General features: G+C 43.7%; 1 long non-coding RNA gene across 2 annotated transcripts; it reads right to left on the bottom strand.

Annotated features, from left to right (window-relative positions):
• Positions 1-41816: 41816 nt before the first annotated feature.
• On the bottom strand, positions 41817-49535 carry LOC120366032 (uncharacterized). 2 transcript variants are annotated; one of them, XR_012512613.1, is made up of 5 exons: positions 49436-49535; positions 48087-48212; positions 46204-46453; positions 42648-42808; positions 41817-42197 (listed from the first exon to the last, which is right to left on the bottom strand). It is a non-coding gene; the product is annotated as an uncharacterized LOC120366032 (long non-coding RNA). The 2 variants fall into 2 exon arrangements; XR_005580805.2 differs by having other exon boundaries at positions 41817-42808.
• Positions 49536-72089: the final 22554 nt, after the last annotated feature.

Here is a 72089-nt window from a genome sequence, read left to right as displayed (position 1 = left end):
ATCAGACCTTGGCAATGACACTAAGCAGTAGGATATAAATAACTTCCCACATGCTCAGCATTCCAATAATGAAACATTAGACATAAATGGGAGTGAGAGGAAATAACCTGAGGTCAGGGAAACATGTACTAGAACGGAGCAGGCAGAACAATTCCTGGACCTCATCTAGGACTGGGAAATGTTCTTGCTTCTGCAAGTCAGAATGAAAAGATCTCGTGATGTATGGAGCATCGGTAGGAAACCAAGCAGTAAAACATCTTAGTAGTCAGCGTTCCCATTATTCATTCAAACACATGTTTTGCTGCTTTTGCCTTCCTCTCCTTCTGGGATTTCAGTTTCATGTAGGAGAGACTGTTTCAAGTGATCCCGTATAAGTCTCTGAGATTCTGTTCATTTTTCTTCCATCTTTTCTATAGTCTTCAGATTTGTAATTTCTATGAATCTATCTTTAAGCTCGCTGACTTTCTTCTGACAGATCAAATCTTCTGTTGAGTTCATCTAAAAAAAATTTTCATTTCAGTAGAGTACTTTTCATTAGAGTCTTCTTTAAAAAATAAAATTTGTTTCTCTTGTGAGGTTTCCTGTTTGTTCACTCATTATTAGCATATTTTTCCTTAATTATTTGAACACATGCATTTATGTGGATTATGATTGTGGTGGTGATTATATGATGGCATATATCGAGTAAAATTTGTTGCATTGTATTTTTTTTTTTGACATGGGATCTCACTATGTTGCCCCAGCTGGCTTCAAACTCCTGGGCTTAAGAAATTCTCCTGCCTCAGCCTCCCAAGTGGCTACAGGCATGTGCCACCATGCCCTGCATGTACTTTTAAATTATGTGAATTTACTGCATATAAGTTATATGCATATATATAGCAAATCTGATTAAGAAAAAATCAAAGGAGTGATAAAAACAAAATTTAGGATAGTGGTTACCTTTGCAGGGGATACAGGGAGACAGAATCTGAGGGAATGTCTGTAAGAACCTTAAATATTGTTGATGGTTATATAGTTTTTCTGTTAAATATTGGTGATGGTTATGTATGTTCTCAATTAAAAGGTAAAATAACAGGGAGAAATGAGCAAACGGGAAGAAGAAATATGGAGACATGTAGACAACCTTAGAAAATCAATGTAGTAGCTAAGAAAGAATGTGATGGTAAGACTTTGTTTTTAAATATAGGAGATGCTAGAACATGTTATGCCAATGAGAATGACTTACTAGAGAGACAGAGAGAATAATGGTATAAGAAAAAGGGAACCAACAAGGAACAAAATCCGTGGGAAAAGAGGGGACGGCTTCTACAGCAAGTGAAGGGATCAGCCTTCGATGGCAGGAGGGTCCCTTTCTGGATGATAACAAGAGGGAAAAAGGAGAAAATGGGCCCAGATTCAGTTAAACTTAGGAACTCAGTGTTGGGAAGATGAAGCAAAAAATTTCATTTTCTCAATAAAGTATAGTTGAGGCCATCAGCAGAAGTGGGGAGGAGTAGGAGGTTTGAGGAAAGTTTTTGAGACAGCCATCTGGAGAGGTCAGTCAGTGAGGACCCCAACATAGAACGCATGCTTAGTGCTAGGTACATAACACCCCTTCCTTCCACCTAGTGTGCCCACTTCAGCTAAACTCAATGCCTCTGTTGGTTGAGGGTTATTTACTCCTGTGGCTGCGGTCAGGAGGGAGAAGTGCTCAGTCAGTAGGTAATGAGTAAGAGTCAGCAGAGGAGGCAGCTGTCTTCCTGGCAGGCTCCTTACCCTGGATCTGTCATCGAAAACATTGCTGGCGATCTGTTTACAGCATTTTGCAATCCAAGAAGGGTAAGGGAGGCCTTCACTCTTTTTGCAGGAGACCTGTGAGTTTTGCTTGCTAATTTGATGTTTCTAGGTAGGCTATTGCGAAACAGTGTTCCCTCGGGTAGTTTTTGTTTGGGGCATTTGTATATGGTGCTATTTGATGTGTACTGAATTGATCAGTTGGTTGCTCATTTCATTGTGCTTTCACTCTCTGTGATATCCTGCACTATAACACATATTATACGTGTGTGTACATACTATATATATATCATACTATAATAGTATTTCCTACTTAGACAGACCTCATACTTTACCTTTCTGCCTGCCTGCCACTGTAGACACTTAATAAATGTGGAATAAACTAATCAATTCATGAAAATGTATTCATGTATTTATCAAATAGTTATTGTGGTGCTCGAGACACAGGCTGTAGCAGGAAGTGCAGACAGGCACTGCCACCAACAGTCTGTTTGTTAAGACGTACACATATTAAAGAGATAGTGTGGCATAGCATCAACATAGAGAATTTGGAGTTAAATTTAAAGTTTGTAGAAGCTAACTAGATAAGTGACCTTGAGTGAATTGCTTTACTTTCTGTGCCTCAGTTTTCTTGTTTTTTATTTTTATTTATTCATTTTTAAAAAATAAAGATGAGGTCTCACTATGTTGCCCAGGCTGGTCTCAAACTTCTGAGCTCAAGTGATCCTCACGCCTTGGCCTCTGAAAGTGCTGGTGTTATACGCATGAGCTGCACACCTGACCAGCTTTCTTTTTTTAAAAAAGTGGGGACTTGGATCATAGTAAGATATGAATAAGATGATACAGGTAAAATGACTAGCATAGTACCCAACCATAGTTAGAGCTTAATAAAATTAATCCTGTCACATGGAAATATCGTGTTAATTAAGTGCTACATTCAAGGTACAGATGATCACTTTCTCACATATCACATGGAAACACTGTAGTACATATTATCTGTATTTTTTCACTTGGTCATCATAATACCCCTGTGGGATGGGAGAATTTTTATGCCTATTTTACAGATGAGATTGTAAATATAAAAAGATTAATTGATTTGCTCAAGATCAGACAGCTAGTAGATGGCAGAATTAAGGAATACAAACCCAGGCAGTCTTTTCACTAGATGTTAGTAATTGTAGTAGTGTTACTAGTACTCCTAGTGGCTGTTGTAGAAGTGAGAGTAATGAGATAGCACTCTGGTGGGGGTAGGATCTGAGTTTGGCTTTTAATCATAGCAAGATTTCTGTAGGCAGAGAGAGATGACGTCTTCCCAAAACAGAGGGCAATTGTGAGCAAAAGCTCAGAGTCTGGGCAGGTGCAAACTTGCTCACAGAATTAGGCCTTTTTGAACACTGCAGAGGGTCTGCCTTACAGGGAAATAGCATATTATGAGGCCCAAAAGAATGAGTTAGGGTCTAATGCGGCAAGCAGTAAATCCTGGAATAAGACATTTGCTTTGATCTGGCATTCCAGCCTGGAACTCAGGATGTAGGCTAGGGTAGAAATGAAGATTTGGGATTTGTGTGCACACAGGTGATAAAAATGTCCTATTTTACATTCTTACAGAACTTTAACGTTTGCTTAATGCTTTCCCATCTGACGTTTTGCTAATCCTCACAATAACTTTCTCACGGGGATGGGCAGGGAACTCCTAGTAAGTGAGCTACCATGTGTGAAATGCCTGCTTCAGAGTGGGGACTTTATTAAGGTCAGTTCCTTTTTTATAGACAAGACAATGAGAGTCAAAGACGTTAAGTAACTTGCCCAAGTTCACAGAGCTTCTAACACTGGAGCTAGGACTTGAAAGCAACTCCTTTGCTCCCAGAGGATTCAGTTTTCCACACTTTCCATGGTAAGCCTAAGTAATTATTTCTAACACAGAATTTGTTCAACAAATAATTCAATTGAGCTCCTACTGTATGTCTCACATAGCATCCGGCTATAAGGATGCAAAGATAAATATCTTTACTTTTTTTTTTTTTTTTTTTGGAAACAGGGTCTCGCTCTGTCCCCCAGGCTGGAGAACAGTAGCATGATCTTGGCTCACTGCAACCTCCACCTCCCAGGTTCAAGCAATTAACCTGCCTCAGCCTCCCAAGTGGCTGGGATTACAGCCATGCACCATCGCACCCCACAAATTTTTGTGTTTTTAGTAGAGACAGGGTTTCACCAGGTTGGCCAGGCTGGTGTCGAACTCCTGCCTGACCTCAAGCGATCTCTTCACCTCGACCTCCCAAAGGGCTGGGATTATAGGCATGAGCCACTCCTGAGTTCAAGGGATCCCCCCACCTTAGACTCCCCAGTAGTTGGGACTACAGGCACAGACCACCACACCCCACTTGTTCATGTATTTTACAAATACGCTTACAAACCATTGGGGAAAATGGGCTTTACAGTTTCCCAAAAACCAGAATTTGGCAAGTGCAGAGATGGTAGTGGGCGCACAAGTGTTATAGAATGGGGGTGAGTGAGGAGAGGATGGCTTCACAGACAAGGCAAAGGTTAACGTGAGCCACGTAAACGAAGGATGCTCCTAATCATGGTCCGAGTCTCACACTTAACCTCTCCCAGGATATCAAGTGTCAGTGGATACACTGGAACTAATGAGCTTCCCAAAGGAAAAGCAGTGCAACAGAGGAGCAGGACAAGTGGACAGATGTGGCAGCCCTGGGAGCGCACCCCCGGATCTCCTTAGAGAGAACCGGAATGGGAGGAGTGTAGTCACTGACAGCCTGTAGCTGCTGCCCCTTTGGGGTTCAACTGCAGCGTTCCTCCTGAGGCAACAGTCGCCAGGCAATGTCGGAGCATAGCAAAGGTACTAGAGCCAGATCATTCCTGCCCAGCTTGGGGGTCCTCTGATAAGCACTCTGCTCAGGGGCTCCGCAGCCTGGCCCACACTTTCTCGGAGGTGCACAGCAGCCTGGCGCTCTTCCTAGCTGTCCTCCTTCCCCCTCTCCTACAGGTGGGATTACAGGTGCACCACCAAGCCTGGCTAATAATTTTAGAGATGAGTTCTCGGTAGGTTGCTCAGGCTGGTCTCCAGCTCCTGGCTTCAAGGGATCCTCCCGCTGCGTGAGATTGTCCACACCTACTCCTGCTTCTCCTTCAGCTGACACAATAATGCTAGAGAGGGAGAGAACTCCAGGGTAAAGCTCTTTGGAAATGCCTTTGTTTCGTAAGTGAGGAAAGGAGGAGAAAGTGCGCATCGCGGAGGTAGCCCTGTGACCGAGACTAGAGCACATTTCAGGAGGACGATTCCCAAACGGATCCCGAAGAGAAAATAAGGGTAACAAGAATACTCCCAGCTACATGCCAGGAGGACAATCAGCGCTTAAGTAAATAAATAAATAAAGTGATAACTGAAGGAAGGGGGAGATGGAGAACTAGGAGGGTATTTAAAACACTAAACTCTCAGCTGGTTTAACCCAACGAAAGTTTGTTTTTCACCCACAGCAAGACCAGTTCTGGTCACGAGGCCCTTCTCCACCTCAAGGCTTGTCTTTATAAAGCAAGAGTTTGCACTGATGCCCAAGAAGGGGAGGAGGGAAGTGGATGGAGGTGGAAGGATTTTTTTTTTTTTTTTTTTTTTTTTTTTTTTTTTTTTTTTGAGACGGAGTTTCGCTCTTGTTACCCAGGCTGGAGTGCAATGGCGCGATCTCGGCTCACCGCAACCTGGTGGAAGGATTTTTAAGGGTCTGACGTAGCAGTGGCCCGCATCCCTTCTCTTCACACCTCATTTGCCAGAATCTAGGCAGATGGCCTCAACCTAAGAGGGAAGGTGGCGGAAACATATCTGTGCCTGAGTGCCTAGGGAAGAAGAAAATAACACAGGAGTGGGCAAATCCATAGCATTACCTCTGCCACGTGAAAAACGCCACCGCAGTGGTTTGCAATTAGCAATGCATTATAAACCCACGTAAAGATTAATACATACATGGGGATGGGGTGGAGCATTTAGACCAGTCAAATATTTTCATAGAGTGAACAGACAGATTGCGAGGAGCGACGGAAAACAGGAGGGGTTGTCAGGAAGTGGAGGTAACAACGCGGCCTCCAGGAATCCTCAGGTGCCGTCCACCCACCAGCCTCTGATCCCAGGTTGAGAACTCCCCTCTCATCACTCGTCTTGCCAACTGTATGTCAAGTGCTTGCTCTTTTCCTGAGGCTGTGAACTCTTCAACAAGGGGTTGCTCTGTGCTTCATGTCTGTTTCCCCAGCCTCCAGCACAGGGCCTGGCACAGAGTCACCGTCTGTTGGATGATCTGAAAACATTCAGCACTCGGAGATTATGATTTAGGGGATCTGGAGTGGGGAACCGGCATCCATACTTAAAAAAAATTATTTACTTAAAATTGTAAAATATGTATAACATAAAACTCACAGCATTTTAGCTTTTTTTTTGAGATGGTCTGGCTCTGTCATCTGTGCTGGAGTACAGTGGCATGATCATGGCTCACTGCAGCCTCAACCTCCTGGACTCAAGCAATCATACTGCCTCAGCTTCCTAGGCTGGGACCACAGATGCATGCCACCACACCTGGCCAGTTTTTAATTTTTAACTGCTTTTAAGTATGCAGTTCAGTGGCATTAACTACACTCACACTGTACTTAATTGCACAGAACTTTTTTTTTTCAAGTTGCAAAACTGAAACTCTATACTTATTAAACAATAACTCCCCATTCTCCCCTCCCCCACAGCCCTTGGCAACCACCATTCTACTTTCAGCTTCTGGATTTCACTGTTCTAGGTACCTGCCATAAGTGGCATCATACAGCATGTGTACTTTTGTGACCAGTTTGTTTCCCTTAACATCCTCAGATTCATCGATGTTGCAGCACGTGTCAGAAATTCCTTTCAAGACTGAATAATATTCATTGCATGGGCATACCACATTTCGTTGGTCCATTCATTGTGGACACGGTGGTTGCCTCCATCTTTTGGCTATTGTGAATAATGCTTCTATAAACACAGATGGACAAATATTTCTTCAAGATCTTCTTTTCAATCCTTTAGGGATTTCAAGACTTTTTAAAGAAGCTTCAGGTGGTCTAAAACACAACTCCAGCAGAAAACCTCTCTTGTATAGGAGAAGAGAGTCAAGGGGATGATGAGGGATTTGAAAGAATATGCAACAGTGCACAGCTTGGAGGAGGCAGGCACGAGGAAGAGGGGGAAAACTGATGACTATGAATAGGAGAGGATGTCAGATTATGTAATTCCTGAAGTTGAGATGATGTCATCTGCTGACCGGAGCAGGGGTAAGGGAAAGAGAAGATTGGCAGCATTTACTGAAAGGGATCCAACTGGGAGATGATGGGAGGAGAGGTGATCAAAGTCTAAAGACAAGTAAAGGACGTAGGGGCATTTCTGAGTTGGAGGAGAGTGAGTGGAAAGAGAAGGAAATTATTGTTATTGAAATCAAGCTCACTTGAGAGCAGACACTTAAAGTTTGTGGCAGCCGGGTACAGTGGTAAACCCCTGTAATCTCAGCACTCTGGGAGGCTGAGAGGGGTGGATCATGAGGTCAAGAGATCGAGACCATCCTGGCCAATGTGGTGAAACCCTGTATCTACTAAAAATATAAAAATTAGCTGGGCTTGGTGATGCGTGCCTGTAATCCCAGCTACTTGGGAGGCTGAGGCAGGAGAATCGCTGGAACCCAGGAGGCGGAGGTTGCGGTGAGCCGAGATTGCACCACTGCACTCACTCCAGCCTGGGCAACAAAGGAAGACTCTGTCTCAAAACAAAACAAAACAAAACAAAGTTTGTGGCAAGCATGCTTAGAAATGGGCAAAAAAATCATTAGCAGGCTCTAGGCTGCCTGTGAGGCCCCGGGCTTCGAAGTGGACATGTGGTGGGCCAGGGCTCGGGGCTCCAGGACAAGGGAAAAAGGGAACATGGAAATGATCCAGGTTTGGAAATGGGCCAGAGGATGTGGCAGAAGGTTAAGGGAGGGAGGGAGGCTAAATGCCAAGTGGTGCTGAGTATTGCATACCTAAACAAACCCGTGCCCTCACAGAAATTTCCTGGTAAAAAGAGGGAGAGTCACTGTCACCTACATAGATACCATTCGGTGTTTCATCAAATCAATCAAATTGCCTCCCCTGAGCCTGCCCTTGCCATGAGTCTCTCTACCCCTGGACGGACTGTCTTCCTAGCCACTGGCCACTTTCCTTATAGATCAAGATCTTCCCGGCTGCGTTCAGAAACCAGAATTCTCCCTTTGTCCTGACACATTGTTCCCTTACACTGCGGCCAGCAGCCCAATCCAGGGCCACCAGTAACAGATGTCTAACACCTCAGGGAGTCCCCTCAATGAGTCAATGGGGTGACTTTGCACTTCCAGAAGGCCTTGCCCTCCCTCCTGTATTATGGCAGCTGTGGGCTGAAGTGACAGTCCCCAGTGATCTCACTTTGAGCTCATCTTTTTTTTTTTTTTTTTTAAACAAAACAAGGTTTTAAAAACACTTGTCCTGAAAAAGCTATTCCCATCGTCCTCCCTTCCCCTTAGATGGCCCAATATGTCTTATTGATCTGGAACTTTCTTTATCCGGTACCAAATGGCTCATATGAAGCTTTGTTCCTATTTCCCTGTGATGGTCCTTTTACCCCCAAGCCTTTGTTGGCATTGTTCCATGTCTTTTCATTGCTTCGTGGGTCTCAGCTTTATCCCTGTATAATTGTTCAGACTACCTCCTGCCCGCTCTGAGAAATCTGTCCGTTGCTGCCTGCTGTTTGCTGTCTGTTATCTTTTACTTGCTTCACTGGGCTTTTGGCTGCCCTCTGGACATTGCTGCCATTCTAGGAGTAGATATAGATCTGTTTATTTTTCTAAGTAGCCTCTTAGACTAGAATTTTGCTGTCCACAGTTTATTGCCTTTTTCTCTCTCTTTTTTCCCCTCCTTGCAGGCATGTTAGCAGCTCTCCAGCAGGCAGGCAGCCTAGGGAAACCACCATCCTACTGGCATCCTTGACATGTCCAAACGGATGGTGTCCTTCAGTTGCAAATGTACAGACAGTCAGGCAAGGGGCCAGCTGACTCTGGAGCAGCCCAGTCCTCAGAGGATATGGAGGGAATTAACATTGTTTAACAAATGAGATAGTCAGACGAAGTTAACTATAACAGACGTGAAGCTGGGTAAAGATGTCCCAGGAAGCATTCTCTTGTTCTCCCTTTTGTGTGAGCAGGGGAAATACTTCTGGGTGCCATGTGGCTTCTGATTGATAATGGAGAGTGAGGCCCTTCCAAGGCTCTTCTTGGAAATGCCCGGAACATTTTTTCTGCATTTCTAGTTGGCTCCCACTTCGCTCCAGCTTCTGGAGAGCTGCTGACCTTTGAGCCCTTCTGTTTGCCTCTAGAAACTGGCGTAGGCCCTTGGCTTCCCATGTTTGTACGTCAGCACACCCTGGGGACTTAGGTTGCTTAAATTCTTGGCTGCCACACCCTAGCTTTGGTTCCATTTTGAACTAACCAGCTATAGGCACTGTGATCAGGCCTTCCCTCTGTCCAGGCCTTCAGGGACTACCACACTTGGGAAGTGGAGGGGCTAGAAGAACAGAGTTCCAAGGAATATTTGAAGCACATTTGTCCCTAGGTGGCAGGAATGTAAGAAGAGAGAATTTTTAAGGAAGGAGTGGAAAGAGATTTAGAATAAATTCTTTGCAATCTGAGTAAAAGAAATATGGCGGGAAAAACTAGAGCATCAATGAAGTGGTTAAGAATACCATGAATCTAAAATTGGTAATTTTAATAAAAAATTTTACAATAGGGATAAATATTGGATCAAATATTGAAGTAGAACTTAAGAATCTGGGCCGGGCGCGGTGGCTCAAGCCTGTAATCCCAGCACTTTGGGAGGCCGAGGCGGGTGGATCATGAGGTCAAAAGATCGAGACTATCCTGATCAACATGGTGAAACCCCATCTCTACTAAAAATACAAAAAATTAGCTGGGCATGGTGGCGTGTGCCTGTAATCCCGGCTACTCAGGAGGCTGAGGAAGGAGAATTGCCTGAACCCAGGAGGCGGAGGTTGCGGTGAGCCGAGATTGCGCCATTGCACTCCAGCCTGGGTAACAAGAGCGAAACTCCGTCTCAAAAAAAAAAAAAAAGAATCTGTGCGAGGTAATAATAGCGACCCAGACCATCAGTTTATAATGGGCTTAAATGGTATTTAAGGTAAATGCCGCTCCATGATCAAGAGAGTGAGGACGTCTGGCTTAACTCTTCCATTCCTTCACTGACCTCTTTTACAGATACTTTTGTACAGCAGTCTGGTACCTGCGTGGTGCTAGATGCCATGGAAGGTACAAAGAAGAACACACAGGGTCTGCCCTCGACATAGCTAGGCACATAAAAAGTTAAGTTAGGATAAAGAAATGAAGAGTGTTTCAAGATAGTACATGATTAAGTATCAAGTAAGTACTAGGAACCTGCAAGAGGGAGTACCCCTGTAGGCTGAAGGGATCACAGAGGGTTTACGGAAGAGATAGGCCTCAAAGGGACCTCAGTAAGTCAATAAAATTACAAAGAAAAGACAAATTCTCAGGCCTAGTGATGACTTACTGAGTTCTTGTTATGTATGACAAAGTGTGGAATAGCTGTCTCAGGTAGAAATTGACAAGGGCATATTGCTGTCTTCCAAAACCTCCACTGAGAGGAAGACAAGACTCAATGCGAAGCATCCCATTGCTGGCTGTTGGGGTTATAAGTCAGGCATGGTATGTTTCAGATGCTGTCCTTATTGTGGTACAGATCTGGAAGCTGCATTCTGGGCCCTGAAGAACAAAGGTATCGGTTTATGAGGTATTCAGCTTCCACTAATGGGATGCTTAATTAACAGTGGCTTTCTTTCAAAGATATTTATCATTATCTCACATAACAAGGAGTCTACAGTTGCTGTAACCTCCCACATATATCACCAAGGGTCTAGGCTACTTCTTTTACTCTGCCATCTTCAGTGGTATTTTTTTCATGTGTCCGTAAGCTAACTTCCCCATGGGCCTAATACTGCAGCTGCAACTCCTCACAGAACTGCATTTCAAACATAAAGAAAGGGGCAAGGGCCAAGGACGTTTTCCTTGTGAACTCTCTTCCCTTAGGGAGAAAGTCTTTGACAAAAGATTTACCCTGAAATCTCGTTGGCCAGAACTAATTCATATGCCTGCCCCTAGGCAATTACAGGCAAAGGTTTAAGCCAATCGTGATTATTCCCTGGGCTGGCGTAGACTGTACACAGCTTTGGTGAGATCTAGGGATTCCCATTTACTAACTGAATAAAACCAGAGTTGTGTTTGGAAGAGAAGAAAGTGAGCATGGTTGATGAGTAGGCAGTGAGTGGTATTTGCCATTTTTACCATTAATGACTCCTGCCCACGTGGCTTCTCCACTGGCTGCAGCCAACCCTTGACCTTGGTCTTCATTTACAACTTGGAATTTTTTCCCTCTTGAAAATTATTGTTCCTACACAATGGATCTGACACATGCAAGGAAGACAACTCAAAATTCCAATCAGTAAATCCTTATTCATAGAAAATCCCTTGGTCACGTCACATAAAGCTGATGACTTGACATACCTTTATGTATTTTAAGTTTTAAAAATGTTTTACGTTAGGTATCATTTTTATGACTCCTTTGAACTAAACTGGCTAAAAATTAACCTACAGATCTCTAGTCTCAAGATAAGACTAGTTAAGTCTTTAGACATATCCAGATAAGTTTTAGATAAAAAGGCTTCTTATATTGTAGTTATTAGATTTTTTTTACCCGAATTCCTCACTGGATTGAAATCTAGAGGGCAGGGTTCAATAAGCTCTAAAACTGATTGATCCAATATAGTAACCACTAGCCACATATGGCTACTGAGTACTTGAAATGTGATTACTGGGATGGAGGAAATGAATTTTTCATTGTATTTTAATTTTAAGTCTGATTTCATTATTGAAAACTTTTAAATATGCTTGGAATAATTCAGGTATCGAAATCTACTTTCTCAACTGTAAGCTGTATGAAACCTAAAAGCACTTGACTGTTTCCAATGAAAATGTAGTGTTTGAGTTGAGACGCATCATAAGTATAAAACATATGCTGGATTTTAAAGATGCAGTATGGTAAAAACAACATAAACAAATCTCTTAAATAATTTCTTATATTGACTACATCTTGAAATGGCAATATTTCAAATATACTGGGTTAAATAAAATATACGATTTAAATGAATTTTACCTGTTTCTTTTTACTGTGTTTTAAGGTGGCTATTAGAGAATTCTAAATTACACGTATGGCTTTTGTTATATTTCTCTTGGATAGCACTGCTGTAGTATACACTGAACACGCAAGTGTTTGTTGAATGAATGCTTAAGTGACTTGACCAAGGTACTCAGAAAGACTCAGGACTGAGTCCCAGATTCCCTTTCTCTCCACGTCGTCCTCCCTTCCACAGTTCCTTGTGGCCTCCTCTTTCCCATACTACGCTTACTGGTCACACTCTTATACGCACTTGCAGGACAGAAACTTTCCCCATGGAGTGAGTTTTACAAATTCTCAGGAGAGGGAGAAACATCTGTGTTGAGGGTGTGTAAAGGCACCAGCTTATGGAAAATGAAGCTCCCGTTGGCAGAGAGAAATAAGTGGTTGAGGGTGCCAAATCTCAGATGACCCATTTGTTTCATATTTTGCCATTGCTGGGTGCCTTGTCTGAGATCACCAGTCAGCTCATTGAATGTTCTTACTCTGAAAGTTCTCGTTTCATAAAGAGGGTGGTTTAACACTTCTGGGCAGATTTCTTGCTATCCCCGGGGCTGTAGCGACACAGAGCAGACAAGAGCAATGTAGGCAGAGCACAACGGGAGGAAAGCCGAGAACCGGCGACCACCCACGCTGCTCACCAGAGAAGCCCAGCACTCCTCTGGCTCAGAGAGCAGTTGCTTTGTTAGACCCTGTACCAGAAGATTTGCTCTAACCCTGCTGAGACCATTCCCCCAGACTGTAATAATTACAGAACAGCGCTTCGCACTGCTCTTCATAAAACATGCACGAAACCAGCTGGGCCTGTGAATCATCCAGTGAAGTGAAAACACTGTAATTTCACATTTCCAATTTTTGATCCTCACGTTCAAGCTGACAGAACTTGTTTTTGAAGGATTTCATTCAATAGACATTCACTCACCAAATATGTACTGGATATTTGCTATGTGTCAGGCAATATGAGATGCCAAGAAAAATAATACATGCTGATATATGGGTCTATATTACATAATTATTTATGCAGCTGACCTATAAATAAGTTATACATTTATTTATCTGAACTATCATAAATAAAGAGAGGCACAGGTAATTTTTAAGAGCATAACCCAAAGATGCATCTTTGCATAAGAAGTATACTCACCATCCTGGTTCAGAAACGAGGTTTCTCTGGACCAATTTTTTGTCTCTGGCAGTGGCATTAAAACACTTGGTGTGATTCTAGGAATCCTTTCTAAGGAAATAATCAGAGATTATGGTCAAAGGATTATGTATATTGATGTATTGCAGTGTTGTTATAAGAGAGAAAAGGAAACTCTCTAAATAAGAGTGGTTTAGTAAAATTTGGGTCTGTCCTATATGATGGCATATCAGTACAAATCATGTTTTAAAGCATATTTATTGATGTGAGAAAATATTTCCCTCATATACGAAGATTTAAAAGTCAGGATATAAAAATACACATTGAACGCGTTTTTCAGTTTGGAAGAAATATCTATATACATATGCAGAGAAAAGACTAGAAGGATATATACCAAAATAGTAGCAATATATCGCTGAGGACGAGGTTGTGTATGGCTTTATTTTCCTATTTACATTCTATAGTTTTAAAATGTTTGTTTCCTATATCTAAAATATGAAAAACAAACATTTAATTTTAATTCATCTTATATATCATTGTTATTATTTTAGAAACCGAGTCTTGCCATGTTGCCCAGGTTGATCTTGAACTCCCAGGCTCAGGCAATTCTACTGCCTTGGCCTCCCAAAGTGCTGGGATTACAGGCATGAGCCATTGCGCCCAGCCACAACAAATTTGTAAAAGAAAATTGGTGCAGGGCCATTATTTTTCAATGCGGAATTAATTTTTAAATATTTTTAAATGCCTAACCTCCTCATCCCTCATTTCTATAGTTCCTTAAATAACTCATTCTGGCTTTATCATACTTGACTTTATCTAAAACTTTTGAACCAGTTTGTAACTGTCTGTGACACGTTGTGTGGACAATTAAATCTGTAAACTTACCTCCTGGTATCACGTGGGGTAATAATATTGACCTTTCTGGGTTATTGAGAAGCTTGGATAAAACAAAGAATGTGTGGTATCTAGTTCAGTGTCTGGCCTGTGATGAGCCCTCACTACTGTTCCCTACCTGGCTTTATTCTCTTCACAATTATCTGCCTTGTCTAGCATTTGTTTCATATATAATTAAAAATCTAAGTCGGGTGTGGTGGCTCATGCCTGTAATCCCAGCACTTTGGGAGGCCAGGGCAGGTGGATCACCTGACGTCAGAAGTTCGAGATCAGCCTGGCCAACATGGTGAAACCCTGTCTCTACTAAAAACACAAAATATTAACCAGGCATGGTGGTAGACACCTGTAATCCCAGCTACTCGGGAGGCTGAGGCAGGAGAACTGTTTGAAGCCAGGAGGTGGAGGTTGCAGTGAGCCAAGATCGCATCACTGCACTCCAGCCTGGGCAGCAGAAGTGAAACTCCATCTCAAAAATAAACGAAAACCTATTGTTTTTTATTGTGGTAAAATACACATATTTTTCAGTGTACGGTTAAGTGGCATTAAGTACATTCACACTGTTGCACAGCTATCATCCCCATCCATCTCCAGAACTCCTTCATCTGCCTGAACTGCAAGTCTGTATCCTTTAAACACTAAGTCCTCATTCCCGCTCCTCACAGCCCCTGGCAACCACCATTCTACTTTTTGTCTCTATGAAATTGACTAACACTAGGTACTTTTTATAAGTGGAACCATATAGGATTTGTCCTTTGTGACTGGCCCATTTCCCTTAGGATAATGTTCTCAAGGTTCACCCACATGTCTGAAATCCTTTTATAGACTTAATAATCTTCCATTGTCTGTATATACCACATTTCATGTATCCACTCATCTGTCCATGGACTTTGGTTGCTTGCAACTTTTTTGGCTGTTGTGAATAATGTTGCTATGGAAATGAATGTATAGATATTTGTTTAAGCAAAAAAAAATTTTTTTAGATGAAGTCTTGTTCTGTCACCAGGCTGGAGTGCAGTGGCACATTCTCAGCTCACTGCAACCTCCACCTCCCGGGTTCAAGCAATTCTTCTGCCTCAGCGTCCCAAGTCACTGGGATTACAGGCCTGTGACACCACGCCCAGCTAATTTTTGTATTTTTAGTAGAAACAGGTTTCACCATGTTGGCCGGGATGGTCTCAATCTCCTGACCTAGTGATCTGCCCACCTCAGCTTCCCAAAGTGCTGAGATTACAGGTGTAAGCCACTGCACCCGGCCTTGTTTAAGCAATTCTTTTTCTCAAAGGAGAATGGCTGGATCATAGGTTGGTGCAAAAGTAATTGAGCTTTTGTCATTACTTTTAAAGGCAAAAATTTTTTGAGGAACTGTTCAGCTGTTTTCCATAGCAGCTGTACCATTTTAATTTATATGGTATTATTCTTATTCATTTTTGTTTTCCCTAATTAGGTTGCCATCTTTCTGAAATCATTTGCCCAATGGCATTCACCTCTGAATCTCTCAGAGCCCCTACAAAATTGCCTCAAGCATTGTAGATGCTCAGTAAATGTGGGAATAAAAGGTTTGTTTCAAGCTCCCGGAAGCTCATCTCCACTCTCAGTACGTTCCTTCTTCCTCTCCTCATTCTTTCCTCAGCTCTCATATTCTGTGATTTAGTAGACCTCCACTAATAATTTCCATATCTTTAATGATTTATAGTCTTTGGCCATGCAGCTGTTAAGAGCATGGACACTGAGATCAGAAAGACCTGGCCTCAAGGCCTGGCCCTGTTGCTTACCAGTTGTATGACCCTGGGCAAGCTTCTAATCTCTCGTTTCAGATATTTATTGCTGCATAATGAAACACTCCCAAACTTGTGGTCTGATCAATGACTATTTTATTATTTACTAGAATTCTGTGGGTGTACTGGGTCAGTTCTTGTATTCCACACTGTGTCAGCTGGGGTCGCTCATATGGCTGCGTTCATCAGTGAGCTTGGCTAGGGTTCCAATGACCAAGAAGGCCTCACTCACATGTCTGACACTTCATGTCCTGAGTAGCTGAAATTGCTAGGGGCTGGCTGGGCCTTTCCCTCTTCCTTCTTAGTCTCTTATAAAAATTGGACCCTTTTCTCCATGTGGCCTTTCTGTCTTAACAGGTTAGTCAGACTTCCTGACATGGCAACTGGCTTCAAAGAGAGCAGAAATGGAAGTTGCCAGTGTTCTTAAGACGTAAGCCAGAATGAGTATGTCATCACTTCCAATTCATTCTTTTGTTGAAAGCCACCACAGGCCAGCCAAGGCTCAACAGGAGGTGAAATAGACTCCAACACTCAGTGGGAAGAGGGACATTTGCATACTGGGATGGAGGAATTGGTGGCCATACTTGCAGACAACCCAGCTCTAAGCCTCAGTTTCCCCATCTGTAAAATGGGAGATAATAATAGCTATCTTTATAAGATTACAGTGAAAATGTAATAATGCATGTAAGATGTGCACTAATCGTGATTCAGATTATTATTATTATTATTTTTAAAGACAGAGTCTTGCTCTGTTGCCAGGCACCAGGCTGGAGTGCAGTGGCACTATCTCGGCTTACTACAACCTCTGCCTCCCGGGTTCAAGCAATTCTCCTGCCTCAGCCTCCTGAGTAGCTGGGACTACAGGTGCACGCCACCATGCCCAACTAATTTTTGTATTTTTAGTAGACACGGGGTTTCACCACGTTGGCCAGGATGGTCTCTATCTCTTGACCTTGTGATCCACCTGCCTCAGCCTCCCAAAGTGCTGCGATTTCAGGCGTGAGCCACTGCGCCTGGCCTCAAATTATGATATGATTATTATTTCTATTTCATTGATGTTTTTCAAGTTCATTTTGAAATTCCCTTCTCTTTCTTTATTCAATAAGATCAGCACACTGCTAATCATCACAAAGAGTACTGCGATCATTACAAGAATACCTACCCTCCCTGGCACAAGCTGGGGCTGGCTTCCCAGGAATCCTCAGGGTTGTCCAGCCTTTGTGCCTCTGCCTCATTTCCTCTTTGAGGTGTGGCTCTTGGACTGAAAGGGCATGACCATCTTTGGGATCTGCTTTTAAAATCCTACAGCTTTCTGCAATTTGTTTTTATAAAATCACATTTTGCATCTTGAGAAATATTAATGCCTTCTCTCTTTGAACTTTGGAATTTCTTTCATGAAAGAAAAATAAAAAGCAGAGGTTATTAGAATGACATAATGCACTCACCTCATAATTCAGACATTCAAACAAAAATGACCTTTCTATGCTGATTCAGTCTTCCTCACCAGATGACATCCCCTGGAGAGTGGGAAGAAAAAAAATCTGCTCAAGGGTCAGGCTGATTTAAAGAGTAGTCTAACGTGATCATTTAAACAGCTCCTTTTAGATGGTGTACCGTGTCTCTTGGATAAGATGCTGTGGCTCTCTGACAGCCTTTCCTCCTCCTGGTTTCCTCCCTGTGATGGTTTCTAATTCTAAGGGGGATGGCATGGGTATTGCTGCTTACTGGACAGATGGAAGAGCTAGAGTCCTTGGGCCCTGTCCCTCCTGTGGCTTTCAGGGTGACGTCCCTTGTCTGCCTGCTTGCTGCTTATTCCACAGGCATTGGAACCTGAAGTCGAAGGCTGGTAATTAGTCCTTTCCTCTCTGGGTTTGGGCAATGCAGTGCTGCCCTTGCCTCATTCAATCTCGGCTTAGCTCCTGTGGGTGCCATGGCTACTCTGTGGCCTGGCTGTGGCTCCCTGGCTATCCTAACCCAGGCAGCCAATGCTGGGCTCTCTCTGATTAGGGGCAATGCTACCCTGATTCAGTAACCCCACTGGCATTCTTCACAGCTCGCCTCTCGGCCCCTCTAGGTCCGGCCCCTCTAGGTCCAGCCTCTCTCTCTCTGACCATGCTCCCAGTGCCAGATCCTCATCCTTTCAATGCTTTTGCTTTCAGAAGCAAAGCCTTGGTGAGCATATTGTATGTGTCTGGTGCTTTCCAGGAATAGATATAGAGAAATAAAATTGCGGGATTTTAAGTTATATACATTTTTATATTTTAAGATATACCCATATTTACCTCGAAAGTCACTGTTACCAGTTTACACTCTATCACTCCTTACACTTGCTAATTCTGGAGATTAGCAAATTGTTTATAGAGTTTGTCAATCTGATGGTTGTTAAAAAGATATTGTAGTATTGCTAAGCAATTTTTCTTATGTTTATTGACCATAACCATCCTGTGAATGTACTGTTCATATCTTTGACTTTTTTTAAATCATTTTTTGTCTTTTTTTCTTATGGGTTGATATATCCAGGTGTCTTAGCCCGGGCTGCCATAACAAAATACCATAAAGTAGGTGGCTAGACGGCAAAACTTTCTCACAGTTCTGGAGGCTAGAAATCCAAAATCAAGACACCAGAAGGGTCAGTGTGTCTAGTGAGGGTTTGTCATTTGGATTGCAGACAATGCCTTCTTCCTGTGTTCTCATAGGGCCTCTCCTTAGTGTGTGCAAGGAGAGAGACGGACAGGAAAAGAGAGAGAGAGAGAAAGAAAGAAAGTTTCTTCTTCTTCTTCTCCTTCTCCTTCTCCTCCTTCTTCTTCGAAGGCTGAGTGGACATGGTAGCTCACACCTATAATCCCAGGATTTTGAGAGGCCAAAGTGGGAGGATTGCTTGAGCCCAGGAGTTTGAGACCAGTCTGGGCAACATGGGGATACCACATTTCTACAAAAAATGAAATTAAAAAAAAAAAGGCTACCAATCCTATTGGATTAGGATCTAACTCTTATGATCTCATTTGACCTTAATGACCTCTTAAAAGCCCTATCTCTAAATATAATTACATTCAGGTTTGTGCTTCAACATAAGAATTTGGGAGAGAACACAATTCAGTCAATAACACCGAGATACTATTCTCTTGCCTGTTATATGTTACATGTGTGCATACCTGTGTGTATGCACATGTGTATGTGTGTATAGATACACATAAATACACATATATATCTGCAAATGCAAATATTTTCTCCTAGACCATACATTTGTTAATGATATCTTTTGTCATAAATAAGTTTTTAGTTTTGATGTGTCAAATTTGTTCACCTTTTTGTTTTTATGACTTAAGAAGATCTTGTATACACATAAGGTCATGAACATACTATTTGTTCGTCTATATTTTAGGAGAACTTGCCTGTAAGCCTTTTGAGCCTGATGCCCTTTGCATGGACTAGAAGAAAATACACATTTAACTAACAGTTCAATTTCATTAATGGTTTATTAATGTTTTCTACTCTTCCCAAAGTTTGGTTATTTCTATTTTCTTAGAATATCTTTTTCATCTGGGTCTCAAATTCCATGTTATAAAACTGTGCATAATGCTCGTTTTAAGAGTGATCTTTTAAAATTCAGCATTAGGTAATATTGCTTTCATTTTGTATTAACTATTCTGACCAAATAATTTTTACCTTAATACAAAGCAAATCTGTGGTTTTATTGATCAATTTTACTGAGTTTTTTTCCTGTTTCATTAATTTCTGCTCCTATATTAATTTATTTCTTACCATTTACTTGGCTTTATTTTGTTTTGATTTTCAATCTTTTTTACACTTCTAATAAAAAAATGTAAGGTTAGAGTTTTTTCCTGAAAATTGCTTTGGCGATATTCCATTAGTTTTGATGTGTTCTGCTTTCATTGCGGTCCAGTTCTAAGTGGTTTACTTCCTCTTTAAACCAAGAGGTCTTTAGAAGTGTGTTTTTATAGTTAAGGAGTATAGATTTTTTTTTTGGCTCCCTGTTAATTTCTAAATTTATTGCATTCTGGTTAATGAATGTGGCCTGCTTAATAACAGTTTTTAAAAATGCGCTGTTATTTCTGTTGAGCATAAAACAGAGTCAAATTTGGCGAACTTTGCATGTGTGTTTTTAACTTAAAAAAATAGTATGCTGTTGAATGTTTTCACCTTCTAGTGTTATGTTAGCTTCTGAGACAGACAGTGCAGCAAAACCATCACTAATTCATTTATTCAAAAGGTATTTATTGAGTACCTGCATGGTCTCAGGACTATGGGTTGAAAGTCCGGTCAGAGAAGCGGACACAAGTTACATAGTTCTGTCAGTAAAATAATGAGCTGAAGAAAATGCATTTGATTCTGTGAGTATGTACCAAAAAGACCCTGGGCTAGGGAAGACTTTCCTGCTGTTTAAACAGAAACGGAGGATGAGCGGATGGTAACTAAGAAGAGGGCTGGGGAAAGGTGGAGAACAGTGTCCTAGGCAGAACAGCGCGGTGCAGAGTCCGTGTACAGCACAAACGAGGCATGCTGGTGTCCCAGAAGTGCCTGCAGGTCAGCGTGGCTGCAGCTCCCCGAGCAGGGTGTTTGTGGTGCGGAAGGAAGCCGGGAAGTGTGTGTGTGTGTCTGTGGGTGTGTGTCTGTGTTCGTGCACAGTGGGAGAGGGTGCAGAATATGTACGCAAGGCCTTACGAAGAATTTATGTCTTTATTTAAGAAGAAGAAGTCCTTAAAAGAGGTAGGTAGGCTCACAGGATCGTATTTGTGGTTTTAAAGGGGAAGTTTAAGAGGAACTCTTAATGTCTGTTTACTCTGAGGACCTTTTTTTTTAAATTCCTTGATGTTGTACATAGAGAGGTTCTATTTCCCATCTCTCTCCCTGTCTTTAGTGAAGTTGACCTAATTGTGTGAAGAAAATTATGCCCCAGTGTATCTTCTATTAGCATTCTGCAAATTACCCTGCGCCTTTGGAGCCAGGTCCGCACTGGCGGTAGATTAGGATGATGACGACAATCATGTAAGAAGATGAGTGGCAGCTCCCTTTTTTCTTTAGCACCTCCTGTGTGTCCTAGCTCTGTGCTGGGTCCTCCACAAGTTTTATCTCATCGACTTTTCACTACAACCTTAGGAGACTGCTTCTTTGTTTTGTTTTGTTTTGTTTTTGTTTTTGTTGACTACTGCACATGTCAATCACCTGCACTCAACAAACAGGTGGCCCTCTGTGGTTTTGATTTGCCCAATATGATTGTACACACACACACACACACACACACACACACACATACACACACACCCCTCTGACTGCATCAGGGATGCACCCTGGACCCAATAGCAACCATTGGCTAGACAGGAGTTTATCAGGTTTCAAAAAACAAAAAGCTTTATCCACATTGATTCTTGCTTTTAGAAAATTCAAATTGAGAAAATAGAAGAAATCGGTTTTCCTCTATTTTACCGTAGAAACTGAAGTTGAAAGATGATAAACCGGAGAGGCCATGACAAGCCTGAGTGCGCTGAGGGCATGAGTAAGTCATGGCCGTAAGGAAGCAGAAGCCGTGAGGGAGAGAAAGGATACCTGGGGCAAGAGAGAGAAACGACTTTATGATGGAAAGAGAAGCAGATCGACAGGAAGCCAGCACTTGGAGAGCGGTATTAATAGTCACAGGGGCAGTGAGCACTGGTGTAAAGACCCACATTCCTGCCCTGGGGTCCAGCTCCAGTCTCCGAAAGGCCCCTGTGCCCTGCTCCTCAGAATGATTTCTATTTCTCAGCTTTCATGGGATGCCTAGCCTCATCAGGCCTCATCAAAACCTCATTACCAGAGTGAGCCTAAAAGAATCTCTGCTCCGTGCAACGTCAGAGACAGTGTCCCCATGTGCAGATAAAGAAACAGATTCAGAGAGGTTAAATGCCTTGCCCAAATTGCCACAGCTAATTGGCAGAGCAGAAATTTGAACTAAAAATTAGTATGATTCTTTTTTTTTTTGAGCCGGGATCTTGCTCCATTGCTCAGGCTGGAGTACAGTGATGCAATCGTAGCTCACTGGAGCCTCAAACTCCTGGACTCCAGATATCCTCCCTCCTCAGCCTCCCAAGCAGCCGAAACCACAGGCACATACCACTGCCCTCGGCTAATATTTTATTTTAGAGTTGAGTTCTCATGTTGCCCAGGCTGGTCTTGAACTCCTGGGCTCAAGCAATGCTCCCACCTTGGCCTCCCAAAGTGTTAGAATTACAGGCATGGGCCACCATGCCTGGCCCAATTAGTGTCATTCTAAATCCCCCATCCTTAAGCATATTGTTTATTAAAACAGCAGAAATTATCTGCTCAAAAATATTTGCTCGGACTAATAACTTTTCCTTACCTTGAACACAAACACAAGGGTCACATGAATTTCAAATCAATAAGCCAAGTTATTTGGCACTGTTGACCTGTTTTTAAATCTTACGGCTTAACATCTTTAACATAAGAGGACTATTGCCTTTGAGTGGACTGAACAAAAATAAAACTATTTTTTTTTTCCATCTAGTCAGCTATGGGGTGGGTAGCGGGTGAGGAGGCTGCAGGGATACTTGATGTATATAGTTTTGTCCAGGAACTGGTTAAAGCCTTGCAGTTCTGGGACCTGATTATCCATTCACTCAGGGAGTCGTCCTGGGAGAACTGTGTCATGCAAAAGAAACTCACAATAATCATTAGGAAGTAGATTGTTGCCTATCTAGTTTTCAATAGTGGAGGAACAGAGCTGGGTACCTAATCAACTCTGATTATGGTCCTCTATGTAGAATGTCCTCTATGCAGAATGTAGAAGTGGCAAGGGGAGTAAATTCACAACCATTTCAACGAATAGAAAATACGAAGTTTCATGCCCACAGAAAGCATAAAGGGCAGAGCAACACTTACACTGGACTACAGTAGGTCGATTTTACCGCGTCGGCAGGAAATCCCTGCCTGCAGCCTCCTGGTAAATACCACAGCCCTTTCCCACCCCAGGCCCTCTCACTCTGTGTGCATGCCTCTCCTGACTTGCCCCAGGTCCTGTGTAGAGGGCAGAGGGGATCTTCATCTGTGGTGTCCCTTCCCAGAAGCCCTTCTGTGTCCTGTGCCAATCGCAGCTGAAGACATTTCATTTTTTGCTATTTGCCAGATCACCTTTTACCTAGTTCCTGATATTTATTCTGTCAAGATGGGGCACAGCCAGGACAGGAGAGACCAGACAGACCCACATAGGCGAGACTGATTAGGCAAAGCCCCGTAAGATGCAACACACCTCAGTGGCACGCCCATGAGGGTTGGCAGACTGATAGTGTCACAGAGGCCAACAGCAAAGATCAAAATCAGCCCTGAGGGCGGCCTGAGTTTCCCCAGATCATCACCTGTGTTCATCTTCACTCTCCCCATATCCATATAGACACTAAACCATTACAGAACATTTCTCTTTTATTTTTTATTTATTTAGTTAATTTTTTTTTTTGAGACAGTGTCTCGCTTTGTCACCAGGCACCAGGCTGGAGTGCAGTGGTGCAATTTCGGCTCACTGCAACCTCCGCCTACTGGGTTCAAGCAATTCTCCTGCCTTAGCCTCCTGAGTAGCTAGGACTACAAGCATGCACCACCATGCCCAACTAACTTTTATATTTTTAGTAGAGACGGGGTTTTCACCATGTTGGCCAGGATGGTCTTGATTTCTTGACCTTGTGGTCTGCCTGCCTTGGCCTCCCAAAGTACTGGGATTACAGGCGTGAGCCACTGTGCCCAGCACATTTCTCTTTTAAAAGTTCACTTTTGGCCAGGTGCCGTGGCTCAAGCCTGTAATCCCAGCACTTTGGGAGGCCAAGGTGGGTGGATCACCAGCTCAGGAGTTCAAAACCAGCCTGACCAACATGGTGAAACCCCTTCGCTACTAAAAATACAAAACTTAGCTGGGCGTGATGGCACGTGCCTGTAATCCCAGCTAAGGAGGCTGAGGCAGGAGAATCACTTGAACCCGGGAGAAAGAGGTCGCAGTGAGCCGAGATCATGCCATTGCACTCCAGCCTGGCAACAGAGCAAGACTCAGTCTCAAAAAAAAAAAAAAAAAGTTTACTTTCAAACTTAAATAAAACTTTACATACTTACAGACTATGAAAAATGACAATCACTTAGCAAATTTTTAAAAAGAAGCTATAAAAATAGATGTAACAATGAGGGTAGAAACAGTTTGTCCACTTTTCTTCTAAAACCGCAGCTCATTGCTGTTGGGGCCTGCATCACCTTGGCCTGGCTTGGGGCTAGAGGGTCTGGGACTGACCGAGAGAGTCAGCGCTGCTTGCGGGTCCTATTTCCACCATGTGCGGTTGAGAGACTGCAGAGCAGTGACTGAAGCCGCTTCAGCCTCCTTTCCTCCCCTGTCAAATGGGGTTAACGATAGCACCTGCCCTGCAGGGCTGCTGCAAAGAGTGGAGGAAATACCACAATGCAAGCACCCAGCGCAAGGCCTCACACATAGTACACCCTCTGGCAACGCTGCCCACTTTTCCAGAGTTTTCCCTGTAAGTGCCCTTCTATCTATCACAATCTGTATTTGGGAAATGTGGTTTTTACAGGTAAGGCCACAGTTCTGTTTGAAATAGAAGGCTTCTAAGAAACAGTGAGAAAGGTGTAATTATAGTGTTAATGTAGCTAAGGTGAGAAACAGTAAACTAGAACAATGGTTCATGGGGAATCAAGTCGCTAAAATAAAGTGCATCTTTATGAACAGAGCCCAGGTCTGCCTCCACCAGAAGGCACTGGCCAATTCTCCCAGCACAGCCCAGCACCCCAACAGCTCTTTAGAGAGACCCAACTTTAGGTTCTTGACAGCACAGGCTAGAGGCAAATCAGGTCTGTTTGAGTCCACAGTCCAGAATCCTCTGCCCCACCTGGCACAGCGTCAGCCCTACGTCAGGGATTCCCAGGCGCAGCCAGAGCTGCAGCTCTCTGCAGAGTCAGGACGCCTCTCAGCCAGACGGAGAGTGCACTTTATGGCAAGTCCCCAGGCTCTGCACAGCCACCTGCCTTTATTCTGCCACGGGATTTTCCCAGATGAAACATCCACTTTCTAGACACCTACTGCCCGCCGCCTTGACCTCCTCTCCGCCCGTTTCCTTGCCTTCTCAGCACCAGCTTCCCCTACATGCCCAGAGTTTATTCGCAGTGTCCTTTCACCTTTCTTCCAGGATGCTAACTACCTTTCTCCTTTCCTCTCCTCCCTTTCCATCCCCTTCCCTCTCCTCTCCTGTCTCTCATTCTATCTCCCTTTCCTTTCTTTCCCTTTCTCATTCTTTCTTTCTTACTTTCTTCCTGCCTTTCTTTCTTTCTGCACAGGGTCTCACTCTTTCACCCAAACTGGAGGGCAGTGATGTGATAATGGCTCATTGCAACCTCAAACTCCTAGGCTCAGGCAATCCTCCTGCCTCAGCCTCCCAAGTCACTGGGATTACAGGCACGAACCACTACACCTGATTTCGCTTTCTTTTTCATTTCACCCCAACTTCTCCTTCCCTCCCTCCTTTCTTCCCTCCTCTCCTCTTCTTTTCTTCTTCATAAACATTGACTGAGCCTTTCCTCACAGGCTGGGCATTATGCTAGGACTTACAGTGGTAATGGAATCCTTACGAATTTTTAGTCTAAAAGGGAAGACCAACACTAACAAATGATCGCTCAGGTAACTTCATTATGCCAGCCACAATGCTGTGAATGAGACATCTTAGTGGGCCAGATTCTACAGAACTCATTGGACACTTTCCACATCTGATTGTCTTACTGCATGCACTACATTGTGAATACCCCATAGAGCAGGGAGTATGACTGCTTTGCATTGTGTCTCTAGTGTCTGGTACAGAGCCTGGTATATATACAGCATACACTCAATCATTGTTTGTGACATAAACAAATAAGACACTTTAAAATATAACTGACTAGTGTTAGTGCTAATATGACCTGGGAGTCATGAGGGGAAGTCGGAGGTGGAAAATCTCCTCTTTCTTCTTCTCATCCTTCCCCCCATCCTACCAACGGCCAAATAGATGCCAAAGGCATAAGGTGTCATGGAATGGGTGAAGGCCAAGTGTTATCCTAGATGCTCTGCTTTTAGCTCTCTCCATCAGGAAAGCTCACCTAGGAATGCTCTTCTACAAGCCCCTGCCTTACAGAGAAATAAGGGGACAATCGCTCTGCCCAGTTCATGCCTTCTTTGATATGGATGCATTTTCACCCCACTCACCAGGGCTGGATAAATGTCTTCCAACTCACGCCTAGTTTGGGACTTTTATTCTGACCACCTCAATTATGTAGGAAGCAGCAGGTTATTGAAAATCATGTAAATATGATCAGAAACTAATCAGAAAAATAGTCAAATATGAAAAGAAACAAGTCAAAATGGAGAGTGCGACTTTGGTAGTAACAGCACAGAGAAAATAGTCAATGTGCTTACTCCATCACATTTTCACTTCAAACAGGGAAATAATAAAGTATTGAAGGAGGAAACAAATGAACAAATGAAACAAAGCCTTCCAGTTACAGCAAAGGCACCATTTTTACAGCTGGATGGTGAAGGATCAGAATACAAACATCCATCTTCTTTGTTACCAGGCCCTTAGGAAGGTGTGCAGAAACCATGGTGGGTGAGGAGGCCACATGAGAAGTTTGGACATTATGCAGAGAGATGGGAGGCCTTGAGCTGTCCTTGGATTTGACTTGGCTCTGATAAAAATTTGTTCAATTTAGCAGTGATGTGACAATAAATTCCATGGATTTGAACAGAATAATGCATGCCGAGAAAAGTTGTTTTCCTGGCAGAATTACCCACATTGTTACTGTGTGCCGAACAAAAAAAAAAAAAAAAAAAAGTGCAAGAGATTCAGCATCTCTAACTTTCTTGCTCAGGACACAATCAGCTCTTTTCTCCCCAGTACACGGGGGAAGGAGGCTGATGTAAGGGCTGGTGAGGTCACCTTCAACACACTGTGAGCATCCCAACGAGCACATCAGAGCTAAAAACGGATGGATGCTCAGCCCACTTTAGGACAAGCAATGGCTCAGTGTGCTAGCTCATAAACTCAGAACTTAATCTTATCAAGGATATTAGTGACCGCCCAGTCAAAAGCCCTGAACTAGTTCAACTCCATTGCTTCCAGGGTGAGACTGAAGTCAAGACACAGGAAGTGACTTACTCAGAAAACATTACTCAGTTAGTAGCAGAGCCAAGACCTGCTCACAAGATGCCTTCTTTGTTGCCATTGCCTTGCTGGTAAGTGCTCAATAAATAACAGCCATTATCGTCATTATTACTTTTCTGTGCTCAATACACACCTCATGGTAATTAAATGGCATTTTCCCACTTTGTGAATGCAGAAACCAGAGAATTTACCCAAGGTCCCACAGCTAGCAAGTGTCTGGAACCCAGCTGTGCTGACTCTACCTCCAGTACTTTTTCCAGCCCTCATCCTGACTGTCCTGCGATCTGTGTATTGTGAAGCTATGAGTCCAGAAAGACCCTGTGAATGTAAAAATCCAGAGAATGTCTCTTCCAACCTTGTCTTCATAGCAGCTATGCTGTTGGGATGCCCCACGGCAGACAAAATAAAAGATCTCCTCAAAACAAGCGTTTTCTTCCTCGCTGGTGAGTGCACCATGGGAACGGCACTGGAAAGCCTAAGCAGTCCCACCATGATGCTGAAGAGGTGGGCAAAGGGCAGGTCCCAGGAGGCCCCATGTCCTAACAGGGTGCTTGGGTTTTATCCTACCCAAGGGGCCTTTGATGGGGCTTAAAGTAAAGGATGCCGTGGCAAAAATTCGCACTTGAGATATTTCACACTGGTGGTTGTTGGGTGTAGGAGGGATTTCCGAGGACTGGAGGGGAGGCAGAGAGAACGGAGAGGAGGCAGCAGCTTAGGTGAGGCGGTCTTAGGGGAGGAGTAGGGGGGCAGATTCAAGACTGACTTGAAATCAAGATTTAAAAAAGAGGGAAGAGTCAAAGGTGAGTCTCCAGTTTACAGCTTTGATGAGTGACTAGGGTAAGAGTAGAAGAAGAGTTGGACTGAGGGCAAGATCAAGAGTTATGCTTTAGACACATTGAGATACAGGTACCTAAAGGATGTTTTAGCCTTGATGCCCTCCAAGGAAGGCCTGGGACAAAGGTTTCTGCGTGGGTCATTTATCTGGGAAGCGATCCCAAGAAACGGGAGAGAGGGATCAGGGATGGTGGGATAAAGAAAAACGGAAAGCCAATAATGGATGTGTATCCTGCTGGCCACTGCCATGGGACACTGGCGCTGGACCCCTGGGGCCTCTGAGGAGCATTTACGCTGCATTTTGGGACCGTCCACCTGAGACATAAGAGGGAGAAGCGGTTATCCACTGATTCTTGTACTTCAGCGGTGGAGGGGTGGTGATTCCCCATGAAGTGTCATCCCCAACCCCACCTCCAATCTGGCTTGCACATATCCAAGTGTTAGGCATTTCCACAGGCAACCAGAAGAAACGACTTAGGCATCCAGGGGCATCAGAGAAGCCCCAAGGCACAAAGCGTGGTCTAAGCAATTGTTGAAAAAAGTGACTGTGAGTGTAAACTGAGTCAAAGGCAGGGCAGAACCACTTGCCAGAGCCATTAACAGAGTCAGAAGTTAGGCCCAGAGGAAATGAGATGGTGCATGAGAGGCACCCAAGTCGTGGGACCTCCAGGTGGGTCTGTCCAGGCAGCAGATGTGAAACTCCTCTAAAGTTCTGGAGAGAGACTGGGGCTGGAGACAAAGATTTGGCAATCATCAGTATCCAGGAGCTTGCTGAAACCATGGAGAAAGCGGGTCAGGTGCCCAGAGCAGTGAGCTCAGGACAGCATCCTTGGGGACTCTGAAGGGACTGGGCAGAGGAAAAAGAGCCCACAGAGGCACAGGAATGACCAGGGAGCTGTAAGCAGAACCTGGAAAGGGTGGTACTGTGGGAGCCAAAGTAGTAGCAGGTGACAAGGAGAATAGCTGAAGGTCTCCAGTGCAGCACACCATAAAAAAGTCTCACTGCATTTAGCAATCAGGAGGTCGTGAGTGCCATCACCAAGAGGAAGTGCAGTACAGCTGTGATGTCAGAGGCCAGAAAATACAGGCCTGAGGTATGAACGGGAGGTAGAAATCTGGAAAGAATAGTGCACCCTGCTTAGTCCTTGAACAGGATGAGGGCAGTGAAGGCGTGAGCACAGGTAGAGAGAGGCCAGATGTGAGGTCAGAGAATGAGTCACTGAAGGGGATCAGGCAGAACCCCTTAGTTTTCTTGGTGAAAGCAAACTTCTGTGCTGACATTGCAGGAGTATGTGAAGAACTCGGCATCTTCCTTCTGCTGAGAGCTTTCAACCTGAGGACTGCAGGAGAGAGTTGAGCCAGCACTCAGTGACTTCTATCAGTCGGTCAGTCCGTAGTTACTGAATATTAGCAATGTCCACGGCCCTGTGAAACCAGGGCCAATACAAGGTGACTGAGACTTATTCCCTACTCATAAGGAGCTTTCAAGCACAGGTCCTGGGAATTTGTTACACACCAGAGGAAGCTAGAAACTGGACTGGTTCAGGGATGCTGGCGTGTGTCCAGGAGTCTATTCATGTATTCAACAAACCTACGGAGGGATTATTATGTGCCAGGCACTGAGCCAGGTGCTCAAAATATATCAGAGAACAAAACAGACAAAAATTCTGGTTTCATAGATCCTGTATTCTAATGGGGCATGTTTGTCAGGGAAGTCTAAGTTATGCCGTGTTAGTAAGTGCAAAGTATCAGTGGCTTAACAAAACAATGCTTTATTTATTTCTCTTTTGCACAAAATCCATTGTGATTCTACAAGGTAATTGTCTTCCATACAATGACGCAGGGGCCCAAGAGGTTTCATCTGAGGTTCCTTAGTTGTGACGGCAGAGGAAAGAGACCGAAGAACTTGCCGTGGGCTTGTCAGTACTACAGTTTGGAAGTGACTCCCAGTGCTCTCTCTGAGGACTAATCACATGGCCTCACCTCCAACAAAAAGACTAGCGATGCTGAGGAAGCACATGGAGTATTTGGTGAGTGGTGTTGTCTCTGTCACATGGCTGGAAACAGTCTATAGGCTAAATAAATCAATCAGTTATAGACTGTGCTAGCAGGGCTGAGTGCCACGGAAAAAGCAGAGGATGGCAAAAAGGATTGGCCATGTTGAGGGAAGGAGTGGAGGGGGTGGGATTTTTAAACCAGGGTAGACAGTGTGGCCTCAAGGAGAAGGTGGCATTTTGAGCAAAGCCTTCAAGGAGATGAGAGAGCTATTTGGATCTCTGAGAGAAGAATGATCTCAGCAGAAAGAAGAATCTGTACAAAGGCCCAGAGGCAGAAAGATGTCTTAGAAAGTGAAAGAGGCAGAAAAGAAAGGTGTGAGGGGGTGGGGGCAGGGAAGGCAAAGAACAGCATGCAGACTGTGTATGGCCGTAGAAGCCCTTTGTCAAAACTTTGGCTTTTAATTTGAAAGAAAAGGGAGCTGCTGCTGGGTTGAGCAGAGGACGTCATGGCCTGACAAGGCATTCATGTGATCGCCCTGGATGCTCTGTAGAGAATAGGCTATAGGGCGAACCAGTCGAAGGCCATTACAGTCATCTAAGTGGAAGACAATGCTGGTTTGAACCAGGATAACAGTGGTGATAAGCAGCTGAATTCTGGAAAGTTTTGGAGGTCTGCACCCTCACGTACAGTTTCTGGGGCTCCCTTGCTTCATCAGTCATGACTCATTAGGTCACAACAGCCCAGCTCCCCTGGAGGGAAATTATCTCTGAATCCACGGTGGGCTTGGAGGGGAGAGGCAGGAAAGGTGTCTCGTGCCTGGTGAATGCTAAGGTACAGCTTCCGGAACATAGGGACAATGTCTCAGGAGTGATCACGCTCACTTCCCCCTAGACCACAGTTCTGCAGTCTCTCCAATGTCTTAAATCACAGAAATACACTCTGCAAAGCAAGGTGGAGAGACTGAGGCATGCAGAGTTCAGGTGACCTAAAAAGCCAGGACCAGAGTCAGAAAAGGAGCCCCGGTGACCTGCTTCCTTCCCTTCCCTGCCCTGCCCTGCCGGGACCCACTCTTGTCAAGATTAAGGTACATGGGAGAGGGGAAGATGGGCAGAGGGAGTCTTTCTTATTCTTTCATTCCCACCCCACTCCTCCGCACTCCAGCAGAACTTTCTAGGCCTTGCACTATGAAGGATATGGAATGTAGCAGAGGCAGAGCAAAACTGCCCAGGCAGTGGTCAGAGATGGAAAGCACAGACTTCAGTTTCAGAAGAACTGTTCCAATCCCAGTTTTTTCACACAAATTAGTTATGGTATCTTATCAGGTTACCTTGCCTCAGTGAGTTTTCATTTCCTTGTCTGAAAAATGGGGATAATAAACCTATCACCTAGGATTGTTACAATAAACGTAATGTGTGTAAAATGCCTAGCTCAGAATAGAAGGATGTGACAGATCCTGTAAACTGGTTCATTGAAAATCTGTTCTCAAACACCTCCTTTGCTTTCCTCTGCTAGAAAGGGTAAAAGAGGAAATAAATTCAGCTTCCTGCAGCTGGGAGTGGCCACGAAACCCAGCTATGGCCAATGCAATGTAAGTACGAGTCCTTGACTTCTCCAGACAAAAAGGCAGAGCTTCTGAAGAGCAAGTCCTCGCTCCTCCTTCTCTGCCTGCCTTGCTCCCTCTTCTTGCCTAGAATTTAACTTCGAGGCTGGAGGTAGTGCACCCATCTTGAAGTCAGGCGGTAACAAGCACAGGGTTCACAGGCTAAGGCTGATGAAGTGGCAGGAGAGAAACAGCTGGGTGATTGATTACATTGTTAAGCTACTGTTTCACTCCAGGGCTACCTGCCCAGGAATTGACTGTTGTGTGAGACAAGTATCTCATTGCTGGTATTCATTCACCTGTGTTTGTTGGGCTGTCTGCTATGTGAAACTAACATAATCAATAATAGCTATCATCATCATCATCATCATCATCATCATCATCATCATCATCATCATCATCTTTTCTGTTCTCCTACAACTTCAACCACCTCTGGCTCATAGCTGTAGATTTTATTATCTAATTGGGGAACCAATTAAGATTTATTAATCAAACCTTTAAAGTAGCATTTCCCAGGGAGTATTCCAAGAATGTTGGCTCTTACAGATACTAATAGGTCTTCTGAGAAAAAAAAAAAATCTCTGTTGTCAAGTCAACAAATGACGATACTTGGCAGTATTCTTTATAACAGTGACTTTCAAATGGGTATACTATTTGAGGGCTTTCCAAAGGATTTCAAAGAATTAATTACAGATCCTGAACTATGATAAGTACACTTTCCAAAAATTAATACATGTGAGAACTCCTCTTTATGGTCCTCTTCTCTCTCCTGTTCCCTTCTCAGGTCCATTCTCCCAGCTTACAAAAGGAAATCACACCTCACTGCTGACCAGACTTATCTTGGAGCATTGCTCCAAGGCGGAGAAATCTCTATGCTACAAAGGAACAATTCCAGGCTAGGCCAAGTGGCTCGTTCCTGTAATCCCAGCACTTTGGGAAGCTGAGGTAAACAGATCCCTTGAGTCTCGGAGTTCAAGACCAGCCTGGGGAACATGGTGAAACCCCATCTGCACCAAAAAATAAAATGAAATAAAATAAAATAGCTAAGCACGATGGCGAGCAGCTGTAGTCCCAGCTACTTGGGAGGCTGAGGTGTAAGGATGGCTTGAGCCTGGGAGGCAGAGGTTGGAGTGACCTGTGATGGTTGATGGTGCCACTACACTGCTGCATGGATGACAGAGCAATGCCCTGTCACAAAAAAAAAAAAAAAAGAAAAAGTAAAAAGGACATTTCCAAATATCACAAATACCAGTATTAACTGGGTTCTAATGACTGGGAAAGAAAGCTATTTGCGAGTCATGTGGTTTTCAGTTATTTGCTTTCAACAGAATTGAAGGACATCATAACTGAATTGTCAGCTGATCATTTAAAAACTCTTTATGATCTTTGCCTTATATCTATGAAATAATTTAAACTTGAGTGTCAATGCTATTAAATCCATTCCTACCTACTTACTTATGTGAACACAGTTTCTCAACATTTCTATCTGTAAAAATAACAGGAATAGAATGAATACTACGCCCTGTCTCATTCTAGCAACAAATAGTTCATTCATGGATACAAGAAGCAATTGAGAAAAAAGCACAACTCAGCTTATCAATAAATGTAATTCTAATAAAAACTTACTTTGTATGTTTAATAATTATGGATAAAAATTTATATTTCTGTTTTGATTAATTCTGTGCTATTCATAACTAAATTCAGAAAAAAAATTTCAAACACTTGCAGCACATATTTTTTTGTTTTGTTGTAGAGGTAGAAAAGTATGATAGAATGATCAATAAAAGGTTTTCAAGCATTAATATTTTTAGAATAAACTTCTGTTGTAGAAGTGAAATGGAGAAAAATGATAAAAATGTATATTAAAGAAGAGCTTGTTTCTGTAATTTTAACTAGATAATGAATATCAAATATTTGGTGTCAAATTGCTGTGGGATCTAGAATTCTTTGAGAAACATTTAAGAAAGTAATGTAAGAGCTTTATTTATTTTTTAAAAAGATATTTTCGAGACAGAGTCTCATTGTATCACCCAGCCTGGAGTGCAGTGATGTGATCTCAGTTCACTGTAACCTCTGCCTCCTGGGTTCAAGCAATTTTCCTGCTTCAGCCTCCCAAGTAGCTGGGATTACAGACACAGACCATTGTGCCTAGCTAATTTTTGTATTTTTAGTAGCGACACAGTTTTGCCATATTGGCCAGGTTGGTTTCGAACTCCTAACCGCAAATGATCCACCCACCTTGGCCTCCCAAAATGCTAGAAATACAGGCATCAGTCACCACGCCTGACCAAGAGAGTAATACAAGAGCTTTATTTTTAAATGATCCTATTTATAAAATGTCAGAAATTACCACCTTTGCAACTATCTCAATTTATCATAAAATTTTTTAGATATTTAAGTTAAAAAATGGATGAGGGCATATCATTTTCAACTTTTATGGAAGAGTATACAGGCAAAGATTTGGAGATAAGTGCCTTAGAGGATCTGTTTTCAGGAACAGATAAAAATGTCAAGTAATCAAGAATGGTATTGTGGAAATAGTGCTTCTACCAATCATCATTTGCTCTTCTTTAAAAGCTAGTCATAACACTACTTTGCATATTACACATGTACCTGGCAAACCTTTACACATAGATCATGCAAAGGCAAACCTCTCTCATTAATCACAAGATAGATGTTTGGAATTCCAAGTTATTCATCTATTAATCAGATTTCATCTGAATTGTGTGAATAAGAAGATAATACACTTAACCATAAAAAAGAACGAAATCATACCCTTTGCAGCAACATAATGCTGCTAGAGGCCATTATACTAAGCAAATTAATGCAGGGATCGAAAGCCAAATACCGCATGTTCTCACTTCTAAGTGGGAGCTAGGCAAGGCGTGGTGACTCACACCTGTAATCCCAGTACTTTGGGAGGCCAAGGTGGACTTATCACCATAGGTTGTGAGTTTGAGACCAGCCTGACCAACATGGAGAAACCCCGTCTCAACTAAAAATATGAAATTAGCCAGACATGGTGGTGCATGCCTGCAATTCCAGCTACTTGGGAGGCTGAGGCAGAGAATCACTTGAACCCAGGAGGTGGAGGTTGCAGTGAGCCAAGATCATGCCATTGCACTCCAGCCTGGGCAACAGAGCAAAACTCTGTCTCAATAAATAAATAAAATAAGCGGGAGCTAAACATTGGGCATTCGTGCACTTAAAGATGGCAACAATAGACACTGGGAACTACTACAGGAGGGAGGAAGAGAGAAGATCAAGGGTTGAAAAACTACCTATTAGATACTATGCTTATACCCGGATGATGGGATCAATCACACCCCAAATCTCAAAATCATGCCATATACCCATGCAATGAACCTGCACAGGTACCCCCAATCTAAAATAAAAGTGGAAATTTTTTTTAAAAGAGAAGAGAATATCGTCCATAATAAATAAGAAATACATTTGGAGAACAAAATACAGAAAAAAAAAAGAGGGTAGGGCTCATAACAAAAAGCAAATTAAACATGTTGCCAGTGAGGCTGAAGAGAAAAAATAGGCAGTGGCAAAGGGATGAGGGCTACACTTTCCACCCCAGCTGTCTTTTTAGACTGTATTTTCTGTTTTTATGAAATATATATGTTGGGGCCCTGCAGTTCTAGAAAGAGAGGGAAAAGGCAAAGAATAGCAATCAAGAATAATAAAGAGCTGCTTTTCAGAGGTCTCAGTACATATTAAAGCAGTATATTTACTAAAAGATTGATTTTTCTGTCTAAATGTAACAGGAAGTCAAATGGCAGCCCAAGGGATGTTTTAGAAAGAGCCAAACTTTGAGGAGGAAATTATTTAGGGTACATTAGGATGTATTTCAATTATTTTGAAGGGATTTGCTTTAGTAAAGGATCTTGGGTGATTAAAATTCCTGCTGAGATTTCTTCCACTATATAAAAGAAAAAAATAGAATAAAAGCAAAATAAAATTTGGGGTTAAAAGTGGCATTACCAGGCAAAATGTGCAGTTGCAATCCCAGAACTTTGGGAGGTCAAGGCGGGTGGATCACTTGAGATCAGGATTTTGAGACCAGCTTAACTAATATGGTGAAACCCCTTCTTTACTAAAAACACAAAAATTAGCCAGGCGCGGTGGCTCAAGCATGTAATCCCAGCACTTTGGGAGGCCAAGGCAGGTGGATCACGAGGTCAAGAGATTGAGACCATCCTGGTCAACATAGTGAAACCCCGTCTCTACTAAAAATACAAAAAATTAGCTGGGCATGGTGGTGCGTGCCTGTAATCCCAGCTACTCAGGAGGCTGAGGCAGGAGAATTGCTTGAACCCAGGAGGCGGAGGTTGTGACGGTGAGCCGAGATCACGCCATTGCGCGCCAGCCTGGGTAACAAGAGCAAAACTCCGTCTCAAAAAAAAAAAAAACACACACACACAAATTTAGCTGGGTGTGCCAGTGCACACCCGTAATCCCAGCTACTCTGGAGGCTGAGGTAGGAGAATTGCTTGAACCCAGGAGGCAGAGGTTGCAGTGAGCCAAGATCATGCCACTGCACTCCAGCCTGGGCAACAGGGCAAGACTCTGTCTCAAACAAACAAAAAAAAAGGCATTACCTCTATTATGAGATGATCAAATTGTAGCTTGAAATAATTCTAAAAACTAAAGGCAATTCTTTGTTATGAATTTAATAATAATGATTTTTAATACTATTATATCAGTAGCTTCATTATTTACAATATCAATAACTGAGTATTCAGTTTTATACCTAGTTCGCAAGCTTCATTTAAGGAGGAAATCTTAAAATCTCTGCCAGAGGTGTCAAAAGGGTCTAAAGGCAGAGAGATGTGAAGAAGACATGAACGCTTCACAGTAGAGACTTTTTATGTCTGAAAATTAAGCAGCCAAGTGAATATAGCAGGAAAGAGGATTTTTTGGTTCACTCAAAAAAAAAAACAGGCTTGCTTTTTTTTTTTTTTTTTTTTTTTTTTTTTGAGACAGAGTCTTGTCCTGACACCTAGGCTGGAGTGCAATGGCATGATCTCAGTTCACTGCAACCTCCACCTCCTGGGATCAAGCAATTCTGCTTCCAAGCGATTCTCCCGCCTCAGCCTTCTAAGTAGCTAGGATTGCAGGCAAGCACCACCACACCCGGCTAGTTTTTGTATTTTTAGTAGAGATGGGGTCTCACCATGTTGGCCAAGCTGGTCTCAAACTCCTGACCTCAAATGATCCACCTGCCTTGGCCTCCCAAAGTGGTGGGATTACAGTTGTGAGCCATTGTGCCCAGCCAAGGCTCGCTTTTAAGAAAGCAAATCAATTGTCTCAATTATGGTCCATTCCAACATCGTATATTAAGTGGTGGTACTGTGGAATCACGTGTAAGGCTCTCCTCCATTGAACTTGCCCCACCTTCTTTATCTGTGAGTCCACAACCTGCACGACCACACATGGCGGCCCTAATTCACTATCACCCGTTCACCTAAGCTAGAAACCTGAGACTCGTCCTTGATTTCCTCTCATATTTTTCTTATCCACCTCTCTCCCTCCTGACTGCTTCTCCCTAGTTCCCAAGCTGCCCCTAAGAGTATTTGCCTCCTAGCAAAGAGCTCAATGAACATGTATAGAATAAATGATTTGGTTTGATATGAGCCATGACCTCTTTTCTCAAAGAGTGCTCTGCCAAGAATGAGAAGATGGACACAAAAACTCCTTGTTCTTTAGACTGTTCAGGTGTCCTCTCCTCCAGGAAGCCTTTTGGATTCTCTCCCTCCAGTCAAATCGGGGTATGTGACCCTCCTCTGATTTTCCAAAGCAACCTGTGCTTACCTTTACCAAAAACACAGTTCTGTCTCATAACAATCAATTTACTTGTCTGCATTCTCCACTAGATAGGGACTTTTACACCTGGATCCTCAGCACCTCACATAGTATCTGGTACAAAGTGCAAAGACAATGTCAAATGAGTGGATGATTGATACAAAGAACAAGCGTGGTAAGAAGTACCCACAAAGTAGTCCTAAGGGGAGACAGATGGAGAAGCTAAATCTGCTGTTGGGATGAGTAATGGTGCCATTTGAAGTGGTCTTGAAGGAGTTGTAGTTCACCTAGTGATCAAGGCAAGGAAGGGTATACCAAGCAAAAGGAATAGCATGAACAAAGAAGCATGTAGGCCAGGAAGCACATGCAGTATTTAAGACCACGGGAGCCTGGCAAAGCTCAAGAACAGCTTTCAGTGGAAGGAAAGGAGGCAGATGTGGGTGGCTACAAAGATTGTTTTAAAAAAGTTATGAAAGACCTGGAAGCGATACCAAGGAGTTTGAAGATTATAAGATAGAAAGCCACTGAAGTTTTAAGGCAGCGTAATACCATGATCAGCTCTCTAAAAGAAAAAATAATGTTTTGTTTCCTTTCCAGTGACTCAAAGTCATAGAACTGACTTCCTCCATTTTTGTATTTTTTGATACTCCATGAAAATAAAAAGCAAAGGGCAGCTGAAGCAATTCTTCTTTCCCTGACTCGTCTGAACGAGGCATTTTTTTTTTTTCTTTTCTTGTTTTCTGGCCAGTGACTTGGTGAAGTGAGTGCATCATACAGCTGGGAAAACACGAGCTTCTCGAGTTTGTTTGGCTTCTGAGCGATGTGGGTGAGTGCGAGTCTGGGCAGTGTGTCAGCTCCTTCCTGAAAGTCTGGGTCAAGGAGGTCCACAACACAACCTTGTTTACTTGATTTTGCTTTCAGCATTCAGAACACTGGTTCTGATTACTGCAAAGGTGTATGTGGTTGCTGTTGGCTCACAACCCTGTAATTCCTTTGAAAAGATGATCTGATTGGGACAACTGTGACTTTATTTTAATACTTTAGTTCCTTTGGAAACATCCAGATGAAAAGTGATGCTTTATTTTCCTAGTGGCTTTTGTTCCTGGCTAACCATCATAGTTGGTCGGATCACTGGGAATAATTCTGTGGAACTGAGTTTGCTGGGCTGGCAGATTTGGAGGGGTAAACAAAGAGTGACCAGTCTGAAGCAACTCTCCTAGCCCAGACACGTGAACTTACAACAAATGTTTATTGAGTGCTTGCTATGTGCCAAGCACTGAGTCAGGCACTGGGCAACCACGATGAGCAAGACAGTTTCTACTACAGTCTGCTAACTAGACTGAAAACTCATCAAAGATAAACACCAACTCTTAATTTTCTTTACGTCCCCCAAATTGTCTAGAGCTGTACCTAACTTAAGGCAGAGTCCCCAGTAAATACTACATGTTTAAACAGGCATATTTCAATTTTGCACAATAAAAATTTACTAAATGCCTACTAGGGGCTGATATTGTGTTAGGTAGAAGAGACACTGAAGACGACTAAAATAGAGCTCATATCCTCAAGCTGCTCATGCTCTGCTGGGGAAGACAGATCACCCCGTACTTTGGGAGGCAGAGGTGGGTGGATCATTTGAACCAGGTGTTGGTGAAAACTTGTCTCTACTAAAAAAATCAAAAATTAGCCAGGCATGGTGGTGTGCACCTGTAGTCCCAGCTACTCGGGAGGCTGAGGCAGGAGGATGGCTTGAACCCAAGAGGTCAAGTCTGCAGTGAGCCGTGTTCACAACACTTCGCTCCTACTTGGGTGACAAAGTGAGAACCAGTCTCCACCAAAAAAAAAAAAAAAAGCCCAAAACCACAATATTATTCGCCTTGTACAAACCTGATTCCCCTAGGAGTCCCTGAGCCCCTAAGAAATACCTTGTCACTTAGTCTCTCCTCTGGAGCCCCCAGATCTCCCTATTAAATGGCTAATAACTGGTGTAGGAGACTCCAAAATACTTCTCCAGCAAGCACTATGTCCATTCTGATTGGCCAATGCATTTGCCTTTTTGGTTGATAATACTTTAGTATCATTCCTGCAGGTGGTAATAGCAGCACAAGACACTCATATATGGGAGCAGAGAAAGAAAGAACTTCATCATATGAGAAGGATGCCCAATTCCATTTGGAAGAGGAGCATGCAGCCTCCAGCAAAACCCAACACAGCAGGTGATATTTTGTTTCTAGCAGCCTACTCAAAACCCCTGCTCCCACAAGCATGAGCAGAAGCACAGACCCCAGCTTCAAGGAACTGTGTGTGCTACAGGCAAGGGGGCGCCTGATCATTATATATTAATAATTATGAATTTTAGGCTGGGCCTGGTGGCTCACGTCTGTAATACCAGCACTTTGGGAGGCTGAGGCAGGTGGATCATTTGAGGTCAGGAGTTTGAGACTAGCCTGGCCAACATGGTGAAACCCATTTCTATTAAAAATACAAAAATTAGCTAGGCATGGTGACAGGCACCTGTAATCTCAGCTACTCTGGAGGTTGAGGCAGGAGAATCGCTTGAACCCAGGAGGCAGAGATTGCAGTGAGCTGAGATCACACTACTGCACTCCAGCCTGGGCAACAGAACAAGACCCTGTCCCAATAAATAAATAAATAAGGATTTTAGATAAAGCAAATCACTTTGTGGTGATATTGTAGAATATTTTAAGTTTAAAGGTTAGTTTTTAAAATTTCTCCAATTTCTAAGCCAATCATATCCACAAGCATAGGTTTGTAGTCATCTTTATTCAAATAAACTCATTATCTACTGAGTCATTAGATGCACTTGTGAGCAGTAATGATCCAGAGAACCTTCTGAGAGTTAGTTTAAAAATCTTTAGAGTTTATCCTTCTCTCAAGGGAGACAGAAATACTTTTTTCATTTCATGCCTTGCAAAGCTGAGACTCAGAGCCTAGAAATATTATTGGAGACTTCAACATTCTGAAAAATTGAAAGAAAGAGAGGAAAGGAGAGAGAGAGAGAGAGAGGAAGAAGGGAAGAAAGGAGGGAGGGAGGAAGGGAAAGAGAGAAGAAGGGAGGAAGGAAGGAAGAAAACCATCAACCAGGTCAGGCTCAGTGGCTCACACCTGGAATCCTAGCACTTTGGGAGGCTGAGCAGGAAGGATCACTTGAGGCCAGGAGTTTGAGATCAGCCTGGGCAACATGGTGGAACCCAGTCTCTACAAGAAATACACAGACAAAAATTTAGCAGGGTGTGGTAATGCTCACCTGTAGTCCTAGCTACTTGAGGGGCTGAGGTGGGAGGATTGCTTGAGCCCAGGAGGTCAAGGTTGCAGTGAGCCAAAATCACACCATTGACTCTAGCCTGGGTGACAAAGTGGGACCCTGCCTCAAAACAAGAAATAAGAACAACGAAAAACATACAACTCTTCCTAAACTTCTCCTCAAATTTTCAAAATATAGACACATAAGATCCTGAAGCTGAAAGGGTCAATTCCCCACTTGTAAATCTATCCAACAGCTTGTCTACACTGGTTTCTCAATAGGAACCACAATTATCCCATGGAAATATGTCAGCTGTTCCTGGCTCAAATTTTATGAGCAAAACAATGAAACAAATTACGTTTGTCAGTGTTTTATAGGTAATTGAAACTGGCTTCTTAAAATTCAGGTGTTGGACTGTTGAGAACGTGCCAGTTCCTTCATTAACTCTTGTTTTTACCTCCTTTTACTCAAGGCAGGATTTCATAACATTGATTATTTAAAAATAAATTACTGGGTCAGGTGAACTGCCTGTAATCCTAGCACTTTGGGAGGCCAAGGTGGGCTGATCACTTGAGCTCAGGAGTTCGAGACCAGCCTGTGCAACATGGCAAAACCCCACCTCTACAAAAATACCAAAACACAAAATAGCCAGGCATGGTGGTGGGGGCCTGTAGTCCTAGCTACTTGGGGTCTGAGGTGAGAGGATCACTTGAGGCTACAGTGAGCCGAGATTGCGCCACTGCACTCCAGCCTGAGTGACAAAGTGTGACCTTGTCTGAAAGTAAATAAATAAAAATAAATAAATTACTGGCAGGAGACTAGGTTAGTTTCTAGTCACTTCTCCAGCCTCATCTTCCTTTACCTCTTGTTTTATACACAAGTGATAGTGCCCCATCCCCACATAGATTCTGTATCATTTCTCCTCCAGGCATTAGTCACCCTTTCCATAGAATGACCCCTCCCTCAATTTTCTCTGAAAGTATTTGTTTTCTCCAGAAAATACTTTCTCTCAAAGTATTTGTCTCTCCTCATCTCCCTTCCTCCTCTGGATAAGGAGCTCTTCCTTTGTGCCCGTATTTCACACTCAGCACTTCTCCATCACTACACTGACCACCTTCTATCCTAAGTACCATGTTTGTATATATAGCTGTCTTCCCGTCTCCCCAGACCCAGTGACCAAATGAAGCATCACTTATTTTTCACATTCTGATGGCTTCGCATACTACCTGAAAATAGTAGCACCCTTACCCTTATCAGTCATCTATTGCTGCATAACAAATTACCCCAAAATTTAGCATTTGAAAATAACAATATTTATTGTCTCACAGTTTCTTTGAGTCAGAAATTTAGGTACAGGTACAGCTTAGCTGTGTGACTGTAGTGCAGACCTCTCACAAAGCTGTAATCAAAGTGTCGGTCAGGCTACAGTCATCTCAAGGGTCAACTGCAGGGGGGCATCTGTTTCTCAGTTCACTTGGATGACTGTTGGCAATCCTCAGAAAATCTACTCTCTAGCTCAATCGCATAGTGTTGGCAGACGTTAGGATCCTTGCTGACTGTTGACCGGAGATATTCCACACAAGTTTCTCCATAATGTTATTCGAAACACAGCAGCTGGATTTCCCCAGAGTGAAGTCTGAGAAAGAATGAGGTGGAAGTCACAGTCCTCTTGTAACCCAATCTTAAAAGTGACATTTGTTGTATTCTGTTTGCTAGAAGTGAGTCACTAGGTCCAGCACAGATTCAAGGAAAGGGGATTGCACAAGGATGTGCATTCTGGGACGTGGAGTCACTGGGGGCCATCTCACAGGCTGCCGACCACAGTGCTCAGCAAATCTGTAAACAAATGGACAAATCTCTCCAGACAGAAATGAGCCTTTCCTTCCCTGAAGAGCCATATCATGTGAATTAGTAGAGAATGCAGCACCATGTGACTTTAGTAGAGCATGTGTTCATATACATTGCTGGGTTATAAGCAACTGAGTAAAAACAGGGCCAAACACATGGCTGGCACTTAGTAAGTAATTATTTAGGGGGTGAACACATGAAAGAAGGCTGGCAGAAACTAGGACATGTCCATTCATACCTGTTCTTCAGTGATCGTTTTTCATTTTTAGCTAGGCACACAGGCATTCCACTGAAGACTACGTTTCCCAATATCTCTTGCAACTGGAGGTGGCCAGGCTACCAGTATTGGGTTCATGGGATGTGAGTAGAATCTTGGGCAAACACTTCTCTTTTCTTTGACTGAAAAACAGAGGTTTGAGTGAGACCCTGAGCAGGGAAATATTCAATGAGAGTGGCAGGACCACTCTATCAGACTGCTGACTACCAGACAACCTCTGGGCTAGTCCATGAAGCAGAATTAAACTTATTTATTTATATATTTCGAGATGGAGTCTTGCTCTGTCTCCCGGGCTGGAGTGCAGTGGTGCGATCTCGACTCACTGCAACGTCCACCTCCCGGGTTCAAGCAATTGATTCTCTTACCTCAGCCTCCCTAGTACCTGGGACTACAGGCACATGCCACCATGCCCAGCTAATCTTTTTCTATTTTTAGTAGAGGCAGGGTTCACCATGTTGGCCAGGCTGGTCTCAATCTCCTGAACTCAAATGATCTGCCCATCTTGTCCTCCCAAAGTGCTGGGGTTATAGGCATGAGCCACCACGCCCAGCCAGAACTAAACTTTTATCCTAGAAAAGCTACTGTTCTCTAGAATGCCATTGTTATACCAGCACAGAGTATTCCTGTCAAATATAGAATTTTAAAAGCAAGCAAGAAGGCTCCCACCATCCCTTCCTCCACTTCATTACTAGCCCATGCTTTAAACACACCTAAAATATTTGTTAGATGTAATTGTTCCTATAGGACCATTGGATTGTGCTGGTGGATGAGAAGTACTAAGGCATCTTTCCCCTTTGTTAGGCAAGTGCAGGCTTCTTTCAGGCAGCGCTTGTAAGACTCAGAGGCTCTGAGGCTCCTTAGAGAAATGGACTACAGCAGCACGAAGTGGCCTTAACTGTCAAAGGTTGTGGTAGAAAGCCACCAAGGAGAGGCACACATCAGAATGGATTCTTCTCAAGGGAAATCTGTCCAGGCTGAGGTTTCCTCACAGGATTTCATTTGTTTTCCCAAAAAGGAGAGGAGCTTTCAGCACAGGCCTTGCAAAGCGCCAGGCCAGCAGCTCCTCCAGACGCCTGCAGCTGTCAAGGGCCAGTGTTCCACTGCACAGAGGGGGCCACAGCCGTCTGCTCTCAGGGCGCCGGGCAGCGCTACAGTCCTGGAGGAGCGGGGTTTCTGCCTTAATCTGAAACTGGAGAGGATCCAGGACCTAAAACTGGATGGTTTTGTTCTGTTTGTATCCTTTTACAGTGTACAGATGGAAGGCTCCAGCAACACCATCTTCAAATGCCAAAATAAAATGCTCATGGAGCCGAATCAACTCTGCTGAGACTAGTACACGGAGATGACAAACCTTGTTAAATACAAGAAGGAGATAGAAAGGAAGTGGAATAAGGATTTCTTGCCTGGATTGAAAAAAGACCGGTTAAGAAGGTAGATATATGCCAAGTATAGAGTCATTAGAAGATAATTCTTTTTCATGGGAATGCAAATTTGAGAAACCAGAAGAGAAAGAAGGGGTGAAGAACACCACGTTAAAGTCTACAGGTTCACTTGTCTTAGAATGTGGGGAAGTTTTAAAGTTCCCACTGTTCTGGGACCTTCTAGAAGTATCCAAGGCACTTAAGAAGTCAGCTACGAGGCCGGGCACGGTGGCTCAAGCCTGTAATCCCAGCACTTTGGGAGGTCGAGGTGGGTGGATCACGAGGTCAAGAGATCGAGACCATCCCGGTCAACATGGTGAAACCCCGTCTCTACTAAAAATACAAAAAATTAGCTGGGCATGGTGGCGCGTGCCTGTAATCCCAGCTACTCAGGAGGCTGAGGCAGGAGAATTGCCTGAACCCAGGAGGCGGAGGTTGCGGTGAGCTGAGATCGCGCCATTGCACTCCAGCCTGGGTAACAAGAGCGAAACTCCGTCTCAAAAAAAAAAAAAAAGAAGAAGAAGAAGAAGAAGTCAGCTACGTTCATTCCCAACAACGATTCTGAGCATGCAAAGACTTTGGTGTTGTAATGCTGTTGATGGTAGAGGAAGGACACAGTAAATCTGACTTGAAGATGGTTGAAATTTAATAGGTGGCCACTGGTGGACAGTAGAGAGCATTTCAGGCAGGGAGCAGCATAAGCTACAGTCCTGGGGTCCGAGAATACAGGGGGTGCTTCTGGAACTCCCAGTGACCCAGAGAGGAAGAATCACAGGGCACCTGAGTTAGGTTTTTGATAAAGAGTGGGGATGACTTAAAATAGTGCAAAGGCCGGGCGCGGTGGCTCACGCCTGTAACCCCAGCACTTTGGGAGGCCGAGGTGGGCAAGTCACGAGGTCAGAAGTTCAAAACCAGCCTGACCAACGTGGTCAAACCCCATCTCTACCAAAAACACAAAAATTAGCCGGGCATGGTGGCGCACACCTATAATCCCAGCTACTGAGGAAGGTGAGGCAGGAGAATTGCTCGAACCTGGAAGGTGGAGGTTGCAGTGAGCCGAGATCGTGCCACTGTACTCTAGCCTGGGCTACAGAGGGAGACTCTATCTCAGCAAAAAAAAATAGTGCAAAAGATATGGGAAGAAATAAAGAAGGGTTAATGGAGCAGAGAGAAAAGAGACATTCTACTCTGTCGAATCCAGCTGCACAACAGCATAGTGGTTAGCCTTGTGGCTCACACCTCCATGGCTTAAGTCACAGTCTCTGGAGTCACCCACTGTATTAGTATCATAGGCTGCTGCAAGTAAGTACCACAGATTGGTGGCTTAAACATCAGCAATTGATGGTCTCACAGTTCTGGAGGCCAGAAATCTGAGATTAGAGTGTTGACAGGGTCTGTTCCTTCTGAGGCTGTGAGGGAGAATCTGGCCCGTGGCTCTCTCCCAGCTTCTAGTGGTTTGCTGGCAATCTTTGGCTTGTAGGTGCATAACCCCGATCTCTGCCTTTGTCTTCATATGGCGTTTTCCCTGGGTGCATGTCTGTCTCTACGAATTTCCCCCTTGCATAAGAATGCAGTCATATTGCATGAGGCCCACCCTAACAAACATATCTTAATTTTATCATTGCAAAGGCCCTTTTTCCATGTTAGGTCATATTCACAGGTGCGGGGCTTAGGACTTTAATATCTTTTGGGGGGACACAATTCAACCCAAAACAGCCACGTGGTCTTGCAAAAAGTGCTTCGTCTTTTAGCCCCAAGAACCCGTCTAAAACAGGATGAAGGGTATCCTTCTTACAAGGATTAGCATAAAGTCAGCGCCTAACACACATCAGTGGTACTACGGTGCACGCGGAGGAGCGCCTATACAAGCCAGGCGCTGGCATTACTTCTAATTCAGGAACGTAGGCAGAGGGACCGCTGACAGGTACCCTGTTTACTGATTTTCCCCACCCCCAACCCCAGTGCCTAAAGTCTTAGAGGTTTGATAAATATTTTCTGTACTTGATAACTCTGTAACTTGACTTAATTTTTACTTGAAGCCACGATACCCTCAAGGTAACAGAAACTGAAATGTCATCAATTTGAGGTTCTCTCACCTTTTTCCTGAGATCATGGCTGAATTTCAGTGAATCATGTCACGCGAGGGCTCGAGGCAGAGGCATGGGAGCTGGTTCTTAATTCACTCGTCCACCTGGGCTTCTGATGAGACCACCAGTGTCCTGCTGGTCCTAAGGCAGCAGATCCCACAGGCACCGTTGCTGTCCCAACAACGTGAGGTCTGGCCGGGCTCCCTCTCGTCTCCACGCCTCACGAGGGCAGGGATCCTTCCGCTCCCTCCGGGCCAGGCTGGAACAAGGGACCCTCGCTGGGTCTGCAGCCACTCCCTCGTAGGGTCATCCTGCTTCCCCCAGGGTTCTTCCCAGGAAAGGGGTAGACCACCCCTGCCCCAGGCTTCCCAAAGCTTTCTTGGGCACCTGCAGTGACTGGCGACTCCCCAGGCTAGACTGGCCCATCCTGTTCTTATTGATTTCACCCTCTACCTCCTCAAACCCAGGCAGATGGGGGGAATCTTTGTCTCTCTTTACTGCTTTTTCCCAGACATTTTGGAGATCCCCTAATCCTCTTTGTTCCATTGAGGACTCAAAGTTTTGGAAAGCAAAACCAGAAAGACGGAGTGGGGGCACTATTTTTGCCTTCTTCCCTGACACCGCCCTCCACTGAGGTGTGGACTCAGACCAGCATGTTGCATTAAGAGAAAAACACCGGGGGAAATAAGTTAACATTTAAAAAATATTACTTCAGCTTGTTTTGGTGAATAAATAAATAAATGATACTGGCCCAAGGCACTTGGGGGCAGATCCTGAGCCACCTTCATGAAAATCCTCGCTTCTGAGGTCCCACCAACACCTAGGTTTCCAGTGGGAGGGCCCAGAGTCCCCGCACCCTTTCCACCCAGAAGCCGAAGCTCAGGCTGTGGTTTCTATGGTGTTCAAGGGCTCCCTGATCACCTGCCCCAGGTGGAATCACTAATTTCTTCTGCTGTGCTCCCAAGCGTGGCTGCAGTTCTAATGAGCATTTACTCATGCTACCTGGTATTATTACAGTTAATATTCTACAGAATATGCTACCAGCTCTTCCCCAACCTGTGCAGCAAAGGGAAAGCTCTGTCACTTACTACCCGAGTGATTTGTCTTTCCCCTCATTTTCTTCATAGGTACAAAGGGGATAAGGACCCCCACCTGCTGGGTTGCTGTGAGAATTAGGTAACACAGCCTCAATAAAGCCCCAGACCCGTGGCCCAACAGGTGGTGGCTATCAGGAATAGCTGGGGCTGGGGCTGGGGCCTGCTTGTGTAGACTCTCCTTGGCCTCACCTGCACAGGCCAGGGGTGGGCCATCATGCTAACAAGGCTGCTGCAGCAGAAGGGCCTCAGCCTGCAGACTTCACCCAACAGAAGGGCGATCACCAAAACCCACTCATGCCTTAAACCAGCCTAGGTTAGGGTCACAGTGACCCATTCAATAACTAAGCTTTCATGGAATGTCAGCTTTGAGCCAGGCATTTTCATGCACCCCACATAAGGCTCCATGGGGGCTGGGGGTAGCAGACACGGACAGAGGAACAGGATAATAATGTAAAGAGCTGAAACAATTGGGCTCAAGGTGCTATGGGATCACAGAAGAACACTGCTTGTTTACTTGTGGTCATTCATTTATTCACATCACCTTCATAGCCACCTGTTTTTCCAGAAAGGATGTAAGGAGGCCTGGGAGAAATAAGGAATTCTACCCTATCAGTTATCTGGGAGTCTGGCCCTGAAAGCTGTCACTAAGCATATCAGGAGGACAGAGATTGTCCAGGCTCAGGAGACAGCAGGGACAAGAGCATGGATGTGTGATCACACCAGCCTGAGAGGCTTCTTCTCCCAGGCAGGAAGTGAGCGTGAGTCCCCAGATATCCCCAGGCCTTACTCCCTCACCTCTTTCAGGTTTCTGTTCAGATGTCCTTTTCTCAGCAAGGCCTTCTGCAATCACCAGTGGTACACCAGGGCTGGCTAATCTCAGTTCACAGGAGCTGATAGTTAAATTTCCAGGATATTTCCTAGCTGGTTAGCAAACACAGACATTAGTGAAAACCAAATTATCTGAACTTATAACTAAATAAGTTGTATTAGTAGCCCAGATTTTTAAAATACTTGAAACTCATCATCTCTCAATTATTCTACATTTTACTATTCTCCATACTTGAGGTTATTTACATCCACTGCATCTGTATGGTAGGAATACTACATAACACTGTGCTCATATATACTCCCAATTTCCCATTTAATGATTTCAGATTCATAGTTTTAAATAAGCCACGCATGGTGATGTGTACTTGTAGTCCCAGCCGAGGTAGAGGCTGAGGTGGGAGGATCACTTGAACCTAGGAATTCGAGGCTGCTGTGAGCTATGATGGCACCACTTCACTACAGCCTGTTCAATAGGGCAAGACCACGTCTCTAAAAAAAATAAATCAATTGGCTGCCATCACCTAAGCGGGAGCTGCCAAAATGAAGTTCAATCCCTTTGTGACTTCCGACCTAAGCAAGAATCGCAAAAGGCATTTCAATGCACCTTCCCACATTCGCAGGAAGATTATGTCCTCTCCTCTTTCCAAAGAGCTGAGACAGAAGTACAACGTGTGATCCATGCCCATCCGAAAGGATGATGAAGTTCAGGTTGTACGAGGACACTATAAAGGTCAGCAGATTGGCAAAGTAGTCCAGGTTTACAGGAAGAAATACGTAATCTACATTGAATGGGTGCAGCGGGAAAAGGCTAATGGCACAACTGTCCATGTAGGCATTCACCCCAGCAAGGTGGTTATCACTAGGCTACAACTGGACAAAGACCGCAAAAAACTCCTTGAACCAAAAGCCAAATCTCGCCAAGTAGGAAAGGAAAGGGCAAATACAAGGAAGAAACAATTGAGAAGATGCAGGAATAAAGTAATCTTATATACAAGCTTTGATTAAAGCTTGAAACAAGGAAAAAAATAAAATAAAATCAATCAATCAATCAATCAATCAATCAAATGTATAGCTTTGATCTTCCATGGTAAGGATATCTACACCATCAAAACTGGCCATTGCTATAAATCAAGGCTTTCCCCCGCAGAAAGCCAGTTGTTAAGCATTTACCGGCACACCACTGCTAGCCATCTTATTTAAAATTGTAATCACCCTCCCACCTCCAGTCTCACCTACTCTCATTTATTTTTTTCATAGAACATACGGCTTCCTAACAGGTTACACAATTTACTTAGCATTCTCATTTCCTGTCTCACCACATCAGAAAGCAAGTTCCATGAAGGCAGTGGTGTTTTTCTGCTGTGTCCTTCATGGATTCCCAGTGCTCAGAAGAGTACCTGTACCTAGCTGTGCGCAGCAAATCTTTACTGAATGAAAGTTGTCGAATGCTGGGACTCTCTGTGGGTATGATTGGTGGGGGTGGGGGTTAGGGCTCCTCCCATCACCTCGCCCTTGCCCAGTGGGGACTTTCCTGACTCCAGGCTGACCCCTGCCTCCCACCCTCCCATCTCCTTGATGCCTACAGACTAGGGAAGTCTCGTGTAAATGTGTCCCTCAGGACCCCAAGTCTGTGGGATTTCTTTTTACTCTGCCAGCTCTAGCCTGAGATCAAAAGTACTCAGTACATGTCTCTTAATGTTACTGAGAATAAAGCCTTGTTGGCCTTTAAGGCAGTGGTTCCCAACTGGCACCCAACCAGCACCCATTAGAAATGCAAGTTCTTAGGCCCCACCCTAGACATACTGAGCCAGGAATTCTGAAGGTGAGGCTGAGCAATTTGTGTTTCTGGGACTCCAGTGCAGGAGACTCTGATACACGGTAGTATGAGAACCACTGACTTAAGCCTTAGAGTCATTCTGAGCCTGTGGTTCTCAATGGGGACAATTTTGTCCCCAACGGAACACTTGGCAGTGTTGAGATATTTTTGGTTGTCATAGCTGGGGGGCAGCTGGCAGGTAGAGGCATGGATGCTGCTAACCCTCCTGCAATGCACAGGGCAGTTCCTACCACAGAATTATCTGGCCAAAATGTCAACAGTGCGTAGGTTGAGACCCTGCTTAAAGTATCTTCACTTTCCTACATCCATCCAGCTCTGCCTTCTGTCTTTCCTGTAACAACCAACCTGCCCACCGCTGACAGTCAACTGTCAGGAAGACAAATGAGACTGGGGACCTGCCTCATGCATGTTTTCGTGCGCTAAGAAACAGGGACAATTAAGCTGACCTTCACAATCCAATATGTTAAGTGTTACGATTGGGAAAATAACAAGGTGATGCCCCCAACCCAAGTTTGAAACTTCAGGGAGGGCTTCCTAGAAAAAGGGGCCTCTGTGCTGAGCCTTCAAGGCAATGTCAGGTTTAATCAGGGCTGAGGTGGATAGGAGATAACTTACCTTATGTAGCACTTACTATGTTTCAGTCACTATGCTCAGTGTTTTAACAATACTGTCTCACCTAATCCCCACAATAGCTTTCGAGATAGACACTATTGTTAGCACCGAGACGCTATAGCCCAAAGATATTAAATAACTTGCCTAAACCCAGCCATCTAGGAAATGTTGAAGCAGGAACTTGAATCTGGTCTGTAGACTCCAAAGCCTAAAAGGAGGGGCTGTAGTTCACCGAGGGCAAAGACAGTAGATGGGATTTTTTTTTTAAATACAGTTGACCCTTGTGTTATGGGCTAAATTGGGTCCAGCCCCTCCCCCTATATTCATATGTTGACATCCCAATCTCCAGGACCTTGAAATATAACCATATTTCAGAAAGATCTTCAAAGAGATGGTTTTGTTAAATGAGGCCTTCAGGGTGGGCTCTAACCCAATGTGACTGGTGTCCTTATAAGAGGAAGAGGCTGGGCATGGCGGCTCATGCCTGTAATCCCAGCACATTGGGAAGCCGAGATGGGAGGCTCATTGGAGGCCAGGAGTTTAAGACCAGCCTGGGCAACATAGTAAGACCCTGTATCAACAACAACAACAACAAGTAGCCAGGGGTGGCAGCACATGCCTGTGGTCCTAACTACTCAGGAGGATCTTCAGCTTGTGCAATGGAGGGAGACACCGTCAAAAACAAAATTTACAAAGAGACCTCAGGGATGCACATGCACAGAGAAAGGCCACACGAGGATACAGGAAGAAGCCATCTGCAAGGAGACCTCAGGAGAAAACAGTCTTTCCAACAACTTGACCTTGAACCCCCAACCTCCAGAACTGCAAAACAAAATGAATTTCTGTTGTGTAAACCACCCAGTCTGCAGCACTTTGTGATGACAAACATAGCAAATTAATACACCTTGCTTCCTCTTCGGGAACACTGCTTTAATGGTGGAAAAACTCAGGGGATATTTTGTTCTATTTTCTCTGCCGTAGAATAAAAAAGACAGAGCTGGGGTTTTGCCCTGCTCTCTCTCCGTACATCTCAAGAGGACTGCTGGGCCCCTCTGGTTTCCCCTGCCTCAGGGGCGTCTGTTGAACCAAAGCTGCTGAGAGACAATTTCTCTTCCCAGCTTTTGTAAGAGCTAAAATTCATTAAGAAGACAGTGCAGTGTGTCCTGGAGGGGAGGAAAGAGCCTTAAGTGGCAGAGGCAGATTCTCTGAAGCACAGAGGTGATAGTGGTCTGACGGACCACCGAGGCACTCAAGCCTCCTTTCCCGGCAGCGCCACTTAAGAGTGGCCATTGGACACCTAGCATGGCTGACTACACTCACCTTCTCATGCAAGAGAGCACTAGGACCTCAAAGCATACATGATGGGCGCTTCAGCCACTGCCAGCAGGAATCCACCACTGCAGCGAACACAGAGAAGCTTTTCTCTGCTTATGGACCCTAGAACTGATACTGCTTCTGGAGGTTGTGAGATGCAGTTTGCACCAATGACAGCTGAGAAGGAATCTCCCATCAGCGCAGAGAGATGGAGGGCTTATGTTCGATTGAGCTAAACTTAAAGCTAAAAAGAAAGCAATGTGATATTTTTGCATACCCAAATGTGTGCATTAAGAGTCAAATTGACTAGGCTTGATTTCTAGAATTGGGATACCAAAACACAGGGCAGAAGCCAATTCAAGACAAAGCTGAAAACATGTCTTTCAGCAGGAGAGACAGGGAGCCAGGTGAGAAGGGGCAACAAGTTATCCAGTGTTTTTCTTTTGGCTCTGCCTGCTGTCTGCTGGCTCTGTGTTGTCTCCTGTCTAGGACTAATTAAGCTTGTCATCTGCATCAGAGGGATGGGGTGAAGATTAACAAGTTAAGTGGAGAAAGGCTCTTGAAGCTCCTTAGACAAAAGGGGATCTAATTAGCAAGGCCAGCAATGACCGCAGGCAGGCAGGCAGGCAGGCAGGCAGGCAGGCAGGCAGGCGAGGGCAGACTCTGCCCCTTGCACTTACCAAAGAGCTAGTTAGAGCTCCCAGAAGGGGCTTCTGCAAATTCTGCTCAAGCTTTCAGCACCAAGAGAAGAATCTTCCATATTTTCTTCTAGCCCTAGAATTCTGAGATTCTTTATGACTGGAGGGAAAAAAAAGTGTGCACCTCTCTAAACTGATTGAGAGAAGAAAAAGGTACGCTGCTCATTCCTTTTTTCCTCAGCACAGGCTGATCTGCCTGAATAGGAGTTAATGATACCCAAGGAGGCAAGCAGAGTCGAGAAGTCCAACAAGTTAGGGATGGCACGAGAGAGACATAGGTTCTAACGCTGACTCTGCCACTTACTGGTTATGAGAACTGAGGCCAAACACTTAATATCCTCGAGACTCAGGTTCTTTATTTGCCCACAGGGGGATAACGCTTCCTACATCATGGAATTGTACGCCTTAGATTTGTTTGTGCTGAACACGTAAGTGGATATTTTTATAATGTCAGTCAATAATGGTGCTGCCTGGTATATAATAGGTACTAGAAGTATTGGTTGGCTGAGCCCCTTCATTCATTCAGCAATTATTTATTGCATTATTTATTATGCCCACATTATATATACCCTGGGTGTAAAACGTTGAGCCACACAGATACAATTCTGCCTTCACAGAGCTGATACGTATTCAGACAATGATCTTCATAAACCTTCAAATCCTCCCCTCAATACCTTGTTTGTACTTATTTTTTATTTATTTATTTATTTATTTTTTTTTTGAGACAGGGTTTCACTATGTTGGTCAGGCTGGTCTTGAACTCCCAACCTTAGATGATCTGCCTGCCTCAGCCTCCCAGGGTACTGGGATTACAGGCGTGAGCCACTGCACCCAGCCTTGTTTGTACCCTTAAAAGGCATCACTTGAGTATTTTTTTAGCATTTTAATTTTTTATTTTGATTTCAATAGTTTTAAGGGTGCAAGTGGTTTTTGGTTACATGGAGGAACTGTAAAGTGGTGAAGTCTTGGTTTCAGTATACCTGTCACCCAAATAGTGCACAATATTCCAAATAGGTGATTTTACAAATCTCTCACTCCCCTCCAACCTCCCTATTTCTGAGTCTCCAATGTCCATTATACCACTCTGTATGCCTTTGCACACCCATGGCTTAGCTCCTACTTATAAGTGAGAATATGCGGTATTTCATTTTCCGTTCCTGAGTTATTTTGGTTAGGATAATGGCCTTTGGTTCTATCCAAGTTCCTGCAAAAGACGTTATTTCATTCTTTTTTATGCCTGAGTAGTATTCCATGGTAGATTTACCAGATTTTCTTTATTCACTTACTGGTTTATGGGCACTTAGATTGATTCTGTATCTTTGCAATTGTGAATTGTGCAGTATAAACATACCAGTGCAGCTGTCATTTTTATATGACTTCTTTTCCTTTGGGTAGATACCCAGTAGTGGGATTGCTGAAATGAATGGTAGATCTACTTTTAGTTCTTTGAAAAATTTCTGTACTTTTTCCCATAGAGATTTTATACATTTACATTCCCACCAACAGTTATAAGCGTTCTCTTTACACCACATCTGCACCATCTGTTGTTTTTTTTTTTTTTTAATTTTTGATAATGGCCATTCTAAATGGGGTAAGATGGTATCTCATGGTGGCTTAAATTTGCATTTCTCTGATAATTATTGATATTGAGCATTTTTTCATGTTTGTTAGCCATTTGCATGAAATGCAAAACATCTTTTGAAAAACATCTGTTCATGTTATTTGCCCAGTTTTTAATGCAATTCTTCATTGTTTTTCTTGCTGATTTCAGTTCCTTAGAGATTTTGAGTGTTAGCCCTTTGTCAGATGTATAGTTTGCAAATATTTTCTCCCATTCTGTAAGTTGTCTATTTATTCTGTTGATTATTTATCTTGCTGTGCTAAAGCTTTTTGTTTTAATTAAGTACCATTTATTTCTTTTTGGTTCTATTGCATTTGCTTTTTGGGGTCTTAGTCATAAATTCTTTGCCTAGGCCAATGTCCAGAAGGGTTTTTCCTAGTTTTTTTCTTCTAGAATTTTTATGGTTTCAGGTCTTTCATTTAAGTCTTTAATCCACTTTGAGATAATTTTTGTATATAGCAAGAGATAGGGATCTAGTTTCAATTTCTGTGTGTGGCTCTCCAATTTTCCCAGCACCCCTTGTTGAATAGAGTGCCCGTTTTCCAGAGTATACTTTTGTCTGCTTTGTTGAAGATCAGTTGGCTGTAGGTATTTGGCTTTATTTCTAGGTTCTCTATTCTGTTCTCTATGTGTCTACTTTTATGCTAGTACCACGCTGTTTTGATCACCGTAGCCTTGTAGTAGAATTTGAAATCTGGTAATGCAATACCTCCAGATTTGTTATTTTTGCTTAGGGTTGCTTTGGCTATTTTAGCTCTTTTTTTTTTTTTTTTTTGGTTCCATATGAATTTTAGGATTATGATTTCTAATTCTGTGAAAAATGATGTTGATATTTTGTTAGGAATTGTACTAAATCTGTAGATTACTTTGGGCAGTATGGTCATTTTCACGATATTTATTCTTCCAATCCATTAGAATGGGATTTTCTCCATTCATTTGTGTCATCTACGATTTATTTCATTGGTGGTTTATAGCTCTTCTTGTAGAGATCTTTCACTTCCTTGGTTAAGTATATTTGTAAAGTTGTTTTTTGTTTGTTTGTTTGTTGCAGCTATTGCAAATAGGATTGAACTCTTCATTTGATTCTCACCTTGGTCATTATTGGTGTATAGCAGTACTACCAATTTGTGTACATTGATTTTACAACCTGAGACACTACTTAATTCATTAATCAAACCTAGGAGTCTTTTTGAGGAGTCTTCAGGGTTTTCAAGCTTTAAGATCATATCATTGGCAAAGATAGTTTGACTTCCTCTTTTCCAATTTTAGATGCCCTTTCTTTCTTTCTTTTTTTTTTTTTTTTTTTTTTGAGACAGAGTTTCGCTCTTGTTACCCAGGCTGGAGTGCAATGGCGCGATCTCAGCTCACTGCAACCTCCGCCTCCTAGGTTCAGGCAATTCTCCTGCCTCAGCCTCCTGAGTAGCTGGGACTACAGGCACGCACCACCATGCCCAGCTAATTTTTTGTATTTTTAGTAGAGACGGGGTTTCACCCTGTTGACCAGGATGGTCTCGATCTCTTGACCTCGTGATCCACCCACATCGGCCTCCCTAAGTGCTGGGATTACAGGCTTGAGCCACTGCGCCAGGCTTGGATGCCCTTTATTTGTTACTGTTGCCTGATTACTCTGGCTAGGACTTCCCACTCAAATATATATATTTTTTTAATGAAAAGAATTCTAAAACCTGCTCACAGTTATATTTGCCTAAACGGAAGAGTCAATTAATTCTACTTTAAGAATTAAAGGTGATTATTAGCTTAGACCCCCAATTCAGCCAACAAGGAGTTGAGAATTTGAAAGTGCAAATACTGGAGCAAATGTTTTTCACCTTTCCGCTTCAGTTCCATGATGTAGGACCCAGAGTTGCTGTTTTACCTGTTATGTAAATGAAAGTCTGGCAGGAATGAAAACAGGGGTAGAACCTGTCCTGTTCCCAGAGACTGTGAAAAAGACCAGTCCTTCTTCTCAGCACTTCTCACCACTGCCACTGAGCACAGATTGTTGTAAATATTCAGTGAATGGCCGTCTCCCCCACTGGGCTGGGATCTGCAGGAAGACAGGGACACTGACTCTAAGCTGGGTTCCTGGTTGACTCTCCCAGGCCTACCATCACCTCCTATGCTGGGGCTCATGGCAGGCAACCTTCCCTAAAGCTCTGCAGGGGATGGTGATAAGGGTTCTTTTTTCTTATGTTCATCTGCTCCTCACAGCTGCCCTACAAGGTGGGTGCTCTTATCGAGCACTCTTTGCAGCTGAGGAATATGAGGCATAGCAAGGTTTGTGACTTGACTTGACTTGATTCTATAGCCAGTGTGAGTCACAGAGCCATGCTTGCTCAGATCACGTGGTCAGGCTGCAGAGTCCTCGGGCTCACCCATTCCTCCCCACTGCCTCCACAGATGTTTGTAGAACAGGATAGGTGGAGGGTGGGCTGGCAGGAGACATGCGGGAGAGGTTGGTTGGGTACAGCAGGGGCCACATTTAGGCTCATGGGCTTTAGTGACTCAGATCTAGAACTGTCCCAGGAACAGAGTAGAGTGCAGGCTGGTCTCTCTGAAGATTGAGCTAGTGATCTTGACTAGGTTATTTCATATTTCTACGTCGTCGTTTTATCTTCTGTGAAATGGTGATTAAAAACGAGTAAACCAAAAAGTCAGAACCACCATGAGATTGACCACCTCACACGCACTAGTACGGCTGCTATCAAAAAACAAAACAGCGCCAGGCGCGGTGGCTCATGCCTGTAATTCCAGTGCTTTGGGAGGTCGAGGCAGTGGGATCACTCAGGTCAGGAGTTTGAGACCAGCCTGACCAACATGGTAAAACTCTGTCTCTACTAAAAATGCAAAAATTAACCAGGTGTGGTGTAGCACGCCAGTAATCCCAGCTACTTAGGAGGGTGAGGCAGAAGAATCACTCTCCCCCGGGAGGCAGAGGTTGCAGTGAGCCGAGATCATGCCACTGCACTCCTGGGCGACAGAGCAAGACTCTGTCTCAAAAACACACAAACAAACAACAACAACAACAACAACAGAAAATAACAAGTGTCAGCAAGGATGTAGAGAAACTGGAACCCATGTGCACTCTTGGTAGGAATACAAAATGATGCAGCCACTATGGAAAACAGTACGGTGGCTCTTCAAAAACGTTAGAAAAGAATTACTGGGCCAGTGCAGTGGCTTACGCCTGTAATCCCAGCAGTTTGGGAGACCAAGTTGGGCCAGTCACCTAAGTTCAGGAGTTCAAGATCAGCCTGGCCAACTGGCAAAACTCCATCTCTACTAAAAATACAAAAGTTAGCTGAGCGTGGTGGTGCACACCTGTAGTCCCAGCTACTTGGGAGGCTGAGGCAGGAGTATCACTTGAATCCGGGAGGTGGAGGTTCAGTAAGCCAGGATCACACTACTGCACTCCAGCCTGGGTGACAGAGCAAGACTCCATTTTCAAAAAAAACAAAAAACAAAAAAAATTCTACCTCTGAGTTTATACCCAAAGGAATTGAAAGCAGGATCTCAGGGATATGTGTATACTCATATTTATAGCAGCATTGTTTACAATAGTCAAAAAGTGAAAGCAATCCAGGTCTGCATCAGTGACTGAATGGATACACAAAATGTGACATATACACACAATGGAGTAGTATTTAGCTTTAAAGTAACAAAGAAAATTCTGACACATGCTACAACAAGTATGAATATTGAGGACATTAAGCTGAGTGAAATAAGTCAAAGTGCAATTACTGCATGATTCTACTTATATGAGATACCTAGAGTAGTCAAATTCATAGACACCAAAAGAAGAATGGTAATTGTCAGGGGCTGTGGGAAGAGGGGAATGGGAAGTTGTTTAATAGGTGTAGTTTGTTTCATAAGCTACAGAGAGTTCTGGAGAGGGATGGATGACAGCAGTGAATGTACAGTTCACAATGCACTTTGAACTTAAAAATGGTTAAATGGGCCAGGCACAGTGGTTCACACCTATAATCCCAGCACTTTGGGAGGCTGAGGCAGGCAGATCACTTGAGGCTAGGAGTTCAAGACCAGCCTGGTCAACATGGAGAAACCTGTCTCTACTAAAAATACAAAAGTTAGCCAGGCATGGTGGTGGGTGCCTGTAATCCCAGCTACTTGGGAGGCAGAGGCATGAGAATCACTTGAACCCAGAGGCAGAACTACACTCCAGCCTGGGCAACAGAGCGAGAGTCTGTCTCAAAAAAGAAAGGATTAAATGATAAATTTTATGTTGTGTGCATTTTAACACATTTTAAAAACAAACTAATAAAAAGGCAAACATATTAGTCTACCTCCAAGCAGTGCTACAAGGCTCAAATGAGATAGAGTTTGGCACATAAACTATTTTCGTTGAGGGGTTGTGGCCCAAGTACCTTGGGCTCTCCCTCAGGACCTTGCATTTTTCGAGAGGCCTTGTGTACCTCTGTCCCTAAAGAAGTAGTGAGCGCTGTCAGACTTTTATTTAGAGTGGCAGGCCACACAGAGAGCTTTAATGTTGGGGATAGGTTTAGGGTTTTTGAAAAGCAGAAAGGACTTTGGATGCAACTGCTGACTTCAAAGCAGACACCTCTCACCACCCACAGTCACGGGGAGTGTTTAAAACTAACCTCTAGGAAGGGTAGGGCCTGAACAGGGCCTGGCAGGGTGGAGCCCTAATTTATGTCTCTGCTGGACACTGGTGCCAGTTTGCTCCCAGCTGCTGGAATCTTCCAGTGCTGCCAATAAAAGGTTCAGGAATGCTCATCAAGCCAGAAATGCCAGACCTCTGTCCCGGTCAGCACTCAGCGCAGTCATCTGCACTAGCAGGCACCCTCTGCAAAGCAGGAACAATAGCTTCCAGTTAAGAACACCCTGGTGTTTTGCATATATTATCTCATTTAGGCCTCACAACAGCCAAATAGGATGTATGTTATTTATCTTTGAGATATAAAAACTGAAGTTCAAAGAGGTACTTTGAACTAGGTGGAAGAAACTAGGGCTTGTCCAAAGTTTCTATCCTTTTATTATGCTACACTGCAAATGAATGAATGAATGAATACATGAAAATTGTAGAGGTTATTTCCAAATGCCTTTACCTATGGATTTCAAGGCATTTTTCAAGAATTCCGCCATAATGTATTGCATATGTACTCTGCAGGCACCACAGAGTGTTGAGTTTATACAGTTGTCCTTATCCTTATGGGGCTTGCAGCCAATTGGGGAGATAAGCATGTGATAACTAGTAATAGTTAACATTTAGTGACATCACTGGGCTAGCTTTCACAGGGGTTCATTTATTTAATCCATAACAACAACAACAAAGCTTCTGAAAGAGGTACTAATTCCCATTTCTCAAATTAAGATACTGAGGCTTAGATGGGTTAAAAACCTACAGTAATATAACTAACTCAGTGCTCCTCAAAGTCTTGACCTTTGACATAAATGCTTATCAGTAGTCTGCTAAAATATGGGTACAGAATTTTGGTATAAGCGTTTTGTAGCAATTTGACAGAGTAATTTTATGTCAGTTGAATAAACTTTTTAAAGTCGGTCTTGTATTTCATGTGTTCATTTCTTTTTAAAACTTCATTCTTTTAAACAATCTGATTTATTTTATTCTTCAGAAGTATTGATCTGCAGTGGATTTGGGGAAAACAGCTGCTTCTTTGCCACTGATAGTTTGAGAAGCAATGAAATAGCTAGCAAAAGCAGACCTGGGGTTGGTTGGGGCAAGTCTAACTCCAGAGCGTCTGCTTGTCCTCAGGGTTGAAAGATGGCTGCTGCAGCTCCAGGCTCTGCATATGCATTCCAAGGAGGAGGTAGGGAAAGGAGAAGGGCAAAAGGGATGACTAGCAGAGCCACACTGCCTTCTTGCTGTTTGTCTGTCATGCCAAATTCATTCCCACCACTCAGCCTTCGTTCTTAGTAGTCTCTCTTCTCTAGATACCTAAACAGCTTGCTCCTTGACTTCGTTCAGACCTGCATGCGAGCATCACCTTCCTCAAAAGCACAGTCTTTGATCATCCTGTCTAAAATATGGCCATTATCCTTTCACCCACTAGCCCTCTACTAGCCAGTGTAGTAGGCACTAACCGCTTGTGCCTATCAAGTATTTGAAATGTAGTTAATCCAAATGGAGATGTGCTTTAAGTACAAAATACACACTGGATTTCAAAGACTTTGAAAAAAAAAAAAATGATTTCAAAGACTTTGTTTGAAAAAAAACGATGGCTTCGTGTCCTTTGTAGGGACATGGATGAACCTGGAAACCATCATTCTCAGCAAACTGACATAAGAACAGAAAATCAAACACCACATGTTCTCACTCATAGGCGGGTGTTGAACAATGAGAACACATGGACACAGGGAGGGGAGCACTACACACTGGGGTCTGTCGGGGGGAGATAGGGGAGGGACAGAGTGGGAGTGGGGAGATGGGGAAAGACAGCATAGGGAGAAATGCCAGATATAGGTGAAGGGGAGGAAGGCAGCAAATCACACTGCCATGTGTGTACATATGCAACAATCTTGCATGTTCTTCACATGGAACACAAAACCTAAAATGCAATTTAAAAAAAGAATGTAAAATATCTCAATAATAATTTTTATATTTATTACATGTTGAAATGATAATGCTTTGGATATGCTGTATTCGGTTAAATAAAGAATATCAATAAAATTAATTTCACCTCTTTCTCTGTACTCTTTTAAATATGGCTGCTAGGAAATTTGAAATGACATAGGTGGCTTTCATTATACAATGCACCACATATACCCTGGCGGTCCCCTAAAGTTGTAGTGCAAGCCATTACTCACGTTTGTGGTAATGCTGGGATGAACAAGCCTACTGCACTTCTGGTTACATAAAGAGAGAGCAGATACAATTCTGCAGCTTGCACAACCCATTAATAATGACAATAGTGACTGTTACTGATGTTTGTACTCACTATACTATTCTTTTTATGGTTATTTCAGAGTATACTGCTTCTACTTGTATGTTTTAAAAAGTCAACTGTAAAACAGCCTCAGGCAGTTTCTTCAGGAAGTATTCTAGAAGAAGGCAGTGTTATTATAGGAGATGACAGCTCCATGCCCCTGAAGACCTTCCAGTGAGACAAGATATAGAGGTGGAAGAGAGTGATATCGATGATCCTGACCCCGTGTATACCTAGGCTGATGCATATGTTCATGTCTCAGCTTTTAATTAAAAAGTTCAAAAGGTAGGCCAGGTGTGGTGGCTCATGCCTATAATCCCAGCACCTTAGGAGGCTGAGGCAGGTGAATCACTTGAAGTCAGGAGTTCGAGACCAGCCTGGCCAACATGGTAAAACCTCATCTCTACTAAAAATGCAAAAATTAGCCGGGCATGATGGCAGGTGCCTGTAATCCCAGCTATTCCAGAGGCTGAGGCAGGAGACTCGCTTGAATCCAGGAGGTAGAGGTTGCAGTGAGCCAATATTGCACAACTGCATTCCAGTCTAGGCAACAGAGCAAGCCTCCATCTCAAAAAATAAAAAAGTTTTTTTTTTTTTTAAATAAAAAGCTTAAAATAGAAAAAAGCCAGGGAATAAGGACACAAAGCAAAAAAAACGAAACAAAACAAAACAAAAAGCTACTTTGGAACAGCCATACAACATGTTTGTGTTTTAAGCTGTGTTATTACAGAAGAGTCAAAAAGTTTACAAAGAAAATTTAAGTTTATAAAAGAAAAGTTACAGTAAGAGAAGGTTAATTATTAAAGAAATAAAATATGATTTTATAAATTTAGCATAACCTAAGTGTGCAGTGTTGCTAACGTGGACAGTAGTATACGGTAGTATCCTAGGCCTTCACGTTCACTCACCACTCACTGACTCACCCAGGGGGATTTCCAGCCCTGCAACTGCCATTCATGATAAGTGCCCTATACAGGTATACCATTTTTAACCTTTTCTACTGTATTTTTACTGTACCTTTTCTGTTTTCAGGTATGTTTACAGACATAAATAGTTACCATTGTGTTCCAGTGGCCTACAGGATTCAGTAGAGTGACATGCTGTATAGGTTTGTAGCCTAGGAGCAATAGGCTACACCATATAGGTCTGTGTAAGCATATTCAGTGATGTTCACCCGGTGATGAAATCACCTACAACACATTTCTCAGAACGTATCCCTGTTGTTTAGTGGCGCATGACTGTATTTCTATTCGACAGAGTTCTATTAGCTCTGACGTTGCTTTTTCTTCATAGAAACTATCACCGCCAGCCATTCAATTATACATTTATACTTTCTTTATTTATCATCGGCCTCTTCCACTGAAATGGAAACTCCAGAATGGCAGAGACTTTATTTCCTGTTCATCACTCTAATCCCAATACCTAGAACAGTGCCTGGCATTATATAGGTATCCCAGAACCGTCGTAAGAATGGATGAATAAATGAATGAAAAAGCCCGGCTGGATTAGAGAGTTTCTCAGGTCCCTTTCATCGTTGTGTTCATATCAGTTTGCCTGTGTGACAATTTGCTTAAAAATATGCATTTGAAAAAAGTATAATATGAATGTGTATATTAACTTTAATATACAATCTTCAACTAGTTTGGTAATAATCAAAGTGCCCTAATCAGAAATCCACACTCTAGAGGAGACTGCTTGAGGCTTTTCAGATATAAAAATCTATACTAGACGTTTATTAATGAGCATCAGGAATGTCAAAAATAAGTATTCATTGCTGCAGAAAGAGCAGGGCTGAAAGTAGCTTAGCTAGAAAGACTTCACAGCTCAGTTTCCTTACAAAACAGGGGATGCACATTAAATAAATTCAGCAGACTCGTACCCTGGGGCCAGCCCTCAAGGTCCTAAGTCCTCTGAGTCCATGTTTCCCTCTTCCTGCAGGACCTTTATGCTGACCTGGGTACCTGGTCCCTTCTTCCCACATTTAAAAGAACTGACTGTGGCTTTTGTGCCTAACTTGCCGATAAATGCAAGACTGGCAGAATTTGTGGTCTAAGACCTGACTTCATAACAGCCTACCTCCAGGTAGCAAGGTCAACAGGACAGAATGTATGGTCCCACCCCACCCCATCTACCGCTGACCACTGAAGGCTACTGATATCTATCAAGAGAAGCTGACAGTTGTTAAACCAACAGAGTGGTTTAGGCCTGTCAGAAAGAAGCTGCTCGACTATTCCATCCCAGAAGCTGCTTCTTAGTTTATGCTTTCTCTTCAAGCTCTCCCTCTGCTCTAACAGAAAGCTGACCCCAGCTCAGTCAGTGCCTGTCTACAGTCAGGCTGCAGTGGCTCTGGCCTCTTCCTTGTCTGTTGAAACAAGCCCCTGCAAGGGCGTCGGGCAGCACCCCTGCAGCATCAGAGGTCAGGGTGAGTTGCTCAATCTGAGCCAGAATGTGAGAGGCAGACGTTATTCTCACAACCAGGCCTCTGGAATTAGCCAGGGGCTTTTACTCCCCCTTGATATGGTTTGGCTCTGTGTACCCACCCAAATCTCACCTTGAATTGTAATAATCCCCACATGTCAAGGGCGGGGCTGGGTGGAGACGATTGAATTATGGGGGTGGTTTTTCCCATACTCTTTTCGTGATGGTGAGTGAGTCTCACGAGATCTGATGGTTTTATCAATGGGAGTTTCCCTACACAACCTCTCTTGCCTGTTGTCAGGTAAGATGTGTCTTTGCATCTCCTGAGCCTTCCACCATGATTGTGAGGCCTCCCCAGCCATGTGGAACTGTGAGTCCATTAAACCTCTTTACTTTTTAAATTGCCCAGTCTCAGGTATGTCTTTATGGGCAGTGTGAGAACAGGCTAATATACCCATCTTGGAAAACAGAGAACTTCAGTCTTTTGAAATTAGGAATAGGCCTGGCTCCAGGTTTCCAGTCCAGGGGACATTGCCCTTGGAGGTCTCAGTATGGCAGGCAGGCCCTGAACCCACATGCACACCAAGCATTGCTCCTGGGCTGAAAAAATATGTTTCTTGTATGCAATATGCATACACCATGTTTTATATACATACAGATGAATAAAATTCATTTGCCTTGTGCTACTGACTTCATAGAAACTTTCGTCAATATCTGAATCATTAGATCCTAAAGGAATAAATTCTATCCCTCAGGCCCTCATACTCAAAGGCTGAGTATCGTTGAGTTGACTACAACTTTTTGGGCTGGAAGAGAGTTCAGAGAGCATGTGGTAGACCAATGATTTGCAGACCTTTTCCAGGGTAGAACGTTTTTACTCCCAAATTAACATTTAATTTTTTAAAAAAAGAGCAATAGAGCTATGGAAGTCTCCCTAAGGAAGCAAGCTCTGTGTGTAGATAGAGAGCTGGCCTACTCTATGTTGAGGCAGATCTGGGCTGAGATGACATCGCGTGTGCTCCACAAATGTCTGCAGAGCCCCACACCCCTTCGGTCTGGAACCCCTGCCTCTCTCTCTGGAGGAGTCATCCATTTATTCTATCATTCGAAAAACTATAGACTCTCTGAGTTGAGACGGATTGTGAAGGTTGTCTATTCTTGGGTATCTTTTCTGTAAAGATGTGATAGCATTCGACAAACATTTATGAGCGCCTACTGTGTGCTGGGAGGAATGGCAGGCCCTGAGAAGAGAGTGGTAAATGCTGGAGGTGTGCATCCAACAAGAGCCGGGTGGTATCATGGAGGAGCAGACAGCTACAGGAGTGCAACAGCGGAGCCTGGGACCCCGCTAGGAGGCCAGGAAAAACTGCAGGAAGGAATAGCTCAGGTGATCCTTGAAGGTAGGTAGGTGGAGCGGGGAGTGGAGAGGTGGGCAGCAAGGATGGCCTGAGTATTCCCTGCTAAGGGGATGGCATGTGGAGGGAATGACTGTTACAACTAACCCACATGACAGACAGATCTAAGTGCTTCTGCAAGTATACTGCTTTCTAATGTAGGTCCTATTATTTACCCCTTCTTGCAAATGAAAAAAACTCAGATTCTGCGTACTCAGATACCTTGCCCTGGGTCATGTAATGAGAAACTGAGAAAGCCAGGTTTCAAACCTAGATTGTTCGGAACCAGAATCATTGTGCTTAACCACTACTCTATATTGCCTGAAAGACAAAAAGAGCAAGAAAAACAGGCAGTTGGTTTCAGTTCAATGCTGTGACAGACTCAGAGGTGAGGCTGAGGAGGCAGGCGGGGTCGGATCAGGCTCAGCTTTGTTGATAGTGCTGAGGAGTCTGGACTTGATCCGAAGGGCAATGAGAAGCTAGTAAAGGGTTGCAATCAGAGAAGTGAAATAAACAGATGTCATTAAACTTCCTGCTACAAAACCAGATTCTTACAAGATCATCAGCACTAATCCCATCATGTCCTGCCTCCCTGTTCACCTCAGTCACCTCCAGAAGGTCAAGTTCCCATCCCAAGTCATCTGGCATCACCCCAACCCTTAGCCTCATGGTGGCTCTGCACATCTGGTAATCTGAACCAATTGCCCCCCACTGCCCAGACTCTCACTAGTCTCCTCTCCTCTCTTCTCAATCCCTTCTCAGAATGTTTCCCTCATCTCTTACCCTGTCTGGTGCCTGGATTTGTCCTAAAACTTTCATTGCAGCTACTTAACAGCAGGTTGGCTTTTCTTCCTTCTCATATCCTGCCCATGTACCTGGAGATGGGACAGGTGTGCACCTGGCCTCCCATTTCCACTGCCAAGCCATTTGTTCCCTTCGTCAACCCATCTTCCTTTGAAGTGTGTGTCAGCAGACATTGCTCCTCTGAGCTGCTGCCATCTCCTGCCCACCCTGTTTCACTCCTTTCATCAATGACTTTACCATCGTCTCATTTCCTTCCATTGCCACCATTCTTGGTTACTTCAAAATTCAGATGGCTTATCCAACCAAAATCTCAGCTGCTTGTTCTTCAGCCAGTTCATACTGATGACCTTTTCCTCCACCCACCTAGCTATCCTCTTCCGTGGCCATGCCCTTCCATATTGTAAACCACGCTAACTGTACCACCACTGAAATTGCAGCTTCAAGTATCCCAGCCTTTATACTTCCAGCTCACTTTGTCTGGTCCTCCAGTGAAATATGTACGCAGATCTCACAGAGATCGTCGATTATCATCAGCGCTACCACTTTTTCATCAGACACCTCACTGTCAAGCCAGCCCAGAGTCACGGTTCTTTCTTACAACCTCTGCCCTGCAAACTCTGTGCAACAACTTCATATGCCAAGCTCCAGGGTTCCCGCCGTCGTGTTTGCACCCAAGCAGTTTCATGTTTGTGCAGAATCCACCAATCATGAGGATGGGATTCCTTTGACATGTATGGACACAAACCTCAAGCCACTGATGGACACTTTCTCAGCATCTTCACTTCCAAAACTGTTCACACCCTCTCTGTATCTCCTCTCCTTTCCTCACTTGCAGCTGACGGCCTTCACCTATAGTTCACTGAGAAAAAGAGAAACAACCACAGAGAAACCACCTCATCTTCTTACTAAGAAAACTTCCAACTTTACTCAGCCTGTGCCCACGTGCTGGGCCTTTCCTCCTGTTTCTGCAGAGGGTGCGTCCTGGCTCCCCTCTCAGGCCAGCTTCAGCCTCCTGTCTTGCCTTCTCCTGGAAAGCACTTCTGTAAGACTCTCCTCTCTGTCCTGCAGCACTGTTATCCTTTCTACTGGCTCACTCCACTTCCATTTGCCCTCCCTCTCCCTCCACAGAGGGTCAAGAATCCAAAGCCGATGATTTTCCCATGGTGTTGGGTGGGAACTTCTCATGTCTGCTGCAGGAAGAAAGATACCCAAAGATAGATGATCTTCGTAATCCCTCCCAACTCTGAGTATCTATTGCGTCTGCCTTTATTCTCATAGGCCAATAGTAATTAGAGTTGGACATTTCTTCATCTCCCTCTACTTCTTTTTTTTTTTTTTGAGACAGAGTGTCGCTCCATCACCAGGCTGGAGTGCAATGGCGGGATTTTGGCTCGCTACAACCCCACTTCCCGAGTTCAAGCAATTCTCCTGCCTCAGCCTTCCAAGTAACTGGGACTACAGGTGTGCGCCACCACACCCAGCTAACGTTTGCATTTTTAGTAGAGACGGGGTTTTGCCGTGTTGAACAGGCTGATCTCAAACTCCTGACTTGAGGTGGTCTGCCAGCCTCGACCTCCCAAAGTCCTGGGATTACAGGTGTGAGCCACCACACCCAGCCCATCTCCCTCTACTTCTGATTGGAGCTCCCACTCACCTGGCCATGGCGTTAGGGGAGTACAGGTGAGGCAGTTTGGTGTGATGCTCATTTGTTTGAAAGCCAGCTGGGTTTGGCTACCACGCCTACACTGTCTTGGGTGAGTGTGGACAAGTTCTTTCATCTCCTGAACCTTCATTTCCTTTATCTATAAAATAGGGATAAGAAGATTTACCTTCAGGGATTGTAAGGATGGAAAAGGTTAAAACGCATAGTGTGCCTACCTTCACTCCCATAGAACCTGGCAAATATTCAGGGAGGTCTCCCCTGAGTGGTGGTTAAAGTTATTATTCCCTCCTGTGAGCCCCTGGTGAACAGTGCATTGTTTAACGACCCAGGGCAGTTGTGTTTGTGCAGAATTCACTTCCTACTGTGAGGCCTGTTGGATTTGTAATGGGCAGATTAGGATTTGTGAAAGTGTATAAGAGCCAGGACGTGAGAGGGCTGTGTCCCACTGCAGAACACAGAATGAGGCAAACAAGTTATGCTGTTCCTGTTTTTGAGTTGCAGGGAAAGACCAAGGGCTATTTTTAGCTTGGTAGGTTTGGGTTCTGGGAGGGCGCTGCAGCCGTGTTTGTCACAATACGTTTTAACATAATACAGAGTCACCCCGCTAAAGGGATCTGTTTCAGGTTGTTTTTATTAATCAGTGTGGGTTGTTTTTTTTTTTCAAGTTGAGATGTTCAGACTTAATGGGCAGCAAGCAAACAGTACCCAAGACACAGATTTAACCTAATAAAAAATAAGTCCTTTGTTCTGTCAAGTTTCCATGAGGTATCCTAAAAACAGGAAAAAAAAAGTCATAAATATAGCATTGCCTTCACTTTAGTAAGTTGTTCTTCAGGGAAAAAATATTTTGTGATTATACTATTGTGTGTCTCACAAAAATAAACATTGGAAGTGTACGTTGTGGTTCAGGAATGAAGGCGAGACCTTCCCATGGAAATTTTTTGAGCCATTTCAGGTGTAGACAGATGTCTATCTGTCTCCTAAGACGACAACAAGCACAAAACGGCAGCGGGGGTGGGAGATAATTACCGTAAGTACAGATAATTTGGGTTTGGCAAGTTAGAAACAGAATTTTGGGGCTTTTATTACATTAGGATGGAATAAACAATGTCCTTCAAAATCAGACCCAACACATGCACTTAAGAAACTTTAGTTGAGTGCCTGGTACAGCCTGCTACTAGAGATACAAAAAAAGATACAAAACAGATAGGATTGGTCCTTGCCTTAAGAAAGCTCACGGCTCAACAAAGAAAATAGATAAGAAAACAGTGTGACGGAAGCTCTGACCTAATACCCTACTAGACCAACTTGACAACTTCCTGGTTGCTTAATAATCCTGAACTTCAATTGCTTCACCTCTGACATGAGGCTAAGAATTCCTATTAAAAATGGCAGGTTAAACATGTGCCATGGGTTCAAAACAAACAAGACCCTCCCTTGTCCCCTGTCTCGTGCTCCAAAATGAAAGGATATTCCAAGAAAGAGGAAAATATGGGATCCAGAAATAGGGAGCTCCAACCTAAGACAGAGGTCCAGGGAAGGCCCAGGACAATGGTGCGGAGATCGTGGGGTGACAGCCAGGCACCCAGCATAGAGGCCACCTGTCTAGATCCAAGCCAGTTAGAAGGACTCCAGAGAGATTGCTTCAAAAAGATAAAACTGGTAGAATTTCAATTTCTTCTGATGAAAAGAAATGGATGAATCCAAATATATTGGGAAATGCTGGAAAAGTATTTCTGTCACCGTGGACAGGTTTGAGGCTGAATTAGAGCTAAGCACACAGAAAATAAAGCAAACTTTATTTATCTTTCTGAGATAGGGTCTTGTTCTGTTGCCCAGGCTGGAGTGTAGTGGCACAACACAGCCCACTGCAGCCTTGAATTCCTGGGCTCAAGGTATCCTCCCACCCTAACTTCTCAAATAGCTGGGACTATAGGCACGCACCACCATGCGGTGTTAGGTTTTGTTGTTGTATGCCCAGGCTAGTCTCGAACCCCTGGACTCAAGCAGGCCTCCCACCTTGGCCTCCCCAAGTGCTGGGATTACAATATGAGCCACTGTGCCAGGCTGCAAACTTTAAAAATAAGAAAATAATGCCAAAGAAAACAAACAAAACAATATGTGAAAAAAGTCACAAATCTAGTGTACTAGATGACCATTATTCTCAGCAAACTGACACAAGAGCAGAAAATCAAACACCGTATATTCTCGCTCATAGGCGGGTGTTGAACAATGAGAACACATGGACACAGGGAGGGGAGCACTACACACTGGGGTCCGTTGGGGGGAAATGGGGGAGGGGCGAGGGGGTGGGGAGGTGGGAAGAGATAGCATGGGGAGGAATGACAGATACAGGTGAGGGGACAGAAGGAAGCAAAGCACACTGCCATGTGTGTACCTATGCAACAATCTTGCATGTTCATCACATGTACCCCAAAACCTAAAATGCAATTTAAAAAAATAAATTAAAAAAAAAAATACTGCTCTAGCTGAAACTGCGTTGTATCTATATTAGATAGGAGAAAAGGGGGAAAGTGAATTTGTATGTTGCACATGGAGTAGGTGACTGATGGCAGAGCTAAATCTTCATCTTTCATCGTGCAAAGCCAAAAGATGATGCCTACACTGAGAAATCTCAAAGGAGCAATATAAGCATGATAGGAGGTGAATAACAAAATGAGTCAGCAAAAGTGTTGGAGGTGGTTGTCTCTGGACCTTGGGAAACTGCTCTGTTGAGATTTGGGGAAGCTGTGGGGCACAGGGAGGTAATCACTGACAATTGAACCAAAGTCTGTAGAGCTTTTTGACTCTTTAACTACATGTACACATAATTTACATCATCGTAGCACCGAATTTGAAATAATAGCCATAAAAGAACACTGAGTGCTGGGATTCTTTGCTGTGTTTATTAACAAACATAAAAGTCATGTGCACATCACATGAAAACCTTTCTGAGAAGGAATTACTATCACATGGTATACCCAGGCTGGCCAGCCCTTCATATTATTTCTCAGATCTGCAAAGTCGGCTTGTTGATAAAATATCATCTGCTTGGAGATGGGAGTGAGGATAATAACTATCTATCGCCATAGGGTAATTGAGAGGGTCGAATGGGAAAAGGCGCTTAGCCAGTGTTCTATGAATATTGGCAAGTTGTCTGTCCTGTTACCCTTCTCTGGAATAAGCATAGATTTGCTTTATCTCCAGAGGTGAGGAAAAGGGGCTTGCTCTCTTTACTTCCCCTTCTCCTGTCATACAGGATGGATGGCTGGAATGTTAGATGTGGTAGTGAGCCATCTGGGACCGTGGTGGCAAGGCCACTCCCAAAGGATGGTGAAACTAGGAGAAAAAAAGGAGAAATAACCTACCAAATGGTCCCCAACCTCCAGTCTATTTTATGACAAAGAGATATACTTCTGTTTTGCTTAAACCCCAGGTGGCTATCTTATAGTCTAATACCCCACCTAATTTTATTAATAGTAGTAGTATATCATTATTGTCAGCAGTTATTCATGGTGTGCTGAGAAGGTAAACTTGTCTCAGAGCTGGGGGCCTGAAATCCTGACACCTGTGTAAGAATGAAGGCATTGTTAGGCATCTGGCCAAGAGGCAGGCAAGAATGTTCTCAACAGAGAGAACAGCATGGAATAACAGTGCTGACAATAAGAAAGAGACGTCACATTTGGGAAAGGTTAAAAAAAAAAAAGTTGAGAACGGGGCCAGGTGAGGTGGCTCATGCCTGTAATCCTAGCATTTTGAAATGCCAAGGAAGGAGGATCGTTTGAGGCTAGGAGTTCAAGGCCAGCTTGAGCAACATATTGCGACCCCTTGCCTACAAAAATATTTTTTGAAAATTAGCCAGGCATGGTGATGAGCACCTATAGTCCCAGCTCAGGCTCAGGCTGAAGGATCCTTTGAGTCCAGAAGTTCAAGGCTGCAATGAGCTATGATTCTGCCACTGCACTCCAGCCTAAGCAACAGAGTGAGACCCCATCACTTAAAAACAATTTTTTTAAAAGAAGATAAGGATGAAGTGGAAGAGGGAAGTTGGAAGAAGTGAGATGGATGAGATAAGCAATGTTAAGGCTTCATAAACCACATTAAGGAACTCTGACTTTCATTCAGGGGCCTTGGGGAACAACTGAAGTAAAGGTGCTGTGATTCAATTTTTAATTAAACGATATTTGTAGTATGGAGAATAGATTGGAAATTAAAAAGAATACAGGCAAGGTTAAGAAGTAAGGAGGCTGTGTCAGTAACCTAAGCAAGAAATAAAAGGGGCCTGGACAATAGTGAGAGTAAGGGGATGGAGACAAAAGGGCTGAATTGGATGGATTCAAACAGCAGAAGGTGGAATCAACAGCTTCAGCATGAAGTTAGAGAGAGAAATGGACATTGAGAATCAGGCCTATGTCCCTGGCCATTACCCTGGGAGGGTGACTGTGCCACTCACAGAAACAGAAAACAAGGGAGGAGGAATGGGTCTGGGGAGGAACGGGGAAGATGTGGAGCTGAGTTTCAGACACGCTCCGTAAGAGGGGCCTGCGAAGCATCCAAATGCTGGAGTTCAGGAAACAACTGGATGTTTGAGCACGAGTCTAAGGCTGTCTGTGGCTTTGTTCTCAGTCCAGAATTAGACTTTCCAAAGCATTTTTCAAAAGTGAACCAGACACACTTCTGAGT

The sequence above is a fragment of the Saimiri boliviensis genome, chromosome 11 (assembly GCF_048565385.1).
Source record: "Saimiri boliviensis isolate mSaiBol1 chromosome 11, mSaiBol1.pri, whole genome shotgun sequence".
NCBI classification, from domain to species: domain Eukaryota; kingdom Metazoa; phylum Chordata; class Mammalia; order Primates; family Cebidae; genus Saimiri; species Saimiri boliviensis.
Note: the sequence above shows the minus strand (reverse complement) of the source record. Positions and strands in the feature narration are given on the sequence as shown.